Source organism: Diuraphis noxia, unplaced genomic scaffold (assembly GCF_037042655.1).
Source record: "Diuraphis noxia isolate RWA-SAM2 unplaced genomic scaffold, SU_Dnox_SAM2 contig0002, whole genome shotgun sequence".
NCBI classification, from domain to species: Eukaryota; Metazoa; Arthropoda; class Insecta; order Hemiptera; family Aphididae; genus Diuraphis; species Diuraphis noxia.
Genome location: NW_028301712.1, coordinates 46,741,407 through 46,813,495, shown reverse-complemented (window position 1 = coordinate 46,813,495; position 72,089 = coordinate 46,741,407). Strand labels below are relative to the sequence as shown.

At 22.8% G+C, this 72,089-nt stretch overlaps 4 protein-coding genes and 1 pseudogene across 12 annotated transcripts in view; 2 read left to right on the top strand and 3 right to left on the bottom strand.

Annotated features, from left to right (window-relative positions):
* The first annotated feature begins 12,744 nt into the window (after nucleotides 1–12,744).
* LOC107168363 (erythroid differentiation-related factor 1-like) lies at nucleotides 12,745–21,227 on the top strand (annotated as a pseudogene). The gene is made up of 20 exons (XR_016190089.1): nucleotides 12,745–12,779; nucleotides 13,012–13,120; nucleotides 13,355–13,569; nucleotides 13,640–13,745; nucleotides 13,976–14,122; nucleotides 16,715–16,858; nucleotides 16,933–17,108; nucleotides 17,191–17,450; nucleotides 17,532–17,741; nucleotides 17,803–18,019; nucleotides 18,094–18,218; nucleotides 18,271–18,476; nucleotides 18,535–18,770; nucleotides 18,841–19,020; nucleotides 19,108–19,340; nucleotides 19,426–19,563; nucleotides 19,635–19,789; nucleotides 19,933–20,102; nucleotides 20,168–20,429; nucleotides 20,573–21,227. The product of XR_016190089.1 is annotated as an erythroid differentiation-related factor 1-like (transcript).
* Nucleotides 21,228–29,910: 8,683 nt separating this feature from the next.
* On the top strand, nucleotides 29,911–35,203 carry LOC107168364 (uncharacterized). 4 transcript variants are annotated; one of them, XR_016190090.1, is made up of 7 exons: nucleotides 30,636–30,947; nucleotides 31,274–31,340; nucleotides 31,450–31,562; nucleotides 32,239–32,398; nucleotides 32,461–32,832; nucleotides 33,463–33,639; nucleotides 35,063–35,203. XR_016190090.1 is itself a non-coding variant. In XM_089218492.1 (6 exons), the coding sequence occupies exons 3-6, from the start codon at nucleotides 31,485–31,487 to the stop codon at nucleotides 33,528–33,530; spliced, it is 678 nt and encodes a 225-aa protein (XP_089074618.1). In that variant the 5' UTR covers nucleotides 29,911–30,042; nucleotides 31,274–31,340; nucleotides 31,450–31,484; the 3' UTR covers nucleotides 33,531–34,231. The 4 variants fall into 4 exon arrangements, 3 of the variants coding, with proteins under 3 accessions (XP_089074618.1, XP_015373236.2, XP_089074616.1); XM_089218492.1 differs by lacking the exons at nucleotides 30,636–30,947; nucleotides 35,063–35,203 and adding an exon at nucleotides 29,911–30,042 and having other exon boundaries at nucleotides 33,463–34,231; XM_015517750.2 differs by lacking the exons at nucleotides 30,636–30,947; nucleotides 35,063–35,203 and adding an exon at nucleotides 29,994–30,119 and having other exon boundaries at nucleotides 33,463–34,231.
* Nucleotides 34,340–36,931, bottom strand: LOC107168365 (52 kDa repressor of the inhibitor of the protein kinase-like). Of its 3 annotated transcripts, XM_089218496.1 has the most exons (3): nucleotides 36,801–36,931; nucleotides 36,241–36,563; nucleotides 34,340–35,194 (listed from the first exon to the last, which is right to left on the bottom strand). In XM_089218496.1, the coding sequence occupies exons 2-3, from the start codon at nucleotides 36,512–36,514 to the stop codon at nucleotides 35,037–35,039; spliced, it is 432 nt and encodes a 143-aa protein (XP_089074622.1). In that variant the 5' UTR covers nucleotides 36,515–36,563; nucleotides 36,801–36,931; the 3' UTR covers nucleotides 34,340–35,036. The 3 variants fall into 3 exon arrangements, with proteins under 3 accessions (XP_089074622.1, XP_089074621.1, XP_015373237.1); XM_089218495.1 differs by lacking the exon at nucleotides 36,801–36,931 and having other exon boundaries at nucleotides 36,241–36,647; XM_015517751.2 differs by lacking the exon at nucleotides 36,801–36,931 and having other exon boundaries at nucleotides 34,340–35,191; nucleotides 36,241–36,647.
* Nucleotides 36,932–37,536: 605 nt separating this feature from the next.
* Nucleotides 37,537–38,871, bottom strand: LOC107169653 (uncharacterized). Its single transcript, XM_089218499.1, has 3 exons — nucleotides 38,782–38,871; nucleotides 38,473–38,589; nucleotides 37,537–38,344 (listed from the first exon to the last, which is right to left on the bottom strand). Exons 2-3 carry the CDS (start codon nucleotides 38,583–38,585, stop codon nucleotides 38,086–38,088), a joined length of 372 nt encoding a protein of 123 aa, XP_089074625.1. The 5' UTR covers nucleotides 38,586–38,589; nucleotides 38,782–38,871; the 3' UTR covers nucleotides 37,537–38,085.
* Nucleotides 38,872–60,950: 22,079 nt separating this feature from the next.
* LOC107169738 (uncharacterized) overlaps nucleotides 60,951–72,089 on the bottom strand; it is a 14,287-nt gene continuing 3,148 nt past the window's right edge. For all 3 annotated transcript variants that reach the window (XM_089218500.1, XM_089218502.1, XM_089218501.1), the window contains 6 exons: nucleotides 67,429–67,552; nucleotides 62,898–63,091; nucleotides 62,186–62,392; nucleotides 61,679–61,759; nucleotides 61,177–61,598; nucleotides 60,951–61,077 (listed from right to left, as the gene is read on the bottom strand). In XM_089218500.1, coding sequence (XP_089074626.1) covers nucleotides 61,504–61,598; nucleotides 61,679–61,759; nucleotides 62,186–62,333 — 324 coding nt within the window. In that variant the 5' untranslated portion in view covers nucleotides 62,334–62,392; nucleotides 62,898–63,091; nucleotides 67,429–67,552 and the 3' untranslated portion in view covers nucleotides 60,951–61,077; nucleotides 61,177–61,503. The remainder of the gene's footprint in view (nucleotides 61,078–61,176; nucleotides 61,599–61,678; nucleotides 61,760–62,185; nucleotides 62,393–62,897; nucleotides 63,092–67,428; nucleotides 67,553–72,089) is intronic.

The window sequence follows — 72,089 nt, the reverse complement described above, 5'->3', positions numbered from 1 at the left end:
ATATTATTAACACTGAACATATTTTATATTTTAAAATTATTAACTCAATATTATATTTAAAATCATTCCATACATTTTTTTACCAGTTCACTATCCAAATAAATTGTCAGGTGCAGCGGAAGCAGCATTCGCTGCACCCATGCGCACGCCTATGAGTATGGACAAAAACAGAAACGCCAGGGCCATGAATATAAAAATGTATGTAAGAATACAATTTATAATATAACACGTTATGTAGGTTACTTTGCTATAGGTAACTTATAATATGTATCTTTCCATGGACGTCAAACGTGCAGAAAATGTATTGTCAGGCTGACGGTCCAGGCAGTTATTTCCCGTTACGCCTAGCCATAGACTGGTCAGGGAGTCGATCGTGTTGCGTCTATGATGGTTGCCCGTGGTGGCGGTTGATAAAGGTGAAAACCGGTCGTTGTGGTGGCTGTACTTTGTACTGGAAGGCGGCATCCGTCGCGTATTGTGTCATTATTATTTTCAACAATATAAAATTAATTTCATTTAGTTTATGGGGGCAGAAGGAAAAAACTGAGCACGCCCCTGGGTACCAGCCTATTCATCTTTTTATGTATATTTCCAAAGCATGTCTAATTCTTGTTTTGTAATTGTTTTTTTTATTTTATTTAATAAAGCTTTACAATACCAAAATGCTCGTATACAATAATTTTATCGATTGTATCTATTATTAAATTTAACTGTGTATACTAGATTACTGATAATAATGAATAAGCGGACAGAATGGTGGGGATGTAAGGAGATCTTAAAAACAAGTTGAGCGCAAATCTACAATAATTTTTTATTACTTGAAAACTTGGAAATTCAAAAAATATATTTTGTATAGGAGAACCTAACCTAACCTACCTAAGATTTGAAAATTTAATAGTAGCTTCTCCAAACATTTCCTACATTAAAAAAATAGGTTCACAGAAGAGCTAAATTATTTTATTATGAGCGTTTAAAGTCTGTTATTATATTCACCCAAAAATTTACAATTTATCAAAGGCTGATTTTTTAATTTAATTGTTATTTATTTTTCAATAAATATAATGACTGTAGGTACCTAAATTTTATTTTGAAATTTTTTATATATCATAAAATATTTAAAATACATAAAAAATAAAATATAAAATTACTTAAGTTTTTTGCTCTATAAATGTCAATATATTTTTTATGGGGTTGGAATGCTTAAAAAATTTGATTACGAGTCACGCAAACTTAAATGAAAAAAAATGTAATTAATTAAATTAATTGAACATAATATATGATATATTAAATTTAACAATATTATTATCAAACAAATATTGTACATGTATTTTTAATGTATGCAGATTTAATTTAGTTAATTTATAGATACTGTGCACGAACCATGTATCTGATTTAAGGCTGTACTGTCACCAAACAAGTGGTTGATTTTTACGCAAACAAATTATCTTTTTGGTAATTTAAGTCTAACTAATTGCGCTTTAGAAAAGCGCATAATCCAAATTTCCTGATGTTCCTATCCGTTCATATAGATTGGTACCCGCTAAGTAGGTACATTCTAGATGTCTAGGTATATATCATCGTATAGGTACTGTCGATATAATTAGTGTATAGAATATAGATCCCTACCTACAGTGGCGTACGCAGGATTTTTATAAAGTAAATACTTCCTTAGTCATATAGTAGATATATATATTATGACGTATCTTTGTTCAACTTTCAGCTTATAAAATATACAAAAATAATGGATGACTAAATATATTTTCATTTTTTTCAGTATAATAATTGTAGTCACGTGGATGAGGTTGTTGAAAATTATTGTAAAATTTCTACCTCGGTCAGTTCTTCTTTTTTATTGATATTTAATAAGCTAACCTATTAAGACTTTCCTCTGTCATGGTTTACCTTAAGTACTATACACTGTCCAATTAATCAAACAAATACAAATAAATAATTTAATTTATAAACGTAATCTACCAAGTAGTGAAGGTCTTTAAAAATAAAAACATAACTTAAAGTTTTTTTCTTCTTCAAACTAAAAATCGAAAATAAATAATAAATGGTAGAGTGCAAACGACTGCAAAAAAATATCATACAAAATACCTTGACACTGGAGAGAAATAAGAAGGTTCCTACGTTAAAATAAATTTTAAAAGGCTTGTTAAAAATGTATATAAAAATATATTTATTTATAATATATGTTTTTAAAAATAGATTGGAATTATTAAATAATAATATAATTTAATTAATAAAATTATAGTATTGTTGAAAAAATACACTAATTAGAAACGGTGGAATGCTGTGCTAACCAAATTTAAAATATGAACACCGAACATTACAATATTATGAATTGTGATTCATGATAATGGCCATGTCTATTAATTGTCTACATGAGAATATAATCGTGTAAGATAATATAGTGAACATAACCAAAAATATTTGTAAAAGGCTTTATATATAGAACTATCGTAATGTTGGCTAACTTAATGATAATTGGATTGTTGATAACATCAGTTCGATAGTAGTTATCATTCATATTTATAGACTATGATTAAAATAATTAAGTAAACCCATGATTTAAGATAGAATATTAAATCATGGATAAGCATAAAAACAAATAATCATAAATAATAATACAATAGTCGATGTAGGGGAGCTTCACCCCGTTAGCTACCCCACCTACGTACACTACTAGCTACCAACCTAGAGTTTGCAGTACAAATATTGAAAACTAATTGAAATAACATAATATAGATTGGGACATCAGTTGTAAAATAGTTGTTCGTTGAAAAAAATATGGTTAAACTTCTGTGATTACCACCAAATAGAGCCACTACAGGCTTAAGTAACAAAAAGTAATTAGTAAAAATCTGTGGCCGTATACAGAATAAATTATAGATTCATAATTGTTATAACTTATACAATATTTTACTGTTAATAATCATAATCAACTTAACATCGCAAAATCAATTCATTATTATCGCTCTACTCTAAATCTAAAATATTATTATTCGTGTAAAAAAAAGGGTTATCAATAACATACTTGCACATGTGGAATGAAAATAGTATATCTAAAAATATATACTAAATATCTTATTTTAAAAATAAACCGTAATCCTGTGTTTTATTGGCACTATTGACAGTATCTTACATATTATGACTCGCTATAATTTGGGTCATTAAGAATATTCCATGGTTTTAGTTTTTAAATAATATGTTTGTATCTAGGTTAAGTCAAATTGACTTATACAGTTATAACTTTTTTATATATTTAAAAACTTGTAAATTTCACCGAAGTAATTAATGCCTGCATGGAAAGCTGAATAGGATACTAATATAGGTGATATTATTATACCTAATTGATATTTTTAAACGATTTAAATTGAAACTCATTATGAACGATCCGCTTTTGTTACACAGTCTTCGAGTTATAGTATTAAATTACACACAAGTTTATTAGTCATATTATTGATGTGTTTAACTAAATTCTAGACATTAGTCAGTCTTGTAAAAAATACTTTTTAAAATTAATATTCAAGTACGTATTAGTATACTGGTACAGCTATAAAATATATGGACCATAGTAACACGACTACGTGAGAAATGTACAAAAAAATCATTACAGACTACAGAATATGTGTGGGACCAGCGCATAGGCAGGTATGGTAAATAGAAATATTGATTTATTTATTTTTAACTTGTCAAATTGTTTACACGCTTATGCATTGGTTCACATCAAATTCACCATTTATTTTTTTTGTTGGAACTCTTCATCATAGATACTAGCACCATTTGGAAAAATCATTTCACGTTGTAGGTAATTAACCAATATAATAGGTATATACCTAACATAGAATTTTTTATTATATCGTATTATAATATCGTATATAATCCGCTATCCTAATAAGTGCACATTACACTGCATAATACCCTTTTTTTGTGGGTACTTAAGTTTTCTTGTTGTATGAGACATGGAGACAAAATATTTTTATAGCATAATTTATTTCGACGCATATAATAGGTAATACTTTTAATGAAGACTGTACCTCGTCTGTCCTTTAAACACAAATAGGGTAGAAGTTTCAGTGGGCAGGATACCATAGCAACGTTATAAGTATTGATTTTAAAAACATCGAGTATTAAGAGTGACACTTACGCCCTTATTGTTAACTGTTTTCGTGTTGTGAAATTAGTGAGTTCAAAATATTTAATTTGATTGAAAACTGAAATGGTTATTTCAACGTTGAATATTTTCTGCAGATATAAGATTAATATATTCGAATTACCTATGGTATAATTTTACGTGGGTCGACGTTGGTCACTTTGGTTGGTAAACCTCATGTTGGAGTTTATATAATGATAGAGGAGCTTCAGAAAGAGCAACAACGAGTTGACTTAGAAATTGAATGCATTAATCGTGGAGAACCAAAACTGAAACAGAAAAAAAAAATTGACAGAGGAAAAAGAATAATGACGGTATAATGAGTGATTTTTTTTATCGAAGAACAAAGTATTGAATTTTTCAAAATACTTTTTTACATGGCTAACCTAAAATTCCAAACATTCCATCTGTCCCCAAATCAAGACAAGAGCGCAATTCCAACTTTTTTATAGCTAATGCCAAAATTTTTTTCGCAGGCCATTTCATATCATTACAAGGTCACAAAACTTTTTTTTTGGAGGGCCCCTGGCTCTGAGAAGAATTTTTTTAGAATATTGTATAGTTTATAAACCTAATATAATGTTGCATATTTATTATATTGAAAATACCACAATTATTACTATTTTAGCCTAACTAGTTGTACTTTCAATGTGTTTACAATTATACATATTTTTTGGTTGCTAGTGGCATTAATAGGTACTTGGTAAATAAATTTAAAGGTACCTAAAAAAATACCAAACCAAACCTTATTTAGTACACATTTTTTTCATGATACACAAAATACATAATATAAGCTAGCTTAATAAAACCTTTAATTTATTGTATGAGTACTCTACCCTTACTCAATATGGTACAATTAACAGCTATATAACTATCTAGCTGAAGCTGAACTCGTGTACTTCATAGCCCAATAAAAAGCCTAACTCTTAAATGTCTCAAACTGTGTGTTAAATTCGTTACTAGTGATCATGCTTGCAGTTTTATATTATACATATAGATAGATAATGGTTAAAATATACTAAATAATAATCTTACGTAGGTAATCTATTTTCTTGATAATTTTGATGTATCTGCATCTAAATTTTATTGAGTAATTTCTGATTTATTATTATATTTGTACTAAATATAGTAATCTTTAAAAAATGGTTTAAACAAAATATTAACTATTTGTAATAATTAGATTTTGTATTTATTATACTTGGATTATTTAAAAAAATTATTTATATTGGAAAATCAATAGTAATTACTAACAATATTCGAATCTTCTAAGTCCTAAATCCCTCATACATAATAATTCCATTACTATAAACATATTATCCTTAGTAAGTACATAAATTTATATTGGTGATTCAAAAACCCTCATAAAGTTAACAGCACAACTTTATGTCAGCAAAGTTACACACCTATAATATTATTTTATTTAATATTTATTTATTTATTTATTTATTTATTTATTTATCATTTAGCCACCATAGAATTATTGAATATAGATTTTACTACTATTTACTTAAATACTTTAAATACTTTAATACCTAGTTAATAATTATTATGCATGAGATTTTGAATTTTGAATTATTAATATGTTGATAGCTGATAAGAAAAAGCGAAAGACATCAATATTTAAAACAAGCAAACATTAAACAACTAATATATATTAATCTATTAATTATTTAATAATAATTTATAATTTTAGCCGTTACTCCATCGACTTTTATTTTTATTTTTCTGGTTCGATTATCGAACGGAACTATTAGATATTTGGTTTGGTTCGATTATTTGGAATTTCCAGTTCCTCTAAGTGTTTGGTTCGGTTCGGTTCGAAAATCGAACAGTTCGTAACATCTCTAATATATAGCAATTATAATAGGTGGCAGGTGCAGTCGTTGTCAGATAAATTAAGATAGCACGTGGCGGAGGCGGCTACTTGCAGATTGTCAGCTGAGTAATTTATTTTTATACATTTATAATAAACAATTTGGTGAAGTGACTGTAAACGCGTTACATGAAGTTGGCCCCCCTACTTTGATCTATCATCTCCGAACAAATTGTAAACAATTATAAATCCATTGTAAATAATTGTAAATTCATTCCCTGAATTTGTAAATCACCAGAAAGCTTGGAAATCGAAAAATAAAACGAAGGGGATGATAAAAAAAAAAATTTTTTTACAGATAAAATGTTTAAAAACTGAAGATCGAAAAAATTTTAAATAAAAAGGAAATTACTGATATTCCTTAGCTAAAATAAAAAAAAAAATAAAACCATGATTTTTAATGAACTTTTTAAAGCGGAGATATATATAGATATATATGAAACAATAACTCACCCCGACTAGTTTTAACTTTTCATAATGTTAATAATTATTATTTTTGGCGTATTTTACAATTGATAAAAAAAATTAATCTGAATAAAAATATCTAAGTGAATTATAAAATATAATTTCATTAAAAAATAGCAATTGAAGAAACAAAATCTAAGTTTATATAAAGAATATTAATGAAATAATGAAGTTTACTTCAAAATTTAAATTTAAATAAAAAAAGTAGTTTTTTTAATGAAGTAAGACATATTTTTTAATTCAATTTAGATTTTAGATTCTGAGCGGAGCGATGAATGTATTGATTTTACCATGATGTTTTTTTTTGTGTCTATCATCACGTTTTGGGGCAGTAAAAATGCTTCGATTTTTGACTTCAGTACCTCGTTCGATCAGAAAGTGAATCTAGTTGGTATTTTGGGGGGTAAAAAGTAAAAAATTCTTAATACTTTTCTAAATAATCGAGAAAAACAAACTAAAAATTAAGGGAAAAACGGGAAATTTTACGCACACTCATTTTTCGACAAAATCGATTTTGGTTTTTGATGTAACTTTAAAACGAATGACCATAGATACATGAAATTTTGGTGTAACTCTAAAACAAATGACTGCAGATACTTGAAATTTTCACTGAATGTTTACATAGGCATTTTATATATTTGATAACATTTGCAAAATATTTAGATTTGTTTTGAGCTGTTTACTGACATTTTAATTTTTCAACTTTTTAGTTTTTTTTTCTATAAAAATCGATAAAAATTTATTTGTTCGGTAGAAAAGCTTGAAAATTTAATACAAGGCTTCTAACATATTTTAACTATAAAAGTTGAAAAATAAAATAAATTCATTGTCACAATTTTTTTTTACAAGCATTCAAAGTTTGAATTTTGACAATAAGCTGATTTATTAGGTTTAGTATGATATATGTACCCTGGACGAAATTAAACATTTAAACAAAAACTAAATAGACTATTTAAAACAAAACTTAACTTAAATATTAAACAAAGTATCATACATTTTTAATTGCATTACAATGAAAGTTAGTTTAAATTAAACGTAAATATAATGTATTCTACGTATTCTGTTGGAATTCAGCAGATTAAATTATGCTACCTATTGAACTAATAGTAAGAGATATTCTTAAGCTTTGAATATTCAAAACACAAACAGTCAGATAGGTCCAACAATGTCCAACAAATCACGCTTAACGTTTTTTATAGGGGTGAAACTTTGCTAACATAAAGTTGTGCTGTTGGCAGCACAACATTGAAAAAAGCTCTCCTTGCGAAAATAATGTCCAAAAAATTGTCAGATTGGTCCAACAATGTCCAACAAATCATGCTTGACATTTTTTATAGGGGTGAAACTTTGCTGACATAAAGTTGTGCTGCGGTAGTATATTTGTCAGCACAAAAGTGTCGAAAGCTCTACCTTCGAAAATTATGTCCAACAAATTCTGTGATTGATCCAACAAGAGTTTCTGTCATAGTTGTGCTGCTAACTTTATGAGGGTTATCCTTGGTGCATTATAAAGGTCAAAAGTAAACATTTTCCAACAGTTTTCAAAAAAATCGATAATAACAAAAAAAAAATGACAGAAAAACTGGAATTTTTACGCAAAACCAGTTTTCGACCGAATTGATTTTTTTATATGGTTGTAAATCAAAAACTAATCACTGTAAATACTTGAAATTTTCACCAAATGTTTATGTTAGCTATATACAGTCAAATTTTCACAAATTTTTGACTTTTTTTAGAGTTATTCATAGGCCACTGAAATTTTCCATTTTTTTGAGAATTTTTTTTTTTAAAGTGCCGGTAAAAAAATGTTGGACGACCAAAAAAACTAGAAAATTTAATACAAGGTTCCTTATGAGTTGTTCTTATTGTAGCTAAAAAAAATTAAAAATCCTAAGTCACGATTTTTTTTATAAGCGTTTATAGTTCAAATTTTTACGAAATCTGTCGAAAATGCGAAAATTTGCAAGTAATTTTGAAGCTGAAAAATCATAAAAAATTTTGTGTTTATAACTAAGGATTAAAAATACAACACTAAGTTTTCTATTAGTTTTACTTCAGGTAGCTATAGAGAAAACTCGAAACATCATTATAGGGAAAATTTTAAGTGCGTTTGAATTTTAAATTTTTACGAAATAGCATAACAATAACGATTTATCCTCAAATGATTTTTACTATTTGTTATTATTCAAAAAGTATATGTCTTAGATACTTGATAATTTTACCAGTTATTTAGATTGTCATTTTCTTTACATGATTTAATTTTCAAAATATTTTGACTTTTATTGAGATATTTATAGACAACTGAAATTTTCAATTTTTCTGAACATTTTTTTTGGAAGTGTCGATAAAATTTTTTTGGCCCTATCAAAATACTTGAAAATTTAATACAAAGTTCCTCATAAGTTATCCTTATAGTGATTAAAAAATTATAAAAATACATAGGCACAATTTTTTTTTAATAGCATTTGATGTTCAAATATTGACTTCATACGTAAAAATTATGGCAATTCGCAAATTATCTTGATCGAAATTCATAAAAGTTTTTCTTTTTAATTCTAAGATTTGAGAATTTAATACAAGGCTCCTAACACATTGTAACAACAGCAGTTGATAAATAAAAGAAATATATAGCCAACATTTTTTTTTTTACATGCGTTCAAATTTTAATTTTGACAATATACGTAAAAATCGCAAAAATTCGTAAATTATTTTATCATAGAAATTCATAAAAAATTTTCCTTTTATATCTAACATTTGAAAATTTAATACAAGGTTCCTAAAATATTTTTACAAAAGCAGTTGAAAAATAAAAGGAATGCATAGTCACATTTTTTTTAACAAGCATTTAAATTTTAGTTTTGACAACATACCTAAAAATCACGAAAATTCGCAAATTATTTTAAGCTAGAAATTCATAAACAATTTTCTTTCTAAATCTAAGATTTGAAAATTTTTAATAATCTATAATATATCCTAGACAGATAAACCGTCTCCGTTCAGAATCATTTTGGTATAGGTACAATGATACCTATCATTGCATGCAAATTTAACCTACCCTAGTCAGAGGTACAGCAGAGCGATACCCACTTACCCGCTTTTTTTTTTTTTTAATTTAGCTACCTACTAATATATAAATACATATGGTACATTGAAATTCAATTTTTCTCAATTTTAAAAAAGCATGAACTGCAGATGTTTATTAGGGTGAGTCGAATGGTAATTGGAAAAAATACCCGGTATGAAAAATACCCTAGAAAAAAATACCCGTGAAAATAATACCCATGAAAATAATATAATAATTTATTTATAATAAATAATATAAAAGCAAAGGTGATAATTTGTATTCAGAAAAATTACATAATAATAATTAACGACCCATATATTCCAAAATATCCACCCCGTTAGTTCCACCTACAATGTAAACCTTATTTAGTTTATATTATTGGTTTACAAATTTAATGAAAGGCAGGTGGTGTTATTGTCGGTAGAGGAGGCGGTGATGATATTAATGGAGTGGTTGTGGTAACGGTGGTGTTGACTCGGTGGGACGTGGCGGAGTAACAGCGGTGGCCACCACTCTAAGGACCCACCTCCCACTTACTACTATTTTAAATTTTCGAATTGGTTGGATTTTTTAGAAAGTACAAGAAATGAACAATGAAAAATTCAAACTAATTCTAGATACTTAACACAATATTTAATAGGTATATTATTTTAATATTATAGATAGTTTATCTATCCTATAGATTAACACATATATTTTAGCTTTTATAATATTTTAGATAAGTTTATGAACGTTACTGAATTAATACTTGGTTATTATTACTAGTATGAATATTTATGAAGGTATATTTCTACTTTACCGGGCACCCTTTTTTTTGCAATTTTTTTTTTTTTTGAAACCTATGTAGTTAAATACGCTGAAAACGATGACGGAGTCAGAATTTGGGGCTTGGACATAGTTTCGAAGTTATAACCCTCCAAAGTTAAGTGTATTATGTTTTAAATAACTTAGAAAATTCACCGAAGTCGAACGAGCCATCGTGACCCAGTGGTATTGTGATGACTTCGTCATGGTGAATGACCCGAGTTTAAACCTGATTGTCGAGGAAAAAAATTTTGCACTTTTTTCCATTGTATCAATAGTACCTAATCGTTAGTTATAACAGTGTGGTTAGATGGTTTCTTATCACGGGACTAGTGTGAAAACACTAGTTACCGAGTCATTTAAATTGTGAGTTGCTGATTCTGTTTACACTGATTCAACAAACTGATTAAACATTAAACTCATTACTCAGTGTGACCGGTTAGGTTAAGTTAAGGGATAAGGGCGGTTAAGTTAGGTTACCCGTCTGCCCGAAGGGCAGGGATGCTCTCCCCCCCCGCGACCCCGTAGGGGTCGCCAACCCCCTCCACCGGTTAGGTTAGCTATTTTAGCCCAACTCCGGACCTCGAGTTAGGCGACCGGAGCCGGTAGGCGAAGGGAGCCACTAAACTTGATAAATTTGTTATTTAACTGTTAGCTCTGTTTTAAAAAAAGAAAATATGTTAATAACAAATATCATTACAATTGTAAAATCTTAAAAAAAAAGTGCAAACAATATTTCGGGTGGGTCGGGTATCGAACTCTAGGTACTAAGCTAATGTAAATACGTTGTTTCCATTGCGCCATCATTGAACACCACACATTTCGGCATTATAGGTATTTAAGGACTATTATATTATGTTAAAACTTCAATTAGTTATAACTACGAAACTATCTTCGTGCGCCAAATTCTGATTTCACTAACGTTTTTTTCAGCCAAAAGATGTCTAAGTCCGCCCAAAAAATTGCAAAAAAAAGGGTGCCCGCTAAAGTAGAAATGTTCCCTTATTAGTTCAATCTAGTGGGTATCATGCACCCCCACGGTCACCAAAACACTTCCTACGACCATCTAACGACTAACCAGCGAACGCCCTTTGTTGAACCGCTATAACCGGAGTTTGTCATTTGCGCATCATTTGTACTACAGGTAATAAAGTTGGTTGGTCGTTCGCGCATCGCGCATTTTAACAATATAAAGGTACCTATCTACCTACTATAATAGCAGGGGTCGCCGACTTTTTCAAAAAAGTGAGCTACATTTGAAATAGAATAAATATTTATTGTTTCTTGAGTTTTCTTCATAATTATAATAATGTAATATTTTAATAATACACGAGAAAAAGTAAAAAAAAAATTGTCCGATTGTTTATCACGCGATCGACCGATAATGGTAAAATAAATTTTTATAAGGATCGACCTATGTTTCTAGAAAGATCGAACTGTCTATAATTGAATATGATTATTGACGATATTAACACCTCATCAGATGGAGAAGGTTAGTGATAGTCGTTGTCGATGGGTACTTGCTAGGCAGTGTGTGGTGGGTAGGTCCTTACTACAAAGTAATGCAAGCCACCGCCCACCTAACCAAATCATTGCTTAAAGGCAGCGACGCGGCGGCAGCAATGGCGGATAACTTTGATATTTAACAAACTCAATTTTAAAACTTAAAATAATTTATTATGATATTTAATATCAATGAGTATAACATGACTACGTGATGATGACAATATGACATGAGTGTCTGCAAATGCCAACACCATCACCGTCTCGGCATTATCAGCTTTTGGCAAGCTGACGATGAAAACAGTTTTATTCACTTATTGATTGGTGTTACATGAGTAAAAGCTACGGGCTAAGTACAACGAACTGTAAACGAAATGGTAGGATGACGCTGGAGTGATAGAGATGGACCAGGACCACCCGCTAAGAGGTTCTTCTGTTATCATCAACACTGGGCAATGAATATTTTCAGCGCTGCCGGTGGTTTAATTTGGAATCATATTTTTTGTATCTTAGTCTGTGTTTTATACATTTCGCGTCGTTGACTCTCTACAACCATTATGAGTAACGACCCTCTGGGCAATACACATGCGTCTTGAACGCGATTAAAGATCTACACATTACATAATATAATAATCATATTATATCTTATGTTTTGCTCTTGAACATCCATTCGGGGCCATGACTGATAAGCTGTTTGTTTCCAGGCCATTATATCCGTGACATCTTTAATCATGATTTGTGGTAAAATTATGGTTGTTTACTCGATTATCATTATCTGATAAGTAATTTGACACTGATGACTGATAGACGTGGTTAGGTACTCCGGCACTCGTGAGTCGTGAGTCATGACGCGGGTCAACAAATATTTTATTATTATCTACCACACTATATTATTATTTATTAAATACTAGGTATAATATCATTATTCATTATAATGTTTAATATTAAATGCCCATACTTTATTACTATGTGTACCTAAATTACTTCTACAACTGTTGAAATTTCAGTTGCGTACAGTGTGTGGTATTAAACAGTAATTTTTTCTCGCATCCTCTGTTCGTCAATCGTTCATTTTCGTAATTTTGTATATTTATTCGCTTTTCGCGTGATTGCTATAGCCATAGTACCTATTATTTATTTCAGAAGTGTGAAACAATTCTACAGAAAATCACTTGTCAATGAATGCAGACCACTGCTGTGTGCTAGCCTATTTGTCTGCTATCCATTTTGGAACTTAACTTCAATCATTATGGTGAGTTGATATATTGTTTTAGGATTTACAAATATGTTTGATTGATAGAGTCAAGTTATTAAACGAATGCCTTGATCCTATTTGTTTATGTGTTTCTTAATAATCGTTCCAATGCAGCTATGTTTGTTTGTCATTTTATTGGTACATTCAATATAATTGTCATTTTAAAATTCTGCTAATCTTAAGAGTACCTAACTATTAAATTTTAGTTGGTTATTTGTGTCTTAATTTTAGGACATTCAAAATACCCAGCATAGTTCCTTAAATGATGAACATGGTAAATTTAAATCTAAATCTGTACTAAAGTTTTCAACAGTTCAAACACCCAATTATAAACGCAATAAACTTCACACTAATCTAAATTTGGCGCCATCAAATTGGTTATGTGAAGAAGAAGAATCATATGGCATGCGATATATGACGTCTAGTGATTTTCGTGTTTTTTCTAGGTAAAAGCTATATGAAATATTAATCTTCACAAATATCAAAACATTAATAAATATTGTTTATGTTGTTTAGTTTTCAAATGGCTAATATGTTTCATGAATGCATTGGTAAAGTGGACATCATATCAGATGCAGAAAATATTAGGAACCTGTGTAAGATACCATATAATAAAAAATCTGTGAGTAAATATTAAATTTTTCATATATACATTTAAATATATGATATAGAAAGACATTTATATTTTGTTATGCAAAATTATTTTATTAATACATTTGTAAATATTTGTCTAATGTACATATAAATAAATCTACATTAGGTATTTAAATTTTATTTAATCATAATAATAACTCAGTCATTTTCATTTCATTATATTGTCTTGAGAACTAAATCATTCAGAGTATTTTATAGGTGAGCATAATGGTGCACAGAATTGATGAGACATTACTATTAGATGAATTTGATGTTCAAAAATACTTGTTTGTAGAAACAAACAATCAATGGAGCTGGTTAAAAAAATTCTTTTACAACAATATTGTTGGGTCTTCTGATAGTATAGTAAGTAAAAACAGATTTTTTTATGATTATTTTTGGCGTTTTCATATAATTTATATGTATTCCATGTGTTACATAGTAACCCAACAACAAATATGAAATATTAGATAAAGTTGCATAAAGTGATAGAATTAAGAGACTTTCCAATGAAAGCTCTTTGATTCATCATCATGATATAATCATATTAAATACATAAGTATGTAAACATATGATTATAATAATATTAATATAATTATTAATTTATTATATGCACTAAAGACTAAAACATAAAAAATATTAATAGATACAATATATAATATATTATATTATATTAAAATGAAACATAAAAAAAATTCAAATAATTTAATTATAATATATTGATCTTATACAACTGCAGTGAATACTGTTTTTTCTTAATATTTTTTTTTAATCTAAAAAAAGGCCATTAATAAAAAATTGGAAAATTAAATATGTACACCAACTCAAATTTAAATTACGTTACATCTACATTTAATCTAAGAAGGAAAATTATCCAAATAATAAATATATATGGTATAACTTAGAGCCTTACAGTAATTATTTAATTATTTTTAAATTTTAAATAAACAGGTTTTAACATTACCATAGTTATGCATTTTTAATCTTGTATGAAAGTTGCCCAAAATAGTAATTTATTGATCAATAAAAATTAATTATTTTCACATTGAACATTTATTTATAATTATTATGTTATGTATAGATTTATTTTTCTTAATGATATTTAGCTAAAAATAAATTGCAATTTTTAAATACAAAGATTATCGCGTATGAAAGGATTTGAAACTATTGGTGTATTTCTGCTTTATTTAATTTTTAAATTAAGAATGAAGAGAACCAATGTTGAGCTTAATAATATCAAATATTCAATTTTACCTGATAAATATTTTTGCTCAAATATGCTTATGCAATAAAACTGTAAAAATCTGATCTAAAAATTATAATAGTAACAGCCATTTATTATCAGATTCATTCTGCTATATAAAAATAATACGGAAATATAAATTTACAATTATTTTAGTTGTTTTTTAGGCGTTAGTCATTATCACAATCTACAAATATTTACATAGTATTTAGCCTTATAAATATAGAAATTCATAGATATGTTACGGTAAATGACGTTAAATGGAAATTAACTTTATTCGCCAGTTATTAACATTATCGATCAAATACATAGGTAATTATCATTAAAAACTAGAGAATCACGTTAATTAACAAATATACAGGTAATTGATGTTCTAGACCAGATATGCAAGTGAGTCTGAAATATTAAAATTTGAAAAACTGTGTACCTAGGTGGCTAGGTATTCTTAAAAAAACAAAAAATACATTATTATTAAATATATTTATTTTTACATGTTGTATTGCCATGACATTTACTGTTACATAACTTTTCATTCCCATGACATGCACAACATTCATTGTTGTAATCTTCCAATGGAAACGCTGGTACCCTTGAGAGTACACAACTGAACTATTACTAGCTGCTTTTCTGGGTATCAACTGTGAATTTGATCACATTGTCCATGTCTAAAAATGTCTTTTCGCATGCAGCTATTTCTTGCCATGTGCAATTGTACTAAAGAACACCATGTTCCGTACCTATAATATTAATTACTTTTAAATTTTAATGATACATTTTTTCATTAAGAATTAACCTACAGAGTTTGTATAATTTGGGTGACAACTGCTAGTATATTTCGTGGAGAACCACAAGCTCCATCAACGTCCGGTATAGTTACACGTACAGTTGTGCTTATTTCAAGCTGTGGAATTTTTTTTAAAAGTTTTATTGTTTTCTCTACTTGTTTTGATAACATTTTTTTTGACTTTTTACAAGCATTATAAATATTTTCTTGACGATCATCTAAAAAAATATTTATATTTTAGTCTTATTCGTCGAATATTTATTTTATAAGTATCTACCAAGTTCTAAATTTTTCTCTGTGAGTTCATCTATAATTTAGTCTTCATCAGTGATTTGGTTATATTTAATTAGTACCACAATTAGTTTAGCGATCACCTAATTATTATTGCTCGTTAGACATGATTTTATAATCAACATTTACCATATCATACGGTTCTTAACATTGTTTACTAGAAAATAACAATAATTCCCACATTTGTTGATAAATAACGTTAATAACCGGGTAAATATTGTTATTTTCCGATATAACATCATTATTTACCGTAGCAGATATAATATAATAAATATACCTTTTAAGTTGATACTATTTTTTATTTATTATTAGGTCTCATATATCAAATTTTCAATCTCTTTTAAGTATATTAGGGTACAAAGGTACTTAAAATATTAAGACTTCCTAGTAAAAGCAGCCAACTAACTCTTTTGTAAAAAAAAAACACTTATATAACGACAAAACATAGGTTATTATAATATATTTATATTTTTAATATGTAATTAAATGATTTCTAAGAACATCAAATTTTTTACAACATTAATTCAGAAAATTCTGTTAAGAATACAAGTTTTGTTGGATAACAAGAGTTTTAAATTAGTAAATTATAAATTTTGTCTTATTGAATCTAATGTTTTGTATTTTTATTCTCAAATATTAGGCGAAATGTATCACTTATAAAAAGAACTCTCTTAGAGCTATTCTACGTAAAGATTTGGTGTCTAAATATTTGCACCATACTATTGCATTAGATTCTCATAAAGAAAAAATAAAAAATAAAAATTTTTGTGATGAAACTTCTTCGGTAAGTTTAGAAATATCAATATTATATTTCAATTAAATACTTAATATAGTAATTTCTGTGTAAAATATGTACAGTTAGATTCTACTCTACCAACAATTTCACTAGAAGAAGTATTTCCAGACGGTCCTCAAGTACATAAATTATTTAACCGAAATTTTTTGTGGGACATTGAAAACATGCAAATGCTAATAGGTACAGATCTACCAATTTTTGGGAGTAGCAATAATTCGTCATTAAGTTCAAGATTAAGGTTTGACATTTATTTTCTAATATATTATTATAATTTGATTTTTATTGAATAAGAGAATACATTATTATTTTGTTAATTTTAGAGACATGTCAAAACCTCTTAGTATGTTAACTGGGATTGAATATTGGCTAGATAATTTAATGTGTGATATTCCTGAAACTGAATTATGTTATCATATAAATGGCATTGTCCAAAAGTATGAGTTAATAAAGACTAAAGATTTACCATTGTTGAATAACTCAACATTTTCACCAAATAATGTTATTGATGTTATGCAAAATACATTATCATTTTTAAAATCAAATACTAATAGTGTTGGACATACTTACTGGTTATTTAAAGGTAAAATCTGGTTAATTAATCTTTTATCAGAATAGTATATTAAACTATATTTTATTATAAATTTTGTCCATTAAATTACAGGAAAAAATGATGATGTGGTAAAACTGTATGATTTGACAATATTGTGTTCTGAATCATTAACTGATAGCTTGAATCCTTTTACGGTTCCAGTGGTAATTTTGTTGTAAATTAAAACATAATCTAGAATATGGAAAATTGTATAATCCAGTTACTATTCAACTTTTACTAAACAATTGTCTACAATTGTTGGATAAAACTAAATATCCACTAGTAATTTGACTTGTAGTGTTTGTTACAATTGTAATGACAAATATTATTTCTTAACTTTCAGATTGTTGCATCTATCAATTACATGTTATCTGATGTGTACATTTCAATTTATAATAATCCATCAACCACTGTAATAATGGATTCAACTGATGTAAACGACGACTCTGCTACTTGTCATGAAGATTTTGTCATTTCATCAACTCAGCTCGATTATGGGACCTATTCTGTTGACATACAAAATTTATGTGTATCACATAAGAAAAAAAATGTATCTTTAAGTAAATGTTTGTTATTTTACTATTTATTTTTATTTTTGAAGACAATTCATGTTTTACATACAATATTATTTTAGTACCAGAGTATCCTACATCAAAGTCTTTAGTAACAACTATAGAAGAATGTTATTATAAGGCATTATACCATATTGGAAGCAGTTTGAGTTGTTTACAATATTTTGAGAACAATAAAGATATTATGGTATGTATCAAATAATTAATTTATAAAAAAATTTCAAATTTATTTTGAAAAGGTGGGACGAACATTGTTTTCCAAACGCAAGACTATACATATGCCGTATCTTGATTCTGAAATGGTTATAAAAAATAATATGCCAAGATGGCATAATCGTCTCGATGCTGAGGATGTTAGTTGGGAAAATATTCTCAGACTGATCCTCTATAAAAAAGCTTCTGATACATATTTTAAATTTGGTGAAAAATATCTTACATCAAAAAAGTAAGATAAGTAAAAAATATTTGAAATTTTTAATTGATAAACATATTTTTTTCTTTAGTTTTGGAATAGCTTTAAAATGTTTCCGCCGTTCACTTGAATGTCAACTATGTGTTACCAAAACTGATTTCAATCATTTATTCGGACCTATATTAGACCATTGTGGCAATTGTTGTATTTTTATTTTTAAATATTGGAATAAAATAGAACAGTACTCAACCGAATTTGAAACTGATGAAAAATATGATTTCGAACTAAGAAAAGCATTGCTAAATAGTTCTAATCATAGTAATAAAGGTATTAAAATAATATTTGATGATTTGATGTTAGTCATTACTTAAAGTGTATAATATTTAATTTACTATAGATTTAAATTTAATACCAACAAACCTCAATTGTTCAAAAGAAAACATATTGAACGCAGCAGAACATTGTTATTCACGTGCTTTGGCATTAGAAACAAATATTAATAATAAAAATAATCTAAGTAAACAGATAGGTTATGTTTACAATGAATACATTAAAATTTACATTGAAGAGATATTAAGTAAGTTGATGTATAATTAAAATGCATAAAACAAATGTTTTATTTGGTGATGTTTAAAACGTTATTTAATTTTATGTTTTTATATAGTGGCTATAAGCAATAATATTCCTTTAAGTCCTTTAAAGTTAAAATGGCTTACAAAAAAGTCTAAGACTTGTTGTACATTGGGAAGTCAAATATTTAAAACAGTTGATGACAAGGATAATTTTGCCCTGATAAATTCAAACTTGGAAATTTTGTACGGCTACATAGCACATTATTCAACAAAATATATAGTTCCTATCAATACTTGTATAAAAAAAGAGATTATAAATTTCAAGGTTAGGATTCATAATTTTATGATAACATTTTAGTTGATTATATTTATATAAATATATATATATATATTATTGTATGAAATATAAGGCTGGAAATGCTTACAAGAAAAGATTGTTAGAGATAGGTGACCGCAGTTCTAATTCACAACAGTGGGATATGGTTTACTTTAAGCTATCTTCAGCCCTGTTCCATGCGGCTGTAAATGAATATTTAGCCATATGCAGAGTATGTATACAATTTTAGGATTCATAATAACATATTTTTTAATCAAAATCTTTTTTTTTATTGTCATTTAGTGTAATTCTAATAATTATAGAGAATGTATCAATTTATTCATGGAAGCTTTGAAATATTGTGATTTGGAAAATGAATCTCCCAATAAATTTGTATATGAGTATCAAGCCGCTTATATTCACTTTGGTCTAGCGTCTTTATCTTCTGATCGTTTAGGGTAAGTAAAAAATGTCAATAGCCATTTTACCTTGACACACTGTGAACTGTCATATTTACAATAGTATCGTAAAATATATAATACATTTTTTTATTGTAATATTGTATGAACTTATTTTAAACAAGTTTATTTTTTATTACTAGACAATGTATTACTGAAAAGTCACCAGAGTTGCATCCTGTTTTCATTCAAATTAAGTCTTACTGTAATATTTCATTTGAAATCTTTTTTAAAATACAGCGTCCATTGGAAGCTTTTGAGGTTCTCATAAAAATGATAACATTAGATATGCACTTAATTGATGGAACTATAGGTATGTAATATGTTTGTTCAATAAACAGTAACCTATTAAGTAATTATCATTAATTTATCACCTAGGTTTATTGAATCTCAAATATGTCAGGTCCATTATAGAAACATTGAAAAAATGTGGTGCTGTGTTTCAAATGTTTTCGGAAAATAAAGACACAATGAAATATTCATATAATACTGATCAAACTGAGGAGTTAACTATTGAAGATGACTTACACTTTGAAATGAGAAAACTACATTTTTTATTAATTTTGGAAGAAAATGTGCTTAAACTCTTAAAATGTATGATCCAGTTAGCCTTGGATAAATCATCAGTAAAGGAAGTAAAGTAAGTTACCCCGTTATTAATTATTAAATTATTATGTATATTGTTTAGAAGTATGTTATGATGATATATGTTAATATGAGAAAAACTATTGGTTTTAAAATCAATTATTTGATAATAATTCAAAATTAATTGTATTTCTTTAGATGGTTAGCTGATAAAGAAGATGAGCTGAAAATCATCTATAGTTTATTGCTAAGAAATAGCGTTGGTGACAATAATTATTCACAGCTAATGATAGCTGTAAAGCAATTATCTACATTTGAATGATTTTATTTTCTATTTATTAATCTGTTGTTTTTAATTTCATATTATCTGAACATTTTTTATCTATATTTTTAAACTTTTTTTTACTAGATAGAGAAAAACATAGACTATAAGACTATATTCACTATTTATAGTGTCAATACAAACTAATGTGAAAATAAAACAACTGGTACATTTGTAGCATGCAATTTCATGTTTCTAGTATGATACCTGAACTCATAGATGGCCCTGTGTATTTAAATTGAATTTATGGTTAAAGGTATTATTATAAATTATATATATATTAATATTCAATGTATGTTTATATTCTATATATATAAAACTAGCTGATCCCTATGCACTTTTTTGCCCATCAAAAGTATAATTCAAAATTTGTATTTAATTCGTCATTTAACATCCGGCTATAGTCATGTTCAAAACTTTGCATGGTTTTATTCTATCTTATTCTCCATTTAAGATTTTTAACACAATCATATAAAATAACGGATTAAAATTATATTTTTTTGCATTTTTTAATTTGTAAAGGTGAAACAATTTTAAAATTGGTACCTAATAACAAATTGCTAATTTTTTATTCATCCATACTAAATTGTATAACCAATAGCAACCCTATAATAAAAAAATATATTTATATTTATTATAAAGTGTCTTATTCAATTATTCAAACCCTCCATCTCACTACTTAGAATATTGATTGTACTCCCTATAGGCTGAGACATTATCTATGTTAGTTATTTAATAGGTTTTTGTACCAGCATTTGTTTTTTCTGTCTTACTAACTCATACTATAGTAAATTATTCATACAGCAGTTCTAATTTAAAATATTGTTAAAATTCAACAAGATAACAGAACAATGTTCCTAAATTTAAGTTTTTATGATAGTTTTTATTTCTGTGGTTATGAATTACTTGCAATTAATTGCAAATTTAATTTCAGAATTTTCAAATCTTTTGCAACTATAGACACAAATTAATAATTAGGTTTGGTCGACCAACTTCATGCAGCCCCTTCCCCACCCGTCCCACTTTGTCCTATCCGAACCAAAACAATTTCAATATGTATCAAAAATATTTCAATTTCTACATTTTCTAAGATTCTAAAAATAATTTATATTAATTATTACCACATACTAATAATACAAATATAAGTAAAATAATTAATTAAAACGGTCAATTACATTGATATTATTCTTAAATGATATTAACTGAATAAAAGGAATAAATAAAAATTCTTTATATAAATTATTAATAAAATATATTATTCAAAAATGATCATAAAATCATTGTTAGTAATAATTAATAAAAATATAAAATTTAGAAATAACCAATAACATTTTCTCAAAAAGATGATAAGTAATAACATAATTATTGAAAAAAATTAATAAGTGTGATTAAAAAATAAAAAATACTTATTTGATTAAATTAATAAAATAAATTAGTAATTATTTTAATTAAAAAATTAATATTAAAAAAAAATTAACAAGATACCCATAAAAATGATTTAAATTTTTATAACAATATTGTTATAAGTTATAGCTAACTGATATAATATAAAAATAAAATTTTATTTGACATTAATAAAGAAAAAACAGTTAGTTAAATTCTAATTAAGATTATTAATAAAAATAGATGAATAAAAATTGTTTATTAGAAATTGATGTTATATGAAGTGAAGCTAAAATTTTTTAAATGTTGTAAAAGTTATTTTTAACTGTGTAACTGTTTATACATATTCAGTTTCACTATAAACTTAAAATAGAAGTAATTAAGCACAATGCGCATATTGCACGGTTCATAGGTATATAAGTTCACAACACAGTTACTTTACTTATGTATGCAATATCCCAAGCATAAACGGATTATTGGCTTTCAGTGTTTTCAGTTTTGACTTGGTGAATAGACATAGACTATTGGCCCAGTAGGTATAATTGAATCCCATGTACCTATATACTAAGTACTTATAAATATTCAAAAGCTAAATAGGTAATTATTTGTAAAACATTTAAATGTAATATACATAATATTATTCATCATCAATTTCTGCAAATAAACATTATAAATCTATGATTCTTTTCAAATAATATTAGTTTTATAATAGTGTGAAGATAGGTATTGATGTCAATTAAATAAAAATTGTTGTCATTTGTTAACTAATATTATTTATATACTTTATTATACATAATACGCGATTGCCACAAGAACAAATTACAATAATATATATTAATATTACAATTTTTATTTGCAAATTCTAAAAATGTATTTAAAATTTTTTGCTAAATATTTGCACAGGTTCGGATAATTTTTATGAAAATGGGGGAGGCTAACCTCATAACTCATCTTACTCAAATATTTAAATTAACTACAAAAATGTTTACTGCATTTTTTGTAAGTGTGTCAGTAAGACAGACAACAGCTGTAGAAATAACGCCCTCTTTAGCACTTAAAATGTGTTCTGAAAAATTATCAGTATAAATGTATTTATTCGTAATTTATAACTAATAACTAATAAGTATTAATATTAATGGCCAATCAATAAAAATACAATTTTACATGTAAACAACTTGTGCTTTTTCATTTTCATTCCTTTTTATGTATGTTATAGTTATTATTTTTTATTGCCCTTATTAATTATTATTTTATTATAATAAAACACTAATATTAAACAATTTTACCAGACAATAGCAGTTAGTAAACTAAATACTTATAATGATTTATTTATACACTGTTAATTGAAAATACCATCTAATGATCTAATTTTATTATAATTGTTAGAAAAAATGTTTCTATCGATGAATCATTCATAATTTTCAAAACAATAAGTTTTTGATGATAACATTTACCAAACAAATTAATGAGCTAACCGAGTAAATTAAATATGAATGAAAATAAATTAATGCACAGAAGTAGAATTATAAACCTAATATTATTAATTTACCATAGTTACTAATTAGTAATTGATTATATGTTATTAGCTAGGTTTATTAGCTATCAAATTTTATCATTAGGTTGATGCTTATTTTAAACTAATAAAAACCAAAAAGAAAAAGTATTATAAGTGTAAGTGTACTATTTCTATGGAAACAACTTCTATGCTACCGCTAGTAAATAAGCATGTTATGGTGCTAAACTACCTGTTCAACTCAAGATATCTATTTTCTTTGTTGTAAAATTAACTTGCCTTTATATTTGGGGTAATTCAAATTGCTAAGCAAAGGAAGCTATTAGTCACTGTTTTATTTTACAGACTACTTGCGTGAACCTCCAGAAAGTAAAGATTAAATGTATTGGTTTTATAATAAGTTATTTTTTCTTTCTGTCTTTTGACTAGTACAAATGCCTAGATTTTCAATTTCAGACGGAGTTTATAAAAATAAATTGGATCTAGTTGATACTTTTAGAGAGGTCCAAAGTATTTTCAGTAATTCTCTATAGTAAAATCGCTAATGCTTTGATGTGCAATAGATATTGAGACAGTCATTATAATGGATGTGTTAAATTTGAATTAATTGGAATAAAACCATAGTATATCTACCAACTAGTATTAATTTGGTACCTAGTTCGGCTATTATAATACCTATCTATTTAAATTAATTGGGAATTAATTAGTTTGGTATCTGTAAAATCCAGTTCCCATTGGCATTATACTACTTGATGAAAGCTGTGTATATAACATTACGAATGGCATAAAAACATTTTGCAATAATTTAGGCTGTTTTAGATGACTGGCATACGTATAACAATAATTATTGTAGAATTTAGCTTTCGATTATATAGTACACGCATGAAAAACATTAATATATATCTTAATATTATTATAAATATTTTTGTATTAATCGTGACATTAGGTAAATAATAAATTTGAAAACTAATAAATAATTATTTAAATAGAGATATTAATTAATTATAAACTGACCTATGCATTCAATAACACAATAAACGCTCTTTTATGTTGTTAGGTTGGTCTCCTATTCAGTGGCGTAATATTGTAACGTTTTTGTCAGGAATGGGGTAAGTTTTTTGTGTATTTTACCGATAACCTCATAACATTTTTTTTTGTAATTATTAAGCTCTATAAGTCATATAACTCTCAAAAATAACTACGATTATCTTGATGTTGGTAATATACATTATACCTACAAATTCGATGATGTGTATTGTCAGTGGTTTATTTTTGAATCTAACCTTTGTTGGAGTTTGGTTTTTTTGTATTAGGTATCTCTATAAAATATACTTCATGTAGTAGTGTTAAATAAGCACATGAATATAATTGTGTAATTACCAGTGCTGAAAGAATAAAAAAAGTCATGGAGGGATATGACACTCAAATTCAACCCTATTTTAGCAATGCTACTAGTTATCAACATTAGTATACACCACGGATAACTTCATAGAAAGGTCTTTGACACTTTCGAGGGATGGGGGCTCACGATCGACTCTTCTTGTTTTGAGCGGTGGGAAAATTAAATCGATCAAGCGGGACGACACGCCCGGATTTGTCGGTACCAATCCCGCTGTTCTGATCTGATGATTTGATGACGCAAGTTGCAAGATCGCGCTGTTTCCTTCGCGCCGTCGCCGCACAGGTTGCTGTTGACTTTAAGGGATGACCGTTCTCCTATTCTCTCATATACGGCTGTAAATCAGTTCGATAAGGGTCAGCCTTTTTTGCGCGGTTCTTTGCATTCGCACAGCAGCGCCCGTCTGGATTTTGTGTTAACAAACAATATCTAATTATTGTATTATATGTGATAAATCCAATTTCGTTTTTGACCAAGACGAGTCTAGTCTCAAGGGTAAGTAATATTAATATATATTTATACTAATTCTGTTCATATATATCATACGTAGCCCTTTTTTTTTGTGTACAATATACGTTATCATCTACTTCCTGGCTTGTTATATATATCTACCTCCGTTTAATTTACATTGGTATCACTATCCTAGATATTATTGTAATTTGTATAAACCAAGTTCTTAATTATTATTGGTTGATCTAAAGATAGAATAAATTGAATTAGATATTATTGCTATTTTTTAAAATATACTATATTACTATTATTTAATTTGTTTTTGCTTCTGTGGTATAAGTTTCATTAATTCTAGGTACCTACTATTATTATACTAGGTAATGGTATTACAATTAATATTTTTAATTATGCATTATGTTAGTATTGTTAGTGTCTATTGTACACCAGGACTCCCTCTACTATTAGAGCGAAGGATCCAAGTTTTTATTGTTTTTATCTTAGTAACTTAAAAATTGTCTCCTGAATTACAATTTGTAAATATTGTTATTGCTTGATCATTATTTACGAAGCGATTTCGATTTTGACGAATCATTATATTTCAATATGTACCTAATACCTACCATCCTAAGTTACTGGATCAGTATAGTCTATTATATTTTTCTACAAACTTCCATTTAAACCACCGAATATGAAAGTGAAGAGTTCCTTCTGTTAAAATCATTTCTGTAAACTAAACCATTCTAAGATTATGTTTTCCACAACAGTTATTTCTAAGTACCTATTGTACAAAATAACTACCGTTTGGTCCTATTTTGGTGTTTTGACTACCTAAATAATATTTATTGTTATTGTTATTTTTGCGATCGTCCTAACCTGTTATTAATAAGAAGTAAAACACGGGCTTTAATGCTACTGGTATACGTTATTACAGGCACATAAAATACTTTGTAAAATATTGTACCTATTAAAAAATAAATAAAAAAATTAATTCCTTATATCTTTAAACACTAAACCCTGAGCAATTCCAATTAAATATTCGTTGATATTACTTGCATGATCATAATTTAATTTTTTTTAATTCATGTATTTGTATTCGTATATTTTTTCATTTTAACTATCTCTTCTTATCCTCGTATTATTGATTGATTTTTATTTCCGTTGACCGTTGTTCTTTTTTTATTCTGTCTATTAATCAACATATAGTTGGATGAGATGCATCAAACAATGACGAAAATGCTCTGTGCCAACCTTTGATGGAGTTGTTTGTTTTTAGCAAATCTGCAAGTGTTTCGTCGTATTGATTCCACAGTTCTAAACTAAATGTAGGTGGGCGTCGAGTTCTACGTCTATTTGGTCTGCCCATCCATGTATCTTCAAAGTAGTATGTCAACGGAAACAATATAGTTTTTCATTTTCTAAAAAAAAACTTTGGCATATTTACTCATCAAAGTTTTCTTCGACATCAGGTATCAGTTTAATGCTAAAACCATTAACTGTTTTACATTTTAGGCAAAGTTAGAATTTGAAATATATTTTTCTCATACTTCAGGGATTCACTGTATTTTTCTCCATATACATTATACATTGCCCAAAATGAAAAAAAGCAGCCCCTTATTTAGAACGTCATTGAAAACGTCTGCAATCACGCCAAACAGCGCCTGTTCAAAATCAACCATAATACTTGGTGGCTGTAAATTTTTTCCAAATTCAAAACTTCTTGTCCAATCTTAGTATAACTGTCACGCGTTTTATTTGGCACAAGTGCAAACACTAACGATAATACTGTGTCGTATTTTATTGCATGGATTATAAGAAGCTAAGTAAAGATTTGCGGGGATGACTTAAATATACCATCAAAAAAACCAATGACACTGGTTTGACATTAATATTTTTATACTTTGTTCAGTTGAAAAAAATTATATTCGATTTACATCATCAAAACCACCATCATATAGGAGGAAAGGTTTATTCTTTAATGTGAGTGTAATATATCACGGCTCAATAACAGATATTTTAGATAACGTTGACGGATTTACGAGAAGTGCATTTTTCTATCTCCCGATTACCCGACATGTGTCTGTGCTTGCAGTTAATATATTTTATAATATTTATTTAAACTATGTATGCTCAATTTATAGTTACCTGCCTATGCAATGGTTTATCGTTGAATTCAATTGTAATAGTTTCCATTCTAGTGACCTAAGTATCTATTTCATGTCGACGACGATTTTCAGTAAATAGCTAAATTAATTTATTAATTATTATTATTTTTATTTCAGATTATAACGAATCACAATGAAAGTTCTTAAGTTAATGCTGTTCAAATTAATGACAGCATTCAAGCACATTTTTTATTTGAATTGCATCAAAGTATGCAGGCGCCCCCAAGTCAAATCAATAGCAGCAAGCATAAAAGTTGCAATTAAGGTATAAATATACTTATTATTAGACTTAAATACTTAATAATATGAAAAATCAATAGGTTTCATTTCCTAGGCAGGAAGAATGCGGCCTGTTTTGCCCAAAATCGACCTTTATACCGTTTCACCCAATCACCCAGATACCCATTTCGATTATAGCCATTTTAGTCAATTTGAAATTAAGTTGGCAATGATTTTAAAATAATTTAACGTGTATTATATATCATATATTATATTATTAATTATTTAAAAAAAAATATTACACAGTAGAATAATATAATATTAATTATTATTTTTTTTACTAAAATTAATTATTCATCACAAAATACATAAACAATAATAAATAATTTCCATACATACTTTCTAAAAAAAAAAAATATCACATAATATAATTTTTTACTAAAATGTTTGTAATACCCATGTGTTATCGGAAGATAATATGTGATCGCGACAACTGCGAGTCTAATATGTAGGTATAATAGTCTAGTATAAAATATGTATAATAAATATCGTGTTTCACTTAATCTCCGTTTTTTCTCTGGATAACGATAAATTAAACTTAAATATTATTTTTAAATAGTTATTAGATATGAGTTTGTAAAAAGTATGTGTAGAAATTTAAAAATAATAATATTATATTTTGTAATGTTTTTTTTTTTTTTAAATAATATATATATAATATGTTTATATGTGTGTGTGTGTGTGTGTGTGTAACATATTATACATATTATAATATTTAAAAATCATTGCCAACAACCCTTTCAGTCCCTATAACCCCTACAGAGGACATTCTTTTGAGTTAATTCTGATAAGGTTACAAATCGGTTATAATAAATAAATAATATTTGTTCGTCATGCTAATAATTTAAGGAATACAAAAATCATAATGTTTATAATGTGAGTCTTATAATGTATATTTTATAGTAAGATATGTCCCTAAAGATATTTGTCATGAGTTTTTGAAAAAAATAGATAACAGAAATATTTTTTTCTTTTAGATGAATTGGTTTTAAAAATCTGACATTTTTTCTTTGATAAGATAACATCATAGGCAATATGTACGAATGGCCATTATTCTCCCAAAACTACTATCAGTGAAGTTATAACACCTATTATGTATGTCCCTCATAAGAGATATTGAGCTGTTACGGAGTCAAATTATTTTATAATTTATATCTAAAATATAAAGTGTACAATATAAATATACATTTTAACTACTACTTGGATTGAAAGTCAATGCCCCGAAAAATATGTATTATTTATTTAAATGCCTAGATAAATAATACCTACAGATTAGACACTCTATCTATTCTGCTGATCGGGTTACTGTATCCCTACGGTTGAAGTATTGGAAATTGTACCGTATCAGTAATCTGATAAAATGTTAGCAACGTGTATCCTTCTTAGTTACGGAATTATAAAAACGGAAACAACCAAACAACGCAATGGGCATTACAAAACACTATATCAGTTCTGTCTCTTTTTGTGTGATAATAATGATGATATGATTTATTTAAGTGATAATGCATGCCACTCTCTCCTAAAGACCGTGTTCAAGACCACAGTCACCAGATTTTGCCATTACACACAGTGTCTATACCCTGATAATACTTTTTCTAATTATTTTTAATGTATTCACCCAAGTCTATAAGTAAATTAAATTTTTTATTATCATCACAGACATCACATAATACAACTATCTTGTCAAATTAATAAATTAAAATGATTTGACTTTTAAATTCAAATCCAAAAAATACCATAAATATCAATAAATGCAAAATAAAAATTAGTTATTTAGATTTGTATTGTATGTTGTTGAAACATATTTTTAGTTATGCAAGTTAACAACTTTCAAACCCTAGTTAGATATCATTATTATATTTTAAATATAAATTATATAATATAATAATGTGTGTACAAATAATAATATATGTTAGTTATAGTGATAACGGAGAATTGATAATAATGTGCACGGATCGGGGTGGTTTTGATTCGCTCGTAAATTATGATAAAATATTATCATTTTTATATGTTATCAAAATCAAAATACGAATTTAGAACATATTATTTTTTTATTACTTATTTTATGAATTATGTTATTGTTACTTGTTACAGTTATTAGATATTTAATTTATAATTTATAATTATTTTTTTGAAATTTAAATATACAATATATAATAGGTTAGTTATGTTAGTGTTCAAGGCCCCTATTTATGGGGAATTATTGATTCCGCTGAAACTACCTGTTTAGAAAAAAGGTTTGTATCGATTCCGCCGGCTACTGTTTAAAATATCTACATATCGATTCCGCCGGCTACTGTTAATATTATTTACATATTGATTCCGCCGGACACTGTTTATCCCCCCCCCCCTTGTATATGTATTTTATATAGTACATGATAAAAAAAATAATAATAATAATTGTATAATTCAAAAATAAAATGTATATTCTTATTAATTCGTGTATGTGAATTTATTTTAAAATATTAAAATGTATAATATAGTCTAAATTTTATAAAATGATAATAGTAATAATTGTATAATTAAAAATTAAAATGTGTGAATAAATGATAAAATATTAAAATGTATATAATATGTACTATAGTCTGAATTGTATAAAATGATTATAATAATTGTATAAATGTATAATCTAATTAAAATAAATATAATATAAATGTAACTACTTTTGGTAATATTTGGACACATGTTTGAAATAAGTGATCTTAGAAATTTTATTATCGTTCAAATCATTTGATAAATTTTTAAAATTTTGTTTATTTTATATTATTTTATTTTATATTATGTAGGACTGTAATTTTAAAGATACAATTACAAATTATAAGGACGGGATAAACAGTAGCCGGCGGAATTAATATGTAAATAATATTAACAGTAGCCGGCGGAATCGATATGTAGATATTTTAAACAGTAGCTGGCGGAATCAATATAAAATCGGCGGAATCGATATACGCCCCTATTTATAATTATGAATATGTTTTGTAGTTTTGTTATTTCCTTTTCAAAGATATGTTTTTTAAGTTGAAAAGTTTTTCTATTCACCTGGTTTTATGGTAAATGATCGTACTGTATGATCATATTATTGTTTATAGTATTTACTGTAGTTGATATTCAGTCAATTATCATTCAATACAAGACAATATACTTGCACACTCATCTACTTTCAGCTACCTGCTTGGCTACTTGCTAATTTAATATGGAATTTATACCTTTCAAAATCCAATATTTCTTTGAATTATATAAATTGATGATCTATGAGTTTATTTATAATAATGGGTTATATATTATATTTTGTGTTAGTGATGGTTGTACGAATAATTGTATTATTTTAATATGCATGATTGTTATTACAGCTGGTTGAGTACTTATATATTTGTATTTTTTTTTTTTTTAGGAATATATTTGGAGAGCATTAGGAATATTTATAGTCTTATTGGACATCAGCTATTTATTGCGAAATGGTAAGTTTCTTGAATGGTAAATAAATTTGTTTAAATATGGAAAAATATAAAATTATTCATATAAATTTTATAATGTACCTACCCACCTATTGTATTTTTATTTTTGCAGATGCCTGTTTTAATTTGTCAGATTATGATGCACCAATGTTCATTTATGATATTTACAAACTCATTTTATCCATACTATTCTTACATTTTTATCTAAAATATTTTTTGTATGGAGTAAGTTATAAATTTTTTAATTTTAAATTCACTAGTTATAGTGACAATGATGTGCTATTGTGTAATAGCAGATCAATAATATAAGTAAAATGTCCATAGTTTTGATGTTAGTAATTGATGTATTTAATAAAAATGTTATAGTTACAATGGTCATAACTTCATAAGTCAGTGATAATTTTGTTATCTTTCTCGAGATAATGAATGATTTTATTCATAACATGAATACCTAAAAGATTCAAATTGTACATTGAACTTAAGACTTAATTTCCATTTTAACTATAGGTACTTGATATTTTTAAAGCGATTTAATGTTTGTTTTTTTTTACTGATAGTAATTTTTTTGAATCACGATCATGTTATTTATAGTAATATTTTCTTGGTTATAGATATAGTACCTATGAATACATTATATTTAAATAAAAGTGGTCAGTCATGGAATGAAAATTCTTCATTTATGAGATAGACCTAATCATTTTAGGGACCATCCACCCCAGAATTATTAAATATTAAATATGATGCAATTCTTTCTTAACAAAAAATTAATATTTTAATACATAATATTGTGATTAAAAATTTGTTTCGGGTTGTGCGCCAATATTTTGTAATCAAAGTTTTAATAAAAATGCACATGCTAGTATTATGTATTCATTAATTAACTATTTGTTTTTACTTCAAGCGTGAGTTGGAAAGTTATAAAAGGCTAAAAAATATCACAATAGTTGGATCATACATTGGAGTTTTCACAACAGTCTTAGTATTGGGCTTCTATGGCTTAATTATAGTTCCAAACACTACTTTTGTAAAAATAATTTTTTTTATTTTGGTAATTGTAAGCTGTAAGTACATTATGATATATAGTTAATTGAAAAAAATTACAATTTTTAACTGTTGCTTTTAGATTATGCTTATTACACAGCATGCACTGCAGATTGGTTTGATAAATACATTTACTCAGGGTGTCATACCTACACCTCCACAGTTAATCATATTGTACTAAAAGATCGTCAATATTTGATAGTATCCAATTTGGCAACACGCTGGTATATTAAAAAATCGAAGAAAATTACCCTGAAGGAAAAACAAAGTGTTGAAGCAGCATCACAGGATCCAAGATTAAATATACATGTTAGAATAAATGAATCTTTAAATGATTTCAATAGTCAATTCTCATATTTGAATACATCTCAGTTCCAAGATGGCGAAGAAGAATATCTTATGTCAACTCGGATTGTGCGCCCAGATTCTTATTATGATCAATTAGATGCTTCTGGTATGTACTCAAATATGCTTGTTATAGACTGTGGTAAATCTTTCTAGCACACATTTTATATACTTTAGTAGGTAAAATAACATATCTATATTGACTGTAATTATTATTATATGAAATTATATTTAAATAAAATACCTAAGCAATTATAATATTATTTATTATTGTAATGCACTGTCTAATAAATAATAATAAGTCATGGTTGAAATATTTTATTTTATTTACAGTTTCTATACATTTTGAGTTTTTTAACATGAAGTAAATTTTTAAACATTTTTTTTTGTTAATATTGACATAAAACAACTATGAGAATGATTTTTTTTTACTTTTTAGATTTAAAAGAATTTATATGTAGTAAAATAATGAAACCAGTAAAATATAAAGAGTAGGAAAGTAATTCGTAATAGGTTATATTAATAGGCAATAGGTTATTATCATATTGAATGATTCAGATACAGTTCATTTTTATGGATTTATTATCTCACTTAAAATTGTAAATTGCCATAAGTAGTAATTTTGTTTTTATTTAATATAATTATATTAATAAATAATCTAAGCACACACTTACACTTATATTTCAATTTGAAAATTATTTCAAAATGTATGTTATTTTGTATTTTATTTCTTTTTCAGCCTGGGGGAAGTCTGAGTTGAGTGAATACCCCAATAAATTACGTCAATACAAGCTTATTCCGATGTAAACAGATTATAGTGGAATGCTCAATACTTTTTGCCTGTTTACTGTTTGCCATTACCAAGTGTCTAAGCCTAGCAGAGTCTTGCCTCTTGCTAATAATTCAGTTGTGTCATGTGGGTTTGTTTGCAATATGTTTTAACTATAAATTAATATTGTTATAAATATTATATACTATAAATAAGTTAACATGAATAATTTAAACACACTAGATATATGAATGTTAATGTATATGCTGCAACCAAGCTACGGAGTTTTTACAACATATTTACCTACTGTATTCTTTTGGCTGTGAATTGTAGAACATTTTTTTTTTTTTTTATTTGAAATGGAACCAATTAATGGTAGTTAGTCAGATACTTTTTATATCTATGATATCCTTTTTTAAGCAATTGACCATGATTATTCTGTAAGTTGATTTTAATATGACTGAATACAAGTTATGAACCAAGTCAAACATTTTCTATATTTTGTTCAAATATCTATAGACTATAGTATCTTGTTTCAATCAAAAATAAAAATTTTCTTTATTGAATAAAAGTATACGAATCTCACATTGTCTGTAACTGACAATGGAATGCTTGTACATTTTTTTAAAGTGAATCCTGAAATTTTGAATTTGAATTCAATTGTTATTTATCAATATTGAATTTACTGAAACTCTTCATAGTCATTATGATCGTCTCTAAAAGTAAACATTTTTAAAGAATTAAAAAAAAAAATACTTGTCAATTTATTGTACAAATTATATTTACTATATATTACATAATATAATATGTGTATGTTATAAAATAATATATTATGACTTGTGACTAAGTTATATTTATTGGGAAACTTTTTTTAAATAATGATTTTGACAAATAAATCATTATGCTAAAATTTTTATTTATAATGTACTTACATTTAACAAATTGATTTAAAATTAGGTTCTTAACCTTCTATGCTTCTAGATCTGAGAAGTTGATAGTAATATTGATGAACTAATTTATATCAACTATGAGTTACTACTGTAGCATCAATATTTAATTTTTGATTTTTAGTACACACTGCACATTACACATTTAACTACATGTATACTGTAGACACAAATATCTTTGAAAAACAAATGTGCAAAAACTATTTGTAAATTTCATAGTTATCAAAAATGTCATCCATTTATAAAAATATTTCAATATATTAAGAAAATCCAACAGACATATTCCAATGGTACAAAAATATGATTCATCACTCTACGCTCTACAGCAGTACATTAAAAAAATATATGTATATATACATTAATTTAATTCAAATATAGTACTATTGTCTATTATAAAGGTTAAATACCTGAAGTTTATGAATTAGTATTTAGTGTCTATTAGATATACATAAAACAAGAGTAATCTTTTCTTTTAAAATTATTATGTATAAATACAATTTTAGATTTAAAATACACAATGTTTAGTAATCTCTCAATATAATTCTATATTGTATGTGCAAATACTTTAAACAAATGATGATTATACATTTTTTTTAATTATTCAATGTTGGTTGAATATATAGGTTTGGCAAACATCGTACTAATATCTCTATGATAATTATGATCAGTTAAAAATGATTGTACCGGCGGATTATTGCATGGTACCATTGACCAATTAATTTGTCCATTTTCTTGCTTCTCAAGTGTTACATCTACTTAAACATAAAAAAAGTTCATTAGTGGTAACTAGAGGATTTTAATTGATAGTGAGTACCTAACTGTTAATTACTGTTATAATGTATCACACGAATATAATTATTATTATAAGAATTATGAATTGTTTTTTATAAAATTTGAAGCAAAAATAAGAACTAATCAAGTAGGTATAACAAATAGTTTTAAACAAGAAAAGTTTTTAGTTTTTTTTTTTTTTTAATTTTTTGCTTGATTAGATTCATGAACATATATTCTTTAATAAAGTATTTTAATTAATATTGAATTATTTAGGTGCTTAGTAAAAAAAAAATAATACATTTCAATAATCATATTAATTCGACAATAGTGGTCAAAAATTATGTAATTATGAATAATAACTAAAATATTATAATACTGCTGTCAGGTTTAAACAAAATCGTACTATAAAAAATATCAATAACACTGGACAGTCAATATTAACATGTCCGTGACTTAAGTATCTCCATACGTTTTTAGAAGGACAAATTGAGTTATATTGTTTAAGCGAGCTGTCTCGTTTTCTTATATACCTATAGCATATGCTTAAACCCACAAGTGTAAAAATACTGTATGACAATCGGAATATGTTCAATAATACAAACAAATGGCACTCTACACCTTTCTTACTAAATCATAAATATTACCTACATCTTAACAATAAGCGCAGTATGTCATTCAGACATTTAGATTAAGAACGTTTTAGTGTCAGGTATAAGTCTCAGAGAAGCATTCTTAATATCTATAGCTGTGATTGAACCTAAATAAATAACAAAAACATTTTGACGATTCGTCGAACTTAACGTTTTATTTTAAGTGTCAATTAAGTGATTGTAATCATCAATAGGCATAAATATGATTATCACCTTAATCCTACATCGATACGATAAGATCTTAATCCTACAATACCCACATTTTAATACATTTAATGAATGCCCTATATTTAATGAAATTGGCCATTTCAAATTAAAAATGAAATCTGTGTACAATTTAACTATGGTTTTTTTCAACCATAACTGTTTATACTTACATTTGAATATGGTTGGGACAGCATTTTGCGTCAGTTTGCATCTTGTCGAGGTATTTAAAAACATTCTGTCCTCAAAATGTGAACCACATACTCTGTAACTTCTGACCATGGATAGATTGTCAGCCAGATGTTGTGTTCCACAATTTGCCATCCAAACTGCTCGGCGATCGACGTCATTGGGATACGAGAAAAAACTTAAATTTTGCTCATGGCTTTGTCTTCTGTTGTTGCAAAACGCAACTGAACATTTTATTCCGAGTTTCTTGTGTGGCATTTAATATTTTGGACACGAGTGATCACAGAATGGTAGGATCCAAATAAATCTAGAGAAATTAAGATATTAAGAGGTGAGACATTACAATAGGTACTAACCTCAAATTTTGTACTTTGGTTAGGTACCCTTGGAAAGGATCATTTAATGGACAAATAGGCCTATATGGACTAATTTTAACTGACCATTATAAGATATTATTTTTTTAATTATTATTTTTATTGTGAATTAAAATATATGAGTTTAATTTTAATTTTAATTTTTCTATTTGTATTGTATTTTTACTTACTTTGGAAATTTTCTGAATTTATAATGTGTCGTTTTTAAAATATTAATTAGGAACCCCTGGATTAATCCAGTGTTGAATTATAAATACAATGGGTTACTTTTTGTCACGGCTATATACATACCATGGTTGCGAGACAGCCCATCAAAACCATAGACATAATATAGGTGGACTGCGCGTTCCTCCCCCCTCGCCATCAATAAATTCAGCCTAAATAGACCAGAATAGTGTGACGTCATTATCTTTTATGATAACACGATGAGTTCCAAACAAACTGTTATCACAATTTGTCCCATAAGAAATACATGGCTAACTTAAAAAAATATATATTTCATTAATTCTTCTGTTTAAAAATTATTTCGTACAAGTTATAACTTAATTTGCTACCGTTGACTTTGACACGTTTTCAAATTTTCTAATTTTATATTTAAAAATATATAAAAATATATTTTTAAAAATGTCTTCTGGTTTCAAATTATGATACAACAATGATATGAATAAATAAATAAACACATATCAATTTATTAATGTACATTAATTTATTTTTTTATAATATAAGTTACAGTAAACATAAACATTCATAAAATAATATAATTTATAATATAAATAGTAAATACACTTAACATAAACAAATAAACATACACATCATATTAATATAAAAAATAAAATAGTAATGAAATTACAATCAACATAATAACAAATAAATTCAATAAATCAATTCACAACCATATACCCAATCAAGAAATGTAAACATAATAACTAACATTAAGACATACAACAATATTTAAAAACTAAAACTAATAATAATTACCAATTAAAATATGTAAGCCAGTTTACCATTGTCTCCACAAACATATTTTAAATCAATTTTTTATTAAATCTATGTAGGAACTAGTTCAAATGATTGTTTTTAGTAAATAACATGATAAGTATTTCCTTTAGAACTATTAACTACAACAAACACCACACATTAAACAAATAGTATAGTTTAGTAATTGTTAGCTTGTAACCAGTATTTGGTACAAATATCCAACGACAAAATATTCAATGATACAAAGTCAAGAAATTTAACAAATTTAATTATATTTTATTAGTTTTTTTTAATTTTTCTTTTTACTCCTAAAATAATAACAATAATTACTTAAAATTTGCACTGTTTAAATTTTGATTCTTATATATTTTTTCTTTGGATATTTTGACTGAGAGTTGTTAGCACCACGTTTATAGAACATGCTCAAATTTCTATGCCGAAACGGTGACATTAAATAAAATGTCCCATTTCGGTGAATTATATAATTAATAGAAATTGATATTTATAACATATATGAATACAGTGTAATTCAAAATAATGCATAATAATATTGAAAAAATCGCATGAGCTTAAAATTAGATTTATGCCAAAATACCTTTTAATTTTTTCTGGAGACCTAAAATCCATAAAAACTTTTTTATTCCATTCAAATATTGAAGGACCATTTTCTTTTAGTTTATCCTTAAAATGACAACTACATAAGCGGCTATTTACAGTCGGTGTTGAATCAGATCTCCTAAAATAAATTATACTGTAATAAGTTTTGAAATATCATAGTCTATTCATGATTAATTGATACTTAAATAGGTATATATTAATATTATTATTTACTTTATTGTAAACATTACTTTATTTAATACTTACCTAATAATACTTTCCCAAGCTCTAAGTTCTTTTTTATCTGAAGGAAATCGAAAAAATGAACACTTGTCCTTCATAGAATTATGGGAACATAAAGGTGCCCAGCAATGAACCATAATTCTGAAATTTTTAACTTCTATAAATTTAAATAAGTGATAAAATTATGGAAGGAACAACTAATTTAAAAAATATATTATGGTCTATAAATGTGAGTTGTGAGTTGTGACCCACCTTGCTAGACTAAATTTTCAAGGCAAAACAATATTTAAACCCAGTGAAAATAGGTAATGTAACACGTTAATATATACTTACAAATGTGTACAAAATTAATAAATTATTATAAGTAGCAAGAAATTCGATTTTCTGTAAAAAATATAAAATTTAAAAATGCAAGAAAAACAGGTAGTATATTTCTTATGACAGAAACTGTGATAACGGTTTGTTTGGAACCAAGCGCCTTATCAATTATGGCTGTGACGTCATGACTATTCTACTCTATAACAAGACCGGAGAAGGTAAAATAGCATGGATAAAACATTTTTACTGTTTTTATTCCAAGGTATTATTTTGTGTAAATAAAAGTGATAGCTGATAAGACAATAGACATGTAAAATATATACCTTAATTATTTTAATATTTAATATTTATTTTTATTTTTTTAAGAATAAAAAATTAAAATATTACATTTTTAATTACGTAATAACAATTTAATGTTGTATTACTATAATATAAATACTTATACTAAACCATAAACAATTTTTAGAATATAAAGGTAATTTAAAATTATTGAATGTATTTTTCCGACAATTTTTAGCCACATTACCATTGCAGTATAATTAATATAATATGTAAAATAAGTAGTTACTGATGCCTGAAATGAATAGCTTTTGTTAATACTGCCCTTATTCTTGATACAGGTTCGCTTTTTGTTTTATTTAAATGATGTAATCGTATTGTCATATAAAATTTTAAAGCTAGCCTTATAATTTGTGAAGTATGATGGTTAAGGGGATCTTGTTTTTTGATGTGTTTATTCAGGCAGTTAAAGTAATTTGTTATCTGAATACTAGAAATTGATTTTATTGTTAAAAATTCAATGATGTTTTTTTGAGAGTCTATTTTATGTTGGAATGATCTAAAAGTAAATTCTGCAATTTTGCATATTTGAGCTATATATTTATTAAGTTTTGTTAATGCCCCTCTATTTTTTATGTTAATTAATGATGCATCATGTTGAATATCCATCTTTAATGCTAAAACACAAACGCTGCATTTAATTACTTATGATCTAGATTATGTCTATAATAATATTACGCTATTATAACTGGAATCAAAGAATCGAAAAATATAAAACAAAAAAACGCGGCAACTCTCGTGGTAACTATTAATTCCGTATCATGGATGAAAAATGTTGAGTGTTGAGATAAACATTTTTCCATGATTATTTACTTTCTACCTAAGTTTATTAACAAGCGGATCACTTATTATCACATATTATCGCTGACATGATAAGGGCTAAACGCGCAGTCCATCTATATTATGTCTATGATCAAAACCATGTATCAAAATGGTAGTTCTTCCGAATTTCAAATAACTGTTAGTGCCTCCAGTGAATAATAGCCGTAACTAAATGAAAAAAATTGGTTTTAAAATTGCGAGGGATGTCAAAAGCATATTTTTTAAAGCAATTTTACTTAAGTTTGATTTCATAAAAAGTATAAATATTATCATAAAATTTACTATCATTGTCTATGACTGCTATTAATTTTATTACATTTCCCTGTAATTTGATATGTATGGTACATTATAATAATATACAATCCATTTAATGGATTAATGGATTCCATTACGAAATTAAATCATTCTTTTTTAATATTTTAATCATCGAATCGATTCGAATGCTTTTATGAATTTTACATTGCATCAAAAAATATTAGATTGATTAATAGTCTAATAAATACTAGCAAACATAGAGTTAATACAAAATGTGTATAGTTTTATGTTATTTGGATTTTGGAATATAATTAAAGTATTATATGTGAAAAATGTTAAAATAGGTAAAATCCTTAGAATGGTCAAGTTGATGCCCCAGGAGCAGATCTTGTAAATTTGAAGACTTGAGGATTTTAGACACATCCATAGATTACTATACATAATAGATAGGCAACTTCTACGTTAAATAAAATGGCATGGGCCTCGGCGCTCCTGGTGGTTGGTATACGTAACTACCCAATATCCAATGGTTCTCATACTATTCATTTCAAGATTCCTCATTTTTTTTTTTTTTTTTTATAGCAGTATAGGCAATTGGTGAGTATTGATCACAACAAATAATTAAAAACAAAACTATTGAGATCAATTTTAATGTTTATTTTAAAATATAAAAATTATATAAAATAAATATTCACACAATATAAGTAATTAATGAATATAATTTAAACACAGTTAAATGTTAATAAATAAAAATACATTACAAATAATAATAATACATAATACATATTAATTAATTAGGTAATAACAAATCATTAATATTATTAAGTATATAGTTTAATAGAAAATAAATATTATATTACAATTTATACCTTATTGTATAAAAATTATAAAATAAGTAGGTATTCACAAAATATAAGTAATTAATGAATATAATTTAAACACAGTTAAATGTTAATAAATAAAAATACATTACAAATAATAATAATACATAATACATATTAATTAATTAGGTAATAACAAATCATTAATATTATTAAGTATAAAGTTTAATAGAAAATAAATATTATATTACAATTTATACCTTATTGTATAAAAATTATAAAATAAGTAGGTATTCACAAAATATAAGTAATTAATGAATATAATTTAAACAAGATTAAATGTTAATTAACAAAAATATATAACAAATAATAATAATACATAATACATATTAATTAATTAGGTAATAACAAATCATTAATATTATTAAGTATATAGTTTAATAGAAAATAAATATTATATTACAATTTATACCTCATTGTATAAAAATTATAAAATAAGTAGGTATTCACAAAATATAAGTAATTTATGAATATAATTTAAACACGATTAAATGTTAATTAACAAAAATATATAACAAATAATAATAATACATAATACATATTAATTAATTAGGTAATAACAAATCATTAATATTATTAAGTATATAGTTTAATAGAAAATAAATATTATATTACAATTTATACCTTATTGTATAAAAATTATAAAATAAGTAGGTATTCACAAAATATAAGTAATTAATGAATATAATTTAAACACAGTTAAATGTTAATTAACAAAAATATATAACAAATAATAATAATACATAATACATATTAATTAAATAGGTAATAACAAATCATTAATATTATTAAGTATATAGTTTAATAGAAAATAAATATTATATTACAATTTATACCTTATTGTATAAAAATTATAAAATAAGTAGGTATTCACAAAATATAAGTAATTAATGAATATAATTTAAACAAGATTAAATGTTAATTAACAAAAATATATAACAAATAATAATGATACATAATACATATTAATTAATTAGGTAATAACAAATCTTTAATATTATTAAGTATATAGTTTAATAGAAAATAAATATTATATTACAATTTATACCTTATTGTATAAAAATTATAAAATAAGTAGGTATTCACAAAATATAAGTAATTAATGAATATAATTTAAACAAGATTAAATGTTAATTAACAAAAATATATAACAAATAATAATAATACATAATACATATTAATTAATTAGGTAATAACAAATCATTAATATTATTAAGTATATAGTTTAATAGAAAATAAATATTTTATTACAATTTATACCTCATTGTATAAAAATTATAAAATAAGTAGGTATTCACAAAATATAAGTAATTAATGAATATAATTTAAACACAGTTAAATGTTAATAAATAAAAATACATTACAAATAATAATAATACATAATACATATTAATTAATTAGGTAATAACAAATCATTAATATTATTAAGTATAAAGTTTAATAGAAAATAAATATTATATTACAATTTATACCTTATTGTATAAAAATTATAAAATAAGTAGGTATTCACAAAATATAAGTAATTAATGAATATAATTTAAACAAGATTAAATGTTAATTAACAAAAATATATAACAAATAATAATAATACATAATACATATTAATTAATTAGGTAATAACAAATCATTAATATTATTAAGTATATAGTTTAATAGAAAATAAATATTATATTACAATTTATACCTCATTGTATAAAAATTATAAAATAAGTAGGTATTCACAAAATATAAGTAATTTATGAATATAATTTAAACACGATTAAATGTTAATTAACAAAAATATATAACAAATAATAATAATACATAATACATATTAATTAATTAGGTAATAACAAATCATTAATATTATTAAGTATATAGTTTAATAGAAAATAAATATTATATTACAATTTATACCTTATTGTATAAAAATTATAAAATAAGTAGGTATTCACAAAATATAAGTAATTAATGAATATAATTTAAACACAGTTAAATGTTAATTAACAAAAATATATAACAAATAATAATAATACATAATACATATTAATTAAATAGGTAATAACAAATCATTAATATTATTAAGTATATAGTTTAATAGAAAATAAATATTATATTACAATTTATACCTTATTGTATAAAAATTATAAAATAAGTAGGTATTCACAAAATATAAGTAATTAATGAATATAATTTAAACAAGATTAAATGTTAATTAACAAAAATATATAACAAATAATAATGATACATAATACATATTAATTAATTAGGTAATAACAAATCTTTAATATTATTAAGTATATAGTTTAATAGAAAATAAATATTATATTACAATTTATACCTTATTGTATAAAAATTATAAAATAAGTAGGTATTCACAAAATATAAGTAATTAATGAATATAATTTAAACAAGATTAAATGTTAATTAACAAAAATATATAACAAATAATAATAATACATAATACATATTAATTAATTAGGTAATAACAAATCATTAATATTATTAAGTATATAGTTTAATAGAAAATAAATATTTTATTACAATTTATACCTCATTGTATAAAAATTATAAAATAAGTAGGTATTCACAAAATATAAGTAATTAATGAATATAATTTAAACACAGTTAAATGTTAATAAATAAAAATACATTACAAATAATAATAATACATAATACATATTAATTAATTAGGTAATAACAAATCATTAATATTATTAAGTATAAAGTTTAATAGAAAATAAATATTATATTACAATTTATACCTTATTGTATAAAAATTATAAAATAAGTAGGTATTCACAAAATATAAGTAATTAATGAATATAATTTAAACAAGATTAAATGTTAATTAACAAAAATATATAACAAATAATAATAATACATAATACATATTAATTAATTAGGTAATAACAAATCATTAATATTATTAAGTATATAGTTTAATAGAAAATAAATATTATATTACAATTTATACCTCATTGTATAAAAATTATAAAATAAGTAGGTATTCACAAAATATAAGTAATTTATGAATATAATTTAAACACGATTAAATGTTAATTAACAAAAATATATAACAAATAATAATAATACATAATACATATTAATTAATTAGGTAATAACAAATCATTAATATTATTAAGTATATAGTTTAATAGAAAATAAATATTATATTACAATTTATACCTTATTGTATAAAAATTATAAAATAAGTAGGTATTCACAAAATATAAGTAATTAATGAATATAATTTAAACAAGATTAAATGTTAATTAACAAAAATATATAACAAATAATAATAATACATAATACATATTAATTAATTAGGTAATAACAAATCATTAATATTATTAAGTAAATAGTTTAATAGAAAATAAATATTATATTACAATTTATATCTCATTGTATAAAAATTATAAAATAAGTAGGTATTCACAAAATATAAGTAATTTATGAATATAATTTAAACACGATTAAATGTTAATAAACAATAATAAATAACAAATAATAATAATACATAATACATATTAATTAATTAGGTAATAACAAATCATTAATATTATTAAGTATATAGTTTAATAGAAAATAAATATTATATTACAATTTATACCTTATTGTATAAAACTTATAAAATAAGTAGGTATTCACAAAATATAAGTAATTAATGAATATAATTTAAACAAGATTAAATGTTAATTAACAAAAATATATAACAAATAATAATAATACATAATACATATTAATTAATTAGGTAATAACAAATCTTTAATATTATTAAGTATATAGTTTAATAGAAAATAAATATTATATTACAATTTATACCTTATTGTATAAAAATATTAAAATAAGTAGGTATTCACAAAATATAAGTAATTAATGAATATAATTTAAACACAGTTAAATGTTAATAAATAAAAATACATTACAAATAATAATAATACATAATACATATTAATTAATTAGGTAATAACAAATCATTAATATTATTAAGTATATAGTTTAATAGAAAATAAATATTATATTACAATGTATATCTCATTGTATAAAAATTATAAAATAAGTAGGTATTCACAAAATATAAGTTATTTATGAATATAATTTAAACACGATTAAATGTTAATAAATAATAATATATAACAAATAATAATAATACATAATACATATTAATTAATTAGGTAATAACAAATCATTAATATTATTAAGTATATAGTTTAATAGAAAATAAATATTATATTACAATTTATACCTTATTGTATAAAAATTATAAAATAAGTAGGTATTCACAAAATATAAGTAATTAATGAATATAATTTAAACAAGATTAAATGTTAATTAACAAAAATATATAACAAATAATAATAATACATAATACATATTAATTAATTAGGTAATAACAAATCATTAACATTATTAAGTATACAGTTTAATAGAAAATAAATATTATATTACAATTTATATCTCATTGTATAAAAATTATAAAATAAGTAGGTATTCACAAAATATAAGTAATTAATGAATATAATTTAAACATAGTTAAATGTTAATTAACAAAAATATATAACAAATAATAATAATACATAATACATATTAATTAAATAGGTAATAACAAATCATTAATATTATTAAGTATATAGTTTAATAGAAAATAAATATTATATTACAATTTATACCTCATTGTATAAAAATTATAAAATAAGTAGGTATTCACAAAATATAAGTAATTAATGAATATAATTTAAACACAGTTAAATGTTAATAAATAAAAATACATTACAAATAATAATAATACATAATACATATTATTTAATTAGGTAATAACAAATCATTAATATTATTAAGTAAATAGTTTAATAGAAAATAAATATTATATTACAATTTATATCTCATTGTATAAAAATTATAAAATAAGTAGGTATTCACAAAATATAAGTAATTTATGAATATAATTTAAACACGATTAAATGTTAATAAACAATAATATATAACAAATAATAATAATACATAATACATATTAATTAATTAGGTAATAACAAATCATTAACATTATTAAGTATATAGTTTAATAGAAAATAAATATTATATTACAATTTATATCTCATTGTATAAAAATTATAAAATAAGTAGGTATTCACAAAATATAAGTAATTAATGAATATAATTTAAACACAGTTAAATGTTAATTAACAAAAATATATAACAAATAATAATAATACATAATACATATTAATTAAATAGGTAATAACAAATCATTAATATTATTAAGTATATAGTTTAATAGAAAATAAATATTATATTACAATTTATACCTCATTGTATAAAAATTATAAAATAAGTAGGTATTCACAAAATATAAGTAATTAATGAATATAATTTAAACACAGTTAAATGTTAATAAATAAAAATACATTACAAATAATAATAATACATAATACATATTAATTAATTAGGTAATAACAAATCATTAATATTATTAAGTATAAAGTTTAATAGAAAATAAATATTATATTACAATTTATACCTTATTGTATAAAAATTATAAAATAAGTAGGTATTCACAAAATATAAGTAATTTATGAATATAATTTAAACACAGTTAAATGTTAATAAATAAAAATACATTACAAATAATAATAATACATAATACATATTAATTAATTAGGTAATAACAAATCATTAATATTATTAAGTATATAGTTTAATAGAAAATAAATATTATATTACAATTTATACCTTATTGTATAAAAATTATAAAATAAGTAGGTATTCACAAAATATAAGTAATTAATGAATATAATTTAAACAAGATTAAATGTTAATTAACAAAAATATATAACAAATAATAATAATACATAATACATATTAATTAATTAGGTAATAACAAATCATTAATATTATTAAGTATATAGTTTAATAGAAAATAAATATTATATTACAATTTATACCTCATTGTATAAAAATTATAAAATAAGTAGGTATTCACAAAATATAAGTAATTAATGAATATAATTTAAACACAGTTAAATGTTAATAAATAAAAATACATTAAAAATAATAATAATACATAATACATATTAATTAATTAGGTAATAACAAATCATTAATATTATTAAGTATAAAGTTTAATAGAAAATAAATATTATATTACAATTTATACCTTATTGTATAAAAATTATAAAATAAGTAGGTATTCAAAAAATATAAGTAATTTATGAATATAATTTAAACACAGTTAAATGTTAATAAATAAAAATACATTACAAATAATAATAATACATAATACATATTAATTAATTAGGTAATAACAAATCATTAATATTATTAAGTATAAAGTTTAATAGAAAATAAATATTATATTACAATTTATACCTTATTGTATAAAAATTATAAAATAAGTAGTTATTCACAAAATATAAGTAATTAATGAATATAATTTAAACAAGATTAAATGTTAATAAATAAAAATACATTACAAATAATAATAATACATAATACATATTAATTAATTAGGTAATAACAAATCATTAATATTATTAAGTAAATAGTTTAATAGAAAATAAATATTATATTACAATTTATATCTCATTGTATAAAAATTATAAAATAAGTAGGTATTCACAAAATATAAGTAATTTATGAATATAATTTAAACACGATTAAATGTTAATAAACAATAATATATAACAAATAATAATAATACATAATACATATTAATTAATTAGGTAATAACAAATCATTAATATTATTAAGTATATAGTTTAATAGAAAATAAATATTTTATTACAATTTATACCTCATTGTATAAAAATTATAAAATAAGTAGGTATTCACAAAATATAAGTAATTAATGAATATAATTTAAACACAGTTAAATGTTAATAAATAAAAATACATTACAAATAATAATAATACATAATACATATTAATTAATTAGGTAATAACAAATCATTAATATTATTAAGTATAAAGTTTAATAGAAAATAAATATTATATTACAATTTATACCTTATTGTATAAAAATTATAAAATAAGTAGGTATTCACAAAATATAAGTAATTAATGAATATAATTTAAACAAGATTAAATGTTAATTAACAAAAATATATAACAAATAATAATAATACATAATACATATTAATTAATTAGGTAATAACAAATCATTAATATTATTAAGTATATAGTTTAATAGAAAATAAATATTATATTACAATTTATACCTTATTGTATAAAAATTATAAAATAAGTAGGTATTCACAAAATATAAGTAATTTATGAATATAATTTAAACACGATTAAATGTTAATTAACAAAAATATATAACAAATAATAATAATACATAATACATATTAATTAATTAGGTAATAACAAATCATTAATATTATTAAGTATATAGTTTAATAGAAAATAAATATTATATTACAATTTATACCTCATTGTATAAAAATTATAAAATAAGTAGGTATTCACAAAATATAAGTAATTAATGAATATAATTTAAACACAGTTAAATGTTAATTAACAAAAATATATAACAAATAATAATAATACATAATACATATTAATTAAATAGGTAATAACAAATCATTAATATTATTAAGTATATAGTTTAATAGAAAATAAATATTATATTACAATTTATACCTCATTGTATAAAAATTATAAAATAAGTAGGTATTCACAAAATATAAGTAATTAATGAATATAATTTAAACACAGTTAAATGTTAATTAACAAAAATATATAACAAATAATAATAATACATAATACATATTAATTAATTAGGTAATAACAAATCATTAATATTATTAAGTATATAGTTTAATAGAAAATAAATATTATATTACAATTTATACCTCATTGTATAAAAATTATAAAATAAGTAGGTATTCACAAAATATAAGTAATTAATGAATATAATTTAAACACAGTTAAATGTTAATAAATAAAAATACATTAAAAATAATAATAATACATAATACATATTAATTAATTAGGTAATAACAAATCATTAATATTATTAAGTATAAAGTTTAATAGAAAATAAATATTATATTACAATTTATACCTTATTGTATAAAAATTATAAAATAAGTAGGTATTCAAAAAATATAAGTAATTTATGAATATAATTTAAACACAGTTAAATGTTAATAAATAAAAATACATTACAAATAATAATAATACATAATACATATTAATTAATTAGGTAATAACAAATCATTAATATTATTAAGTATAAAGTTTAATAGAAAATAAATATTATATTACAATTTATACCTTATTGTATAAAAATTATAAAATAAGTAGGTATTCACAAAATATAAGTAATTAATGAATATAATTTAAACAAGATTAAATGTTAATTAACAAAAATATATAACAAATAATAATAATACATATTACATATTAATTAATTAGGTAATAACAAATCATTAATATTATTAAGTATATAGTTTAATAGAAAATAAATATTATATTACAATTTATATCTCATTGTATAAAAATTATAAAATAAGTAGGTATTCACAAAATATAAGTAATTTATGAATATAATTTAAACACGATTAAATGTTAATAAACAAAAATATATAACAAATAATAATAATACATAATACATATTGATTAATTAAGGAATAACAAATCATTAATATTATTAAGTATATAGTTTAATAGAAAATAAATATTATATTACAATTTATACCTTATTGTATAAAAATTATAAAATAAGTAGGTATTCACAAAATATAAGTAATTAATGAATATAATTTAAACAAGATTAAATGTTAATTAACAAAAATATATAACAAATAATAATAATACATAATACATATTAATTAATTAGGTAATAACAAATCTTTAATATTATTAAGTATATAGTTTAATAGAAAATAAATATTATATTACAATTTATACCTTCTTGTATAAAAATTATAAAATAAGTAGGTATTCACAAAATATAAGTAATTAATGAATATAATTTAAACAAGATTAAATGTTAATAAATAAAAATACATTACAAATAATAATAATACATAATACATATTAATTAATTAGGTAATAACAAATCATTAATATTATTAAGTAAATAGTTTAATAGAAAATAAATATTATATTACAATTTATATCTCATTGTATAAAAATTATAAAATAAGTAGGTATTCACAAAATATAAGTAATTTATGAATATAATTTAAACACGATTAAATGTTAATAAACAATAATATATAACAAATAATAATAATACATAATACATATTAATTAATTAGGTAATAACAAATCATTAATATTATTAAGTATAAAGTTTAATAGAAAATAAATATTATATTACAATTTATACCTTATTGTATAAAAATTATAAAATAAGTAGGTATTCACAAAATATAAGTAATTAATGAATATAATTTAAACAAGATTAAATGTTAATTAACAAAAATATATAACAAATAATAATAATACATATTACATATTAATTAATTAGGTAATAACAAATCATTAATATTATTAAGTATATAGTTTAATAGAAAATAAATATTATATTACAATTTATATCTCATTGTATAAAAATTATAAAATAAGTAGGTATTCACAAAATATAAGTAATTTATGAATATAATTTAAACACGATTAAATGTTAATAAACAATAATATATAACAAATAATAATAATACATAATACATATTAATTAATTAGGTAATAACAAATCATTAATATTATTAAGTATATAGTTTAATAGAAAATAAATATTATATTACAATTTATACCTTATTGTATAAAAATTATAAAATAAGTAGGTATTCACAAAATATAAGTAATTAATGAATATAATTTAAACAAGATTAAATGTTAATTAACAAAAATATATAACAAATAATAATAATACATAATACATATTAATTAATTAGGTAATAACAAATCATTAACATTATTGAGTATATAGTTTAATAGAAAATAAATATTTTATTACAATTTATACCTCATTGTATAAAAATTATAAAATAAGTAGGTATTCACAAAATATAAGTAATTAATGAATATAATTTAAACACAGTTAAATGTTAATAAATAAAAATACATTACAAATAATAATAATACATAATACATATTAATTAATTAGGTAATAACAAATCATTAATATTATTAAGTATATAGTTTAATAGAAAATAAATATTATATTACAATTTATATCTCATTGTATAAAAATTATAAAATAAGTAGGTATTCACAAAATATAAGTAATTTATGAATATAATTTAAACACGATTAAATGTTAATAAACAATAATATATAACAAATAATAATAATACATAATACATATTAATTAATTAGGTAATAACAAATCATTAATATTATTAAGTATATAGTTTAATAGAAAATAAATATTATATTACAATTTATACCTTATTGTATAAAAATTATAAAATAAGTAGGTATTCACAAAATATAAGTAATTAATGAATATAATTTAAACACAGTTAAATGTTAATTAACAAAAATATATAATAAATAATAATAATACATAATACATATTAATTAAATAGGTAATAACAAATCATTAATATTATTAAGTATATAGTTTAATAGAAAATAAATATTATATTACAATTTATACCTTATTGTATAAAAATTATAAAATAAGTAGGTATTCACAAAATATAAGTAATTAATGAATATAATTTAAACACAGTTAAATGTTAATTAACAAAAATATATAACAAATAATAATAATACATAATACATATTAATTAAATAGGTAATAACAAATCATTAATATTATTAAGTATATAGTTTAATAGAAAATAAATATTATATTACAATTTATATCTCATTGTATAAAAATTATAAAATAAGTAGGTATTCACAAAATATAAGTAATTTATGAATATAATTTAAACACGATTAAATGTTAATAAACAAAAATATATAACAAATAATAATAATACATAATACATATTGATTAATTAAGGAATAACAAATCATTAATATTATTAAGTATATAGTTTAATAGAAAATAAATATTATATTACAATTTATACCTTATTGTATAAAAATTATAAAATAAGTAGGTATTCACAAAATATAAGTAATTAATGAATATAATTTAAACAAGATTAAATGTTAATTAACAAAAATATATAACAAATAATAATAATACATAATACATATTAATTAATTAGGTAATAACAAATCTTTAATATTATTAAGTATATAGTTTAATAGAAAATAAATATTATATTACAATTTATACCTTATTGTATAAAAATTATAAAATAAGTAGGTATTCACAAAATATAAGTAATTAATGAATATAATTTAAACACAGTTAAATGTTAATTAACAAAAATATATAATAAATAATAATAATACATAATACATATTAATTAAATAGGTAATAACAAATCATTAATATTATTAAGTATATAGTTTAATAGAAAATAAATATTATATTACAATTTATACCTTATTGTATAAAAATTATAAAATAAGTAGGTATTCACAAAATATGAGTAATTAATGAATATTATTTAAACACAGTTAAATGTTAATAAATAAAAATACATTACAAATAATAATAATACATAATACATATTAATTAATTAGGTAATAACAAATCATTAATATTATTAAGTATATAGTTTAATAGAAAATAAATATTATATTACAATGTATATCTCATTGTATAAAAATTATAAAATAAGTAGGTATTCACAAAATATAAGTTATTTATGAATATAATTTAAACACGATTAAATGTTAATAAACAATAATATATAACAAATAATAATAATACATAATACATATTAATTAATTAGGTAATAACAAATCATTAATATTATTAAGTATATAGTTTAATAGAAAATAAATATTATATTACAATTTATACCTTATTGTATAAAAATTATAAAATAAGTAGGTATTCACAAAATATAAGTAATTAATGAATATAATTTAAACAAGATTAAATGTTAATTAACAAAAATATATAACAAATAATAATAATACATAATACATATTAATTAATTAGGTAATAACAAATCATTAATATTATTAAGTAAATAGTTTAATAGAAAATAAATATTATATTACAATTTATATCTCATTGTATAAAAATTATAAAATAAGTAGGTATTCACAAAATATAAGTAATTAATGAATATAATTTAAACACAGTTAAATGTTAATTAACAAAAATATATAACAAATAATAATAATACATAATACATATTAATTAAATAGGTAATAACAAATCATTAATATTATTAAGTATATAGTTTAATAGAAAATAAATATTATATTACAATTTATATCTCATTGTATAAAAATTATAAAATAAGTAGGTATTCACAAAATATAAGTAATTTATGAATATAATTTAAACACGATTAAATGTTAATAAACAAAAATATATAACAAATAATAATAATACATAATACATAGGTATTGATTAATTAAGGAATAACAAATCATTAATATTATTAAGTATATAGTTTAATAGAAAATAAATATTATATTACAATTTATACCTTATTGTATAAAAATTATAAAATAAGTAGGTATTCACAAAATATAAGTAATTAATGAATATAATTTAAACAAGATTAAATGTTAATTAACAAAAATATATAACAAATAATAATAATACATAATACATATTAATTAATTAGGTAATAACAAATCTTTAATATTATTAAGTATATAGTTTAATAGAAAATAAATATTATATTACAATTTATACCTTATTGTATAAAAATTATAAAATAAGTAGGTATTCACAAAATATAAGTAATTAATGAATATAATTTAAACACAGTTAAATGTTAATTAACAAAAATATATAATAAATAATAATAATACATAATACATATTAATTAAATAGGTAATAACAAATCATTAATATTATTAAGTATATAGTTTAATAGAAAATAAATATTATATTACAATTTATACCTTATTGTATAAAAATTATAAAATAAGTAGGTATTCACAAAATATGAGTAATTAATGAATATTATTTAAACACAGTTAAATGTTAATAAATAAAAATACATTACAAATAATAATAATACATAATACATATTAATTAATTAGGTAATAACAAATCATTAATATTATTAAGTATATAGTTTAATAGAAAATAAATATTATATTACAATGTATATCTCATTGTATAAAAATTATAAAATAAGTAGGTATTCACAAAATATAAGTTATTTATGAATATAATTTAAACACGATTAAATGTTAATAAACAATAATATATAACAAATAATAATAATACATAATACATATTAATTAATTAGGTAATAACAAATCATTAATATTATTAAGTATATAGTTTAATAGAAAATAAATATTATATTACAATTTATACCTTATTGTATAAAAATTATAAAATAAGTAGGTATTCACAAAATATAAGTAATTAATGAATATAATTTAAACAAGATTAAATGTTAATTAACAAAAATATATAACAAATAATAATAATACATAATACATATTAATTAATTAGGTAATAACAAATCATTAATATTATTAAGTAAATAGTTTAATAGAAAATAAATATTATATTACAATTTATATCTCATTGTATAAAAATTATAAAATAAGTAGGTATTCACAAAATATAAGTAATTAATGAATATAATTTAAACACAGTTAAATGTTAATTAACAAAAATATATAACAAATAATAATAATACATAATACATATTAATTAAATAGGTAATAACAAATCATTAATATTATTAAGTATATAGTTTAATAGAAAATAAATATTATATTACAATTTATATCTCATTGTATAAAAATTATAAAATAAGTAGGTATTCACAAAATATAAGTAATTTATGAATATAATTTAAACACGATTAAATGTTAATAAACAAAAATATATAACAAATAATAATAATACATAATACATATTGATTAATTAAGGAATAACAAATCATTAATATTATTAAGTATATAGTTTAATAGAAAATAAATATTATATTACAATTTATACCTTATTGTATAAAAATTATAAAATAAGTAGGTATTCACAAAATATAAGTAATTAATGAATATAATTTAAACAAGATTAAATGTTAATTAACAAAAATATATAACAAATAATAATAATACATAATACATATTAATTAATTAGGTAATAACAAATCTTTAATATTATTAAGTATATAGTTTAATAGAAAATAAATATTATATTACAATTTATACCTCATTGTATAAAAATTATAAAATAAGTAGGTATTCACAAAATATAAGTAATTAATGAATATAATTTTAACAAGATTAAATGTTAATAAATAAAAATACATTACAAATAATAATAATACATAATACATATTAATTAATTAGGTAATAACAAATCATTAATATTATTAAGTAAATAGTTTAATAGAAAATAAATATTATATTACAATTTATATCTCATTGTATAAAAATTATAAAATAAGTAGGTATTCACAAAATATAAGTAATTTATGAATATAATTTAAACACGATTAAATGTTAATAAACAATAATATATAACAAATAATAATAATACATAATACATATTAATTAATTAGGTAATAACAAATCATTAATATTATTAAGTATAAAGTTTAATAGAAAATAAATATTATATTACAATTTATACCTTATTGTATAAAAATTATAAAATAAGTAGGTATTCACAAAATATAAGTAATTAATGAATATAATTTAAACAAGATTAAATGTTAATTAACAAAAATATATAACAAATAATAATAATACATATTACATATTAATTAATTAGGTAATAACAAATCATTAATATTATTAAGTATATAGTTTAATAGAAAATAAATATTATATTACAATTTATATCTCATTGTATAAAAATTATAAAATAAGTAGGTATTCACAAAATATAAGTAATTTATGAATATAATTTAAACACGATTAAATGTTAATAAACAAAAATATATAACAAATAATAATAATACATAATACATATTGATTAATTAAGGAATAACAAATCATTAATATTATTAAGTATATAGTTTAATAGAAAATAAATATTATATTACAATTTATACCTTATTGTATAAAAATTATAAAATAAGTAGGTATTCACAAAATATAAGTAATTAATGAATATAATTTAAACAAGATTAAATGTTAATTAACAAAAATATATAACAAATAATAATAATACATAATACATATTAATTAATTAGGTAATAACAAATCTTTAATATTATTAAGTATATAGTTTAATAGAAAATAAATATTATATTACAATTTATACCTTATTGTATAAAAATTATAAAATAAGTAGGTATTCACAAAATATAAGTTATTAATGAATATAATTTAAACAAGATTAAATGTTAATAAATAAAAATACATTACAAATAATAATAATACATAATACATATTAATTAATTAGGTAATAACAAATCATTAATATTATTAAGTAAATAGTTTAATAGAAAATAAATATTATATTACAATTTATATCTCATTGTATAAAAATTATAAAATAAGTAGGTATTCACAAAATATAAGTAATTTATGAATATAATTTAAACACGATTAAATGTTAATAAACAATAATATATAACAAATAATAATAATACATAATACATATTAATTAATTAGGTAATAACAAATCATTAATATTATTAAGTATATAGTTTAATAGAAAATAAATATTATATTACAATTTATACCTTATTGTATAAAACTTATAAAATAAGTAGGTATTCACAAAATATAAGTAATTAATGAATATAATTTAAACAAGATTAAATGTTAATTAACAAAAATATATAACAAATAATAATAATACATAATACATATTAATTAATTAGGTAATAACAAATCTTTAATATTATTAAGTATATAGTTTAATAGAAAATAAATATTATATTACAATTTATACCTTATTGTATAAAAATTATAAAATAAGTAGGTATTCACAAAATATAAGTAATTAATGAATATAATTTAAACACAGTTAAATGTTAATAAATAAAAATACATTACAAATAATAATAATACATAATACATATTAATTAATTAGGTAATAACAAATCATTAATATTATTAAGTATATAGTTTAATAGAAAATAAATATTATATTACAATGTATATCTCATTGTATAAAAATTATAAAATAAGTAGGTATTCACAAAATATAAGTAATTAATGAATATAATTTAAACACGATTAAATGTTAATAAACAATAATATATAACAAATAATAATAATACATAATACATATTAATTAATTAGGTAATAACAAATCATTAACATTATTAAGTATATAGTTTAATAGAAAATAAATATTATATTACAATGTATATCTCATTGTATAAAAATTATAAAATAAGTAGGTATTCACAAAATATAAGTTATTTATGAATATAATTTAAACACGATTAAATGTTAATAAACAATAATATATAACAAATAATAATAATACATAATACATATTAATTAATTAGGTAATAACAAATCATTAATATTATTAAGTATATAGTTTAATAGAAAATAAATATTATATTACAATTTATACCTTATTGTATAAAAATTATAAAATAAGTAGGTATTCACAAAATATAAGTAATTAATGAATATAATTTAAACAAGATTAAATGTTAATTAACAAAAATATATAACAAATAATAATAATACATAATACATATTAATTAATTAGGTAATAACAAATCATTAACATTATTAAGTATATAGTTTAATAGAAAATAAATATTTTATTACAATTTATACCTCATTGTATAAAAATTATAAAATAAGTAGGTATTCACAAAATATAAGTAATTAATGAATATAATTTAAACACAGTTAAATGTTAATAAATAAAAATACATTACAAATAATAATAATACATAATACATATTAATTAATTAGGTAATAACAAATCATTAATATTATTAAGTATATAGTTTAATAGAAAATAAATATTATATTACAATTTATATCTCATTGTATAAAAATTATAAAATAAGTAGGTATTCACAAAATATAAGTAATTTATGAATATAATTTAAACACGATTAAATGTTAATAAACAATAATATATAACAAATAATAATAATACATAATACATATTAATTAATTAGGTAATAACAAATCATTAATATTATTAAGTATATAGTTTAATAGAAAATAAATATTATATTACAATTTATACCTTATTGTATAAAAATTATAAAATAAGTAGGTATTCACAAAATATAAGTAATTAATGAATATAATTTAAACACAGTTAAATGTTAATTAACAAAAATATATAATAAATAATAATAATACATAATACATATTAATTAAATAGGTAATAACAAATCATTAATATTATTAAGTATATAGTTTAATAGAAAATAAATATTATATTACAATTTATACCTTATTGTATAAAAATTATAAAATAAGTAGGTATTCACAAAATATGAGTAATTAATGAATATTATTTAAACACAGTTAAATGTTAATAAATAAAAATACATTACAAATAATAATAATACATAATACATATTAATTAATTAGGTAATAACAAATCATTAATATTATTAAGTATATAGTTTAATAGAAAATAAATATTATATTACAATGTATATCTCATTGTATAAAAATTATAAAATAAGTAGGTATTCACAAAATATAAGTTATTTATGAATATAATTTAAACACGATTAAATGTTAATAAACAATAATATATAACAAATAATAATAATACATAATACATATTAATTAATTAGGTAATAACAAATCATTAATATTATTAAGTATATAGTTTAATAGAAAATAAATATTATATTACAATTTATACCTTATTGTATAAAAATTATAAAATAAGTAGGTATTCACAAAATATAAGTAATTAATGAATATAATTTAAACAAGATTAAATGTTAATTAACAAAAATATATAACAAATAATAATAATACATAATACATATTAATTAATTAGGTAATAACAAATCATTAATATTATTAAGTATAAAGTTTAATAGAAAATAAATATTATATTACAATTTATACCTTATTGTATAAAAATTATAAAATAAGTAGGTATTCACAAAATATAAGTAATTTATGAATATAATTTAAACACAGTTAAATGTTAATAAATAAAAATACATTACAAATAATAATAATACATATTAATGAATAACAATTAATCATCAAGTCACATTTTAATAAAAAATAAATATATTAAAATTTACACCTGATTGTATTTCCTGTATTTTTTTTTTTGAATGACTAGAATTTTAATGGGATCTTTTTCACCTTCTCGTATTTGATGTTTCCCACATAAAATTCTATTTACTTCAACACACCAATGGTTGATAAACATTTTAACAATACAATTTAAAATTTTTTCTTCAAAAATATTAGTATGGTCAAAACAGCATAAATTACTTAAATCAAAATTTAATGAAAGTGTATTTACCAGGGTTAATTTAATTTGTTGATGATGACACATTGAAGGTAATACATTGTTTAAGTAAGTAATAATATTATTAATTAAAGACCGAAATGAAGTAGAAGGATATTTTAAGGATAACTTAGTAGGCTGGTATTCTCTGACTGATATCAGCTGATGTTCTGTTGATAATTGATCAGTACACATTATTTTTTACAACCTTTTAAGACATCTCAAATTAATTTTTTTATTATGAAACCCGATATATAGGAATGTGTCAATTGCCTTAAATATTCGATATTTTCACTGAGAATTGGTAGAGAAGGTCTGGGTAAATCAGCAGTTAAAGTTTGTCGAGTATAATTTATGGCATGTTGAGAAGAAAATAAATTTTTATAATTTGTCAAAGTACCGTCAGTAAGATCTTCCTCGCAGTTGGCACCAAGTGAATGTGGTGATATCAAGTTGTTGAGCATTAACGTTTTATACAATTGAATGAATGATGCACAAGTGGGATTAGTACAACCAAGACTTCTGACTGCACCAAAAAGGTTTTCCAGTGGATCTTGATTCAAATTTCTGGTCAACAATGACTTCAATCCTTACACATTTAACACTTTTGATAGGTATTGGAAACCTTTAAAACATTATTATTAGTAGGTTGCTGACTAACTGTACTATATTAATTACCTCTGATGGTGACTATCCAGTTTCTTAACGTTGGAACACTAACAGTTTTCATATTTTTTCCCACAAACTTCATTGATAATAGAATTGGTAGACTTTTTTCCCATAGATTATGGTGAACAGAATTTGTCTTTACTGCAGTTCTATAAATTTTGCCATTAACTACTTTATCGAAAGAACCATTCATTGAATCGAACAACTTATCAAAAAATAATAGAAGTGTTGCAGTATCAACAGCATCAGAATCAATAATATTTTGAGCTGTAAACAAAAATATCATAAATGTATCGATAGTTATTATTTAATTGTAATAAATATTACTCACTAGCAAGGAAATTCATAACCGCAGATACACAATGACTGAATACCTGTGTGGCACATTTCACTTTCATTTTAGTTATTTTTTCAGGAATAACGTGTTTATCTGACAAACGAGGAAGGATTTTTGAACAATTTGTAACCTTTCGTCATCAACTTCAACCTCATAAAAATCATCTTTATACAGTTTACTTTGTCTTATACAATATTCCCTAGTTTCTGCATTCAATATTTTAATTGCTCCTTCATTTGCTCGTCCTTGGTCAGAAATAGTGGCAACAATAACTAACCCAGTTCTGTGTACTTCACGAATAACCTATTAGAAATAAATTAATAATATTAACATATTATACACAATTATTTGATGTTCAATTTACCTCTTTCAACAGTTGCACCAGCTCATTTTGTTTGGTGGCTGCTTGGCAAAATGTATAACATATCGGTTGCTTAAACTTCTTTCTAATCCCTCTGACCATAAAAACAAGCGCATGATCAGCTAAGCTTTGATTTTTATAGGTACCAGAGTCAACAAATCCATCAATCACATCTGTTGATAGTGTATACTGAATACCACTACTTAGACTTATTTCATCAAAAAGGATTGAACAATACCTAAATAAATAAATGTAAAAGAATTAAATTGTATTATATGAAATCCCGTGCATGACCCACGTTACAAGTAATATTTTTAACAAAAACATCTCAACTCACCTATCGATTGGTTTGTTTTTTTACATTTTCTTTCAAAACACTCATGACCAAACTCATGACTGATTCCAGGACGGATTGAAACACTAGAAAGGATTAAATTAAGTGTTCTTTTGCTAGGTAGAGTGAATAGCTTTGACAGTATTCTGTAACACTTGGGGCTCTTTTTGAATAACGTCAGACTCAACATTTTTTCTTCTGCGTTTCCCGTACTTGTAGTCGTGTAAACATGGAAGCCGCAGGTGTCATTTTGGAAAGTAATTTATCTGACAAAGTTTCTGCTGCTTGTAACCTCCTTTTAAAAAGTTGTTTTCTACTTCCATCTAGCCTTCATTTTTTCACCAATTGATTGGCAATAATATACAATTTTTTACATTTTGATGTCAAATGACTACACTTTGTAACACCTATCTGTTTTAATAAACCTATATATGAACATAAGAAAAATATTAATTAATAATGTATCATAATAATTATATTATATGAAAGCTTAAATTCTATTAACCAGTATCTTTTTTCTTTGTTTTTCGATTTTCAACTTGTGCAGATATTCTAGTTACATTACAAAGCAAGCCATTATCATCATCTGCATAGCAAAGCAAAACATATTTGAAAGTCATGCCATCATGGTGTTAAATATAGGCAAATAGTAAATTTATAGTTATAACTTATAGAAACTTCTAGTGTACTAGTTTTAATTATTTCAATGCAAAATTCTCATTAAATACTATAATATATCATTGAGTAATATAAGTGGAATATAAAAAGTATAAAGCTAGCTACGTAATATGTGCATTAAAAAAAATTTAAAACTATTATCCACACACGTAATAACTGAGATAGTGTATCTAATACATCAAATCCAGACAAGTCGAGATTGGTTGATGAGGTACTAAGCAGGTTCACTTCTTTACAAGATGAATTATCTACTATAATGCATTTATATAGACATTTTACACACACACACATATATATATATATATTAATATTACTATAAAACTAATTATTTTACCTGCCGGTATATTTAATGTAGGATATGAATTACAGTTCAATCTTTTAGTCCCAGGACTCAAACAATCGCTTGTGAAATGTGCACCACAAATCCTTTTCTTGTTGTACACAATTTGAGGATCTTCATGTTCTAACTGGGCAATTTTCATCCATTCTCACAATCTTATAGGATAAAGTCTGACGTTTGGAAACCGATGAGATATAACATCTAATATAACAAAAGGTGCAGGTTATATAAATATGCCTAATATGTAGTTACATAACAATACTAACCTTTGGCTTTACATCCCTTTATACAACATTGGTATAATACCATTGTGTAAGAAAAAATTAATCTAACACGATAGAATACACTACACGAATAGTTGAATGACAAAACTTGAAAAGTCGAAAACGTGGAAAAAAAGAGCAAACGGAAAAAATACAAAATGGTATACCAATCTATGATGGCAGATTAACGGGCAACCATAGATTAGTATACAACGGCAACGGCGCGCCGGGATCGAGGAACAATAGTTATAAACGCATGCGCAGTAACGATCATATGTGGCGCGCCTGGTGTTTGGTAGGCATTACTACGCGGTACTTATTATTTTATAAGAGTGAGACCAGCCTGGACACATCCAAATAAAAATGTATACATTTTTTTCCAGTTAATGACATTTTCATGTTTATTCATTACAGAATAAAAAACATCATACATTATACCTTACCTGTAGCATCTTGGGCAAGTTTTAGACTCAATAACCTCTCATAATTATTACTTCTTGATCATAAAATATTGGATAACCAAACTAAATTGTTCAATATTTGAGATATCTGTTTCAATATGATTGATTGATGTTTGATTACTAAAACATCCAAACGTACCGATTATAGCTGTCTTAATATGAACTCTTGAACATGACTACAAAGTAAGCATACACAAAATTACATTTTGATTTTCATATGATAGAAATACATTATATGTTGGAACTATTAATTAACAATGGTTAGTGAGTACATGAAATACTATGGGGTAAGGGTAGTGACTAGTGAGTAAATAGGTATATTTTTATTTTCCCAGAGGCAATCTTAAAATCAACTAGAGTGATTTAAAAATAAACTACATTAACTATAACCTATGTGTATAGAATAGATTTTAAATAAAATATTTAAAGAATACTTTATATACAAACATTTATATTACTATTCATTTTTGATTAGCTTAATAATATATTTTTTAAGTTATCAATGAGATGAGGCATAAGGCTAACTATAAAATATAATAATAATATAAATTATTTAAACAATATAAAGTAATAGAACTTGTTAAATTAAAATTATAACATAGGGTTTAAGCAAAAAAAAAAAAAAAACATGTGTATATTAATGAAATTCCTTATTAATATAAATTTGTGTGCTTAATTAAAGAAGTATTAATAGGTACCTTGACAAACTAACTCACTTTTAAACTCTTAAAATATGTAGTATGTAGTATGTTTGGGCAATATTCATTTATCATCATTTATCATTTATACAATCACACAAATATCAAGTAGAAACTAGATTGGGAATTATTTTTGTCACCAATATTTTTAAAGTTATAACTGACGCCAGGGATATTATGTAGATCAAATGTTTTTTAAATCATATTCTATTATGGCATAAAAAAAAATATATTATAACTCAAACAAATTTGGCAAATATAAGTATTTTATTGAAATTATTATTTTAAATTACAGAAACATAAATGGAATGAAATACAAAAGATATCTTAAAATTAATTAAATTTAAGTGTTACCTAAATAATATAAAGCAAAATATTTTGGTTAGTTAAATACTTTAAAATCGTACATTATTAACATCTTTTATGTATGTATAAAATAGGATAGATAGGGAAATATTTTTTAATCAAAAACAGTAGAACTATAATAATTTTTAGATCGTTCTTAGATAATTTTTTAAAACTTAATTATTATTGTTAGGTACTTATTAATGTATTTATTTACGCAGCACTATTCAATAAAGATTTATATATTATACCATTATAAAATAAACAAATCAATTAAATTATAAAATTACAAAAGCTGATACTTCTACCGACTGAGCAAAGCCCATTTCTAGAACTAATATAAAAACTACAAAGCTAATTAGCAACTAAAACAGGCATATCAAACTCAAAGTAACAAGTGGGTTAATATATTTAAAAGCTCACTATAGAGCCCATGGTATGTTAACTAATAGATTCCGTGTCATCGAGATCCCGGTAACCATTCTGATAAGAACATATACCAGGCCTGAGTCATTCAGATCTCGAGACAATATGGTCCTGCGTCATTTAGATCCACTGACATTTATAGATCCCAGCTTGTTTGACACAGCTAGATCCATTTTTAAAATTTAAGTTAGTAAAGAATTAATAATGCCTTTACAATTTACTCTCCTTGCAACTACAATTAATAATAACTTTTAACATGGTCAGTGTCAATTGTATAGCTTTTCGTTTGTATACTACCACCTAGATACCCACATCACCCTTAAATTTGCTGCATATATAATAAAATCAAATGCATATTGCATATAAAAATAATATAACATATAAAACAGTGGAAATTGCTCTGCTGTACAGTAGGTTATAAATGGGTTACTGTAATGGATGGAATTCAATTTGAATTCAATGATATTATATCATTATATACTACAATGTCCGGAATTGTACATTTTGCCATTTGTACAGTGATTTTTGTACACATCGCGAATTGTACAATGTTGCTGTACAAAGTAACTAGATTGTATAAGTTTTGTTATACAATTCGCGATGTGTACAATAATCACTGTACAAATTGCGAAATGTACTTTCATTGTTGAAACCACAAGATTACTGCTAGTTTTAAAGTCTTAATTATTATTAACAAATAAATAGAAATACTGCCATACTGGATATTTTAAAATAAAGTTATATAAATTACAATATAATAAGTGGTATGTTTTAAAAGTATTTTATTACAAATATTACATCGCTATTTGTACAGTGATTATTGTACACATCGCAAATTGTATAATGAAACTTGTACAATCTAGTTTCTTTGTACAGCAACATTGTACAATTCGCGATGTGTACAAAAATCACTGTACAAATTGCAAAATGTACAATTCCGGACATTGTATGTAACATATGCATACAACCTAACCAATGTTTAAAATTTTTGAATAATACTTTAGATTTTATTTTTTTATATATTTAATTAAAATTATTTTTTATATATTTTACCAATGATGTGTAAACAATTTTTAAATAATACTTAATTAAATATTTTAATTTTAATTGTTAAATACTTAATTGTTGTAATTTGACTTTTTTTCCAACTGCTATATTACCTATAGATTATGATAATTTATTATTAATACTTATTAAAATATTGGATTTTCCGGTGGACATTTTTTTTTTTTTTTTGATAAAGGTAGAAAAATTTATAAGGAATCTTGAATTAAATTTTCAAATCTTAGATTTTCATATAACATTTTATATGAATTTCTATCTCAGATAACTTTAAATGCTTATTAAAAAAAGTTGTGACTATGTAAGTTTAATATTTTTAAACTGCTATTGAAACAATATGTTGGAAGCCTTATATTAAATTTTGAAGCTTTTTGACCAAACCACTAAAATTTTATTGACATTAATAGAAAAAAAAAACTTAAAAAGCTGAAAAAATAAAACGCCAGTAAATAGCTCAAAACTAATCAAAATATTTTGAAAATCTTATCAAATATAGAAAATGTCTATATAAGCATTCTGTGAAAATTTCAAGTATCTGCGGTCATTTGTTTTAGAGTTACACCAAAATAAGAAAATCGCTAAATGAGAAATCTAGTGAAAATCTAATGTTGTAAAAATTTAAATTCCAAACGCTCACAAAAATTTAATTTGAATTTCTAGTGGACATTTTTTTTTTGTGGTAAAAATTGACAAACTTGTAAAGAATCTTGTAATAAATTTTCAAACTTAGATTTAAAAAGAAATTTTTTTATGAATTTCTAGCTTAAAATAAATTGCGAATTTTTGTGATTTTTAAATTTTTTGTCAATGTTTAAACTTTGATTTGAATGCTTATAAAAAAAATTGTGACTGAATTTCTTTTATTTTTCAACTGCTATTGTAACAACATTAGTCGGTTAGAACGGTTAGGTAATAGATGGAATTAAATTTGAATCCAACGATATTATATCATTGTGACATTGGTATATAAAAAAACGATTCTGAGCGGAGACGATTTATCTGTCTAGGATATATTTTAGATTATTATTACTTATTATTAATACTTATTAAAATATTTGACTTTCTGGAGGTCTTTTTTTATTTCGTCGTTTAATTAATTTCAAACACTCATAAAAATTTAATTTGACTTTCTGGTGGATATTTATAATTTATATTATGATAAAGGTTAACAAACTTATAAGAAATCGTGTATTACATTTTCAAATCTTAGATTTAAAAATACATTTTTTTATGAATTTTATGAATATATTAACATAAGCACAACATTATTAACATTAATTTTATAATTTAAAATTTATATTATAATATCGAATTTTTTGATAATCGACAAATCCTATTTTCAGGACTTTTAGATCAAAGCTCGATAATATGATCCCGAGATAACTAAATCCATGTTGTTACCATATGTATGGCTAAGATCTCAATGACCCGAGTCCTATTTGTTCATACACCAAACATATAAAAATTTAAAAAAATTCTCATTTGATTAGTTTATCAGAATATAAGACAGTATAATAATGTAAACCAAATAAACCATTCTCTAAGAATCTAAGATAGTTGTAACACAACATTAATATTTTATTATTTTTATTATATCATTTTATGTTTTTGTTCATTAATATTGGTAGCCGCCGGGCCACAAAAAATTGAGCTGAGGGCATGTTTGACATGCCCGAATTAAAATCATATCATTTTGTTAATTCAGAGACCACATAAATAAAATATAAACTTACTAAACAACCTTTATTTTTATAAAAAAAACTCGGGAATATAAAAATATAACTTTAAATTGGATCAAAAACATCAGAAAAAAAAATATCCAACCTAAAATTATAACTGTTGAAGAGTTTTAAGTGTTTTAACTTTTCATTTAGGAACCACTTTTCTAGGACTCCAGAGGTTGTGTGTTAGGTCTTGTTGGCATTGTTGGAGATGAGCCGGCTAGGTAATATATTATATGATTAAAAATAACTGCAATTTACTTGTCATATTTTAGTTCATTATTGAAAACATATCCATAAATGTTTTGACTAGGACTCTTCAAGTTCTGTAATTTTCTTCAAATGGGCAGGAAAATAACAATATACTTGGTACTGCTTGTTCAGCCTAAAAGACAAAATGTATTATAATAACAGGTAACTGCATTAATACAATTGTATTAATAATGTTAATAAAATATATAATAAATGGGTATCTAAAAACATTTATGTTGGGGTACACAAAGTAATCAGTTGAAGTGAAGTGTGTGCAACAAACTACCTATATGATATTTGAATGGTATAAAATTTTTGAGATATATTATATAATATGCAGAAACTCATAATATGAAATATAACATAACAAATTAAAAAGCTGAAAAATTGGTATGTGACAGTGGCGTGCAGACAAGACACAATGGGGCCCCACTTGAAAATTGGGTGGGTGTGGTCGTGTGGGTTTTTTTAAATTTTTTTACTTAATAAATATTGTTTTCATATAACTGTATAGAGGCCCTTAGTAAAACATATATTATTTGTAACTTTTATTTTTGGGTGGGTGATGGTGGGTGTAAAAAGTTAACTTTGCCCCACGTGGAAAAAGAGATCTGCACGCCACTAGTATGTGATAAGCCATCAATTCAAAAAAATGTAAAAGAAGTGATTGATTCAGTTGAAAAAAGTAGGAAGCTTTATTTTATGCTTTACTGTAAAATTAAATATTAAAATATTTTAATATTTGTTAATAGAATTAAAATAAAGAAAAAAGCATTTGATGTACTTTGGAAATACAAATTAACTGAGAAAAAACTGTGAATTAGCTCACATCTAACCCCTCCCCCACTGGACCACAATGGTATACCACAGGCATGTCAAACAACAAGTATCATGTGGGCCAAATATTCCTCATATTTTTTGGTTAGTACTACACTTTACTAACATTTAAAAAAATCATTTTTAACCTCAAAACTGGTTTAAATAAAGTTTCCTGAATCTATTGAAATGTTAAGTAAAATATTAGTGTAATGTAATACTGTCAAAAAATATTAATTTAATATTTAATAATATAATTATTTATTAAATTAAAATTATTTTATTTAATTTGATAATTTGAATTATCAATTAAATAATTGTGGGTCAAACTAGCATAGAATCAGAAAAAATCTGGAATCCAACTAGTGTAGCATCTGCGATTAACCCCTTTTACTTAAGACCCAACTCAGATACACCGGCTATATTGACTAATGATTATCAATATATATATATATAATCATGTCATACAATAATGAAATAAGAAATATATTGTTTTTTATAGTGTAGTTTTTAGGTCAGACATTCAAACTAAAAATTACCTAGAATCTTTTTATATAATCTTTCTTTATCAAATCTTTTTTATTCATCATTAATATCATAACTAGAGCCCGGAATTATATTCTTTAAAAATAGCCAAGATAAGATGCTAATATTCTCTTAAAAAGTTGAAAATATTCTTCCAATATTCTTTAAAAATCATAATAAAATATGCCAAAAATATGCTTTTTGCTTGGAGCTAGCTATTTTTGTGTAGTAATTCTATTTTTTGTCGGGCATTGTTATCTTAGATAAGTCACATATCTTATATACTACAATGGATTGCAGCACATTACTACGTAGGGTATAATAATCGTATATACGATGGACGATGGTATATAAATATATAGTATATTTTCAATATCATGTCATTATCACTATTATCGGACATACTATAATTTATATTATTTACGTCACTGCAACCAAAAATACCAAACATCTATACAATTTAATCGATATATTCTCTAATATTCTTTATTATACGAAATATTATTTTATCTTGAAATATTCTCAAATATGCAAAAAAAACTTGCCATTATTACACCTGTTTCATGATTCGTAAAGATTTCAAACCCCCGTCTGACTGCATAGACTCATAAAAAATATGCAAAAGAATATAATTCCGGGCTCTAATCATAACTTAGAAGTCACTCCCAATATGAGTGATTATATTAAATTGTATCTACTAACTTTTTATGACATAGTTGGAATTATTACTTTTTATTTTTAAGCTGTATGTAATTTAGTTAGTAGGACAGAAAAAAGGTAAAATAAATTTTAAGTTTTGTAACATTATATAGATGCACATTTTTTAAAGTCTATAATTTAATTGTTTTGTTTTATATGTTATAACTCTGTAAGTTAATTAAATTAAATATTTAATTTTTATGCAATTGTAATTGACAATGAATATGTCGATACATTTTACCAACAAAAACGTACAATAATAAATTAACGTTAACGACTAGTCAATAACTATAATTCCAATCAATGTAGATAGTTTAAGATATTGACTAGGGCAGTGGTCTTCAACCGGTGGGTCGCTAAGCTTTAAAATTGGGTCGCGATAAGTCTTCTTTTTAAAATAAAAATAAAATTTTTAAAATTATAAAAGGTAAAAAAATTATTTTTTAATTATTAAATTTAGAAATTTAATAAATGAAAATACAGTTTAAAATAGTCACTAGGGTATAGGTAATATCAATCTCCATTTTTTTTATAGGCAATGATGAATTGAGAAATATTTTCTAAGTAATGACAATAATTCTAGTTTTTAGTTTTTAATTGAAAAAAATTGTTAAATTAATTAATCATTTGTTAAATTAAAAATGGACTTAAGTTGTAAAATCAATTTATCGATTCATCTATAACCAGTACAAAAAAAATAGTAAAAGATAGCCAACTATCAGAATTCTTATGAAATTATCTATACTTTATATAGATCATTTATTTGTTATCTGAGCTCAAAAACGTAAATAGTACCTATAATTTGATTTTTTGTAACTGAATAATAATCAATTATGATATTTGCTCTGCCAGTAATTAAAAAAAAAAACAATTTAAATGATCTTTAAATTTTCGTAAAGACGTTTCATATTTGTATTAAAATAGTGAATAGTTCACACTTTACTGTAAAGCAACATGAAAAATCATGTGTAAATCCAAAAAGTACTAAGTTATAGCACTAATATACTGACATGCAAGAATTATGTCAACAGTGTTTAATAGATAGAATTTTATATTACATTGATACACTAATTGAATACATTAGTTGATAATTGTTAATATAAATTATTACATTTAGGCACCTTTGAATGTGTATCGTTTGATTGTGAGAGGTATGTATTTTAACGAAGTAATTATAATTATATGTCTAGGACATGTTATATTATATTAATTACAATAATAATAATAATAATAAAAATGTAAGTATCTATAAAATTAATTCAAAATTAATAAAACCAAATTCATTATGTCACTCACTCAGTCATTCATAGAAGATATATACAACTCATTATAAAGTATTAATATAAGTCATTAGCAATATTAACTATTAATATTAGAATAACAAGTATATTCTAGAAATTTAAGTACTCAAGAATAATATTTTTAAATTACAACAATATAACTAAAAATTGTTATTTTTAATTATTTAATATGTAATTTCATTCAAATTTGAACTTAAAATATCTATTTAAAAAAACGGTGTTTGTAAAGTTTTTAGATTTTTTTTTCACAGCAGAATTAAATATTTACGTGAAACATTGTTTTAAATTTTCAATCCTAAGCTGTACAATTTAAACTTTTTATACATTTTTAACAACTAAAGCATTTGCACATTTTCGATTAAATAAATTTTGTCAAAATTTAACCTTCAAAAAACGTGCTTGTAATTAAAATTTTAGTCATTTATAAAAAAAAAAAACTAAAAAAGGTCAAACATTTTAAATGTCTATAGATAACTTTAAAAATATTTGAAATATTTTAGCGATGAATATGTACGATTTTAGATAAATATGGAAGACTTTTTAAATTCCACTTTAGTATTGATTTTTTTAAAAATGTATTTAGAAGCATTTCCCACCTGGATTTAAGGAAATTTTAAAATTTAAAATTTAATTTAAATAGATGTAAAGATATTTGAAATGAGCACAACTCTGATATGTAAGGATAAATATTCACTAATATTATGACAAATTATTGTAATTTGGTAAATTTTAGAACATTATTTAAATATTAAAACATATACAAATTAAATATGTATACAAGATAACACATATTGTTTATATAATATAATATAATATAATATTTGAAGAACTGTTGGTAATAGTTAATAAAACCCAGTGGCTTAGAACGTGTCTAATAATAATATACTTGGCAATTTAAACTTAAAGAATATTGTTTGTGCAAAAAGTTTAAAACGATCTCAGTCAAATAATAAATCACATATTTTGCCATTTCGCTATATAATATATATTCTATTATAAATACAATACAATACATTTTTATACAAATTATCAACTTGTTTAGAAATAATTGCTTTTATGCTTATAACTTTGTAAAACAGAACTTTAAGTCTTTAACTTTTTAAATGCTTTGAACGTACTATTACATCTAAAACATGTACACCATTCACTGCTATAGACATACTATTATGTTTCTATATTTTATAAAATTATTATTTGCCAGTAATATTAAAAAGATTCTATATTGACATATCTGTCGATCTAATCAATCGCATATTTTATTATTTACGACCTTTTTTTGGCACGAATGCAACATGCAAGATACCTGTAGTAGGTACATACAAATTATCA

Bases quoted from the DNA above. Each gene is read 5' to 3' on its own strand.
- LOC107168364 (XM_089218490.1), top strand. The intron at 31,341-31,449 runs GTAAGTTTCTTG...TTATTTTTGCAG, and splicing joins CAGCTATTTATTGCGAAATG to ATGCCTGTTTTAATTTGTCA. The intron at 32,399-32,460 runs GTAAGTACATTA...TGTTGCTTTTAG, and splicing joins TATTTTGGTAATTGTAAGCT to ATTATGCTTATTACACAGCA.
- LOC107169653 (XM_089218499.1), bottom strand. From the start codon at position 38,585: ATGGTTCATTGCTGGGCACCTTTATGTTCCCATAATTCTATGAAGGAC. The intron at 38,345-38,472 runs GTAAGTATTAAA...AATTTATTTTAG, and splicing joins GCTTGGGAAAGTATTATTAG to GAGATCTGATTCAACACCGA.
- LOC107168365 (XM_089218496.1), bottom strand. From the start codon at position 36,514: ATGCCACACAAGAAACTCGGAATAAAATGTTCAGTTGCGTTTTGCAAC. The intron at 35,195-36,240 runs GTAAGTATAAAC...TTTATGTTTAAG, and splicing joins TGTCCCAACCATATTCAAAT to TAGATGTAACACTTGAGAAG.